This window comes from Zingiber officinale, chromosome 10B (assembly GCF_018446385.1).
Source record: "Zingiber officinale cultivar Zhangliang chromosome 10B, Zo_v1.1, whole genome shotgun sequence".
In the NCBI taxonomy this organism is placed as follows: Eukaryota; Viridiplantae; Streptophyta; class Magnoliopsida; order Zingiberales; family Zingiberaceae; genus Zingiber; species Zingiber officinale.
In genome coordinates this window covers 23,394,140-23,466,228 of record NC_056005.1, presented here as the reverse complement: position 1 = coordinate 23,466,228, position 72,089 = coordinate 23,394,140, and the positions used below count along the sequence as shown (strand labels likewise).

The window sequence follows — 72,089 nt, the reverse complement described above, 5'->3', positions numbered from 1 at the left end:
CCAATTTCTAATTTTTTCCTCGAGCAAGCTTCCACTCCGGCATCTCATCTCTCGAATGTCGTGAACGTTCTTTTCGTCCACCGGTGTACTCTTCCGCAGCCTTTTTATCCCTCGGATGCACCGAGTCCGTCGGCTTCCTTCCCATGTCATCCTTCTCACTAGCTGCGTCTTCTGCTCGACTTCCTATGCTGCTAAGCTCTTGCACACTTAGACACAGAGATCAAAATCAAACATAACCTAAACTAACTTGGTTGATCACATCAAAATAACCACGAGGTTCAACAATCTCCCTCTTTTTGATGTGCATCAACCCAAGTTCAAGTTAGGGAAAAAAACAAACAAGTAGTAATGAAATTGCAAATAAAATATTTTAAGTATAAAGTTTGCAATAAAAGGAATTGCAACACTAAAGATAAACAGACTTATCAAAATTTTTAGAAAAATCCTAACTCCCCCTACTTCCCCTAAACTTATATCTATTGCTCCTCCTTTGATCACATCAAAAAGAATAGGGTAAACAAAATGGGAATTTTTAAAATTCAAAAGAAATTTAAAATAATTTCTAAATTTTTTTAATAGTTGACAAACATTTAAAGTATTTATCTTAATTAATTTCACAAGTTTATCAGTTTGCCAATTAAATATTCAATTCAATAATCATCTTCTAGGCTTTTGCGAGGCACTGGATCTTCTTGGTTATTGGATCATCAACCACTTCTAGACAAAGTCTTTTAAATAATTAAAACATTTAATTTGTCTGAAAGCCTTAAATCAATTTTTTTTTTAATCTAATTAGTAAGACTTTGGAACCCAATATAGGTTCCTTCCTACTGGGTTAATCAAAAATTTAGGAGGAATATAATTTTTTAAAATTTTTCTAATTTGACTTTGGTGATGTCTAATATACCAGTTTAACCTGCCATGAATACTAAGTTTTAATTTTTTTAAAGTTATTTGTGTTTAGACATGTATCTTTTTTTAAGCCGTCAATTTGCAGTTTTAATTTATCATTTTCTTCCTTTAATTTGTTAAATAATTTCAAGGGGCATGTTTTTCCTAAGTTTAATTTTAACTCAGTATTTTCATTTTCTAATTTAACTAAATCTTTAAAAAGGATCTTAATAAACTGAAAGGACTGCTTGGGAGACAGAGCACGTACCTTATTTACCTCAATTTCTGATGCTCCTCCTTTATTGTAGCTTTCTTATGATGATCCTCTCCTTTCATCTATGCTCATCTCTGAGATGGTCTCATCTTCTTCTTGATAGAATGTTGTTAGGGCTAGTCCGGCGTATGCTTTGATTTCATTTTCGGAGGATGATGACTCGTCCCACGTGTCTTTGAGATTATGTTTGGGTCGAGCTGGCTTCTTATTCTTTTCTTTTTCCTTGTCCCTTTTCTTTAATTTTGGACAGTCATCCTTAATGTGCCCTTCTTCATTGCAGTTGTAGCATCGAACCTCCTTTTGTTTCGATAATCTCTCTTTGTCTGCAATTTAAACTTATTAGACCGAATAAATTTATTGAATTTTTTTACCATAAGGGTTGCTTTATTTTCATCAATTGATTCGTCGGAGTCTGAATCGTTTGTTCTTGCCTTCAGGGCAACGCTCTCACTCGATCCTTTTCTTTAACCTGCACACCGAGATTCGTGTAATTCAAAAGTAGAGAAAAGACTTTCTAAAGTACTTACCTCGATATCCTTGAATATATAGTAGGAGTCTACTATAGATATCCATTCAGGTGTTCTTGGGAACGCATTTAAAGTATACCGTTGTGTGTCTCGATTCGTTACCGTTTCTTCGAGATTTGTTAGTCCGGTGATCAGATCCTTGATTTTTCCGTGTAATTGTGCTACTGACTCTCCTTCTTCTATCCGGAGGTTTGTTAGTTGATTTCGGAAAACGTCTCGTCTCGTGAGCTTTGTTTCAGAAGTTCCTTCGTGAAACTCCAAGAACTTCTCCCAAAGCTCCTTAGCTGAGTCATAATCTCCAATTTGATTTACTTCCTAGGGTGGAAGCACGCTCAGCAGGTGGAACTCGGCTCGCCCGTTCGCTACAGAATCTGCTTGTTCCTTCTTGGTCTATTAATATTTTCCTTTTTCTTCTCCTTGGGGGGTTTTTGGAGCTACAAAATCATATTTAATTATTAACAATATTTCAAAATCGGTTTTGAAAAATACCTCCATTCATTTCTTCCACAACGTAAATTCTCCTTCGAATTTTGGTAGATAGATAGTTGGTCTGGTCATCGTCTTGATCTTGATTCTTCAGTTGCCAGTTAATCCTTCTGAGGTGATTAGACTCTGACACCACTTATTGGGTTCGTTGGCAACCGGCTAGAGGGGGGATGAATAGCCCCTGCACAAAACAAACAAAAATATCTTCCTCGTCTTATAACTTAAATGAACACTTGCATTAATAATAAAAGATAAACTGAAAAAGAAAGAGGCACCGAAATTTAATTGGTTACAACCGGGGAGGTTGTTAATCCAAAGAAGTTGAATCGCACTAAATTCTCCTTCAAGCAGAGATGTCTCTTTACAACAATAACAACTCAAAAAAGAAGAAGCTAAACAAAACAGAAAAGCTCACAAGTGTTGTTTAGGTAATTGCTTGTTATTCTTTAGCTTCTGGACTAAGGCTGTATTTATAACCTTGGTCCGGGAGCTTGGAAGGGTTTCAGACACCTGGAGTGGGATATAATTCTATCCCCGACACGTCGATCAAAGTCCACGTCGAATATGATAATATTTGAGTTCCTGGCGCCCAGACCCACAAAGTCAGCCTGGTTGACTTTTTCGGTCTGGGCCCTCTGCTCCGGTTTTGCTCGCCTTGGTCAGGGTCTTCCGCTTCGGCTCTGCTCGTTTGGATGATTTAGGTCATCCAGAATAGGGCTCACCCGAACCCAATTTCCGGTCTTCTCTGTTGGGACCTTGACGATCGCTAGAGGGGGTGAATAGCGTCTTACCCAACTCGTCGCTTCATATGCTTGTTAGTGCACAGTGAAAATAAAAATACTAACAAACAAAAGGAAAGCTAACCCTAGAAAACAATAAACAAGAAGCAAACCCAATGACACGTTGTGTAACGTGGTTCGGAGATGAAGCTCCTACTCCACGACTGTCCGTAAGGTGGACGATCCTGATCTGTCGGTGGATGACTCCCCGAAAAACCTCCGGCTAGCTCGTGTAGCTCCTTGTGAGTGGAGAAACCTCGCCATAACCTTGTACAAACACGCTAGATCACTTGGGCACTAAGAGACTCTAATTAGGGTTAACCACCAGTAATTTCGTCAACTTTAACCAAGCTTCCAATTTTATATTAGAGTAACATTTTAATTTTGATCAACATTAATAAAGTATTATTATAATAATTATATTTCATAGTTCTTATATATATGTGATCCGACGGTAAGGATGGGGGACCCCCTTTGAGGGGAGTCAACGTCACGTGGAGGTCAAAAGTCAAACGGTCGATCGGAGAATCGGGAGGACGAAGCGGCCGAACAGGTCCAAGCGGAATCAAAGACAACCCGACGAGGAGTCGGGTTTCCGACGCTCATGGTGAACAGGGTCCCCGTGCCGAGCGGGTAGCCCGCTCGACAAAGGCATAAAACAGCATTGCTGTGAAGGAACAGTCTCAGCCGAGAACCCGGTCAGACCGATACCTACGCCTGGTCGGACTGATGCCTGCCGAGCGGATGGACATTCGGCTCGGGGAAAAGGAAGACAAGGGCAAGGGGACATTGGGGAACATCATTTCCTGACAGCAGGCATGTTCGACGACCAGGCCATACACAGAATCGTACGACGGAAGTTCAGTTGTCCCATCAAAGAGGTGATCAGACTATAGCAGTATGGTTTCAGACATGTTCCTCTGACAAGCCCATACTAAAGTATGGTAAAGGACACGTGTACGCCTCGGTAGGTGTGCATACGCCTCCCCACAGCTCTATATAAGAGCCCTCAGACTTCGACGGAGGTACGCGATCTCGCATCTTTGGAGCCACTTCATAGTTTCCTCTTGCCTGACTTGAGCGTCGGAGGGTCGTCGCCGGGAACCCCTTCCCGGCCTGACTTTCTTGCAGGTTCGCCGGAGATCCACGTCATCAGTTCGGAGAGCACCACGTGCCCAGCGTCCATTGATTCAGCATTCGGACAGGATCAAATTGGCGCCGTCTGTGGGAACGCACCTGTATCCGAGCGAAAGAAATGGACGAAGCTAGACGACAGCACAGTGATGCTCTCCCAGGAGGAGCTCGACGCTCTAATCGAGGCAAGAGAAGCTAAGCTCGTGGAGCAACAGAAATAGAAGGCGCAAGCCGAGCGGCTGGAGCAACAAGCGACGTCAACATCAGGAGGCCGAGCGGAAGCACCGCCTGCCACGGTTCCATTTCATCGGGCCCTATTCCGTACGCCTCCTGAAGTCGCAACAGTTAACCGTGATCGAGGATCTTCGTCCGACGAGGCGCCCATGCGAGACAACAGAAAAGGCAAGGCTCCCCGAACGGACGCCTCCCCCGAGCGGATCAACCGGCAGTTTTCAGAGGCCATCCTGCGGGACCCTTTGCCAAAACATTATGTGCCCTCGGCGATCGAGGAATACAACGGAACCACCGATCCGGACGATCATCTTGGTAAGTTCGACAACACAGCTACACTACATCAATACACAGATGGAGTGAAATGCCGGGTGTTCCTTACCACCCTCTCGGGATCGGCATAACGGTGGTTCCGGAGGCTGCCGGACTGATCCATCACCAGCTTTAAAGAGTTCCGCGTCGCCTTTCTCCATCATTTTGCAAGCAGTCGGCGTTACCAGAAGACCAGTGTCAGTCTATTCGCCATCAAGCAAGAGCCCAGGGAGCCGCTCAGAGCTTACATCCAACGATTCAACCGAGTGGCCATGGATATTCCAACGGCCACCTCAGAAACGATGATGAATGCGTTCACGCAAGGCCTCGTGGACGGTGACTTCTTCCGTTCACTTATTCGGAAGCCACCCCGAGACTACGATCATATGCTACACCGGGCCAATGAGTACATTAATGTGGAGGAAGTTCAGGCAGCTCGAAGAAAAAAAGTTCCAACTGAGCGGCTAGCCCCTGCTGAGCGGAAGGCTGTCACTCGACAGGAGCCGCCCATAGGACCGCAGGCCGAAGCAGTCCGCTCTCACCATACGAGGTCCCATGCCATCCAAGAGGTAGCTGCCGAGCGGCCCAAACCAAAGAAGAAGGTATGGACCCCCATGTTTTGCTCGTTCCACCAGACCGACACGCATAACACATGAGATTGCCGAAGCCTTCCCCTGATCGCCCATCCCGCTCCTCGGAGTAGCCGTCGTCGATCGCCATCATCCGACAGGCTACAGCGACACCATGAAGCCGATCGGCGGATATCTGACAGGCGACAGCGATTGTCTCCCGAGCAGCATCATCCTCAGAGGCACGAGGACAACCCCCGGATGTCCAAGGAATGGCCTAGGCCGTCCACACGGGAGGAAGAAAATAGAAGCAACACGTCCCGAGGCGAAATCAACATCATCGCTGGTGGACCGACCGGAGGTGACTCCAATAGAGCAAGGAAGGCGAGTGTCAGGCAGCTCTAAATCCATGCGGTCGGCTGTAGTCAAGAACGGGCGAGCGGGCCCGAAATCAGTTTCGGGCCCAGGGACCTTGAGGGAGTCGAAGTGCCACATGACGACGCCCTCCTCATCAAAGCGGTAATAGCAAACTATACTATTCACCGCATTTTCATCGATACAGGAAGCTCGGTCAACATTATATTCAAAAAGGCCTTCGACCAACTGCAAATTGATCGAGCTGAGTTGCTGCCCATGACAACCCCCTCTACGGGTTTACGGGCAATGAAGTTCTGCCGGTCGGACAGGTCCGACTGGCTATTTCGCTGGGAGAAGAGCCGCTCAGAAGGACGCGGACTGCCAACTTCGTCGTGGTCGACTCTCCTTCAGCATACAATGTTATCTTAGGGCGACCGGCGCTTAGTGAGTTTCGAGCGGCCGTCTCCACCTTCTACCAAAAAATTAAGTTCCCGGTTGAAGATAAAGTTGGAGAAGTGCGAGGAGACCAGCTGGCGGCTCGGCGATGCTACGTCGAGATGGTCTGAGCCGAAGCTAATTCCGCTCGGAAGACGCCACGAATCGAGGTGAACGCCATAACCGAAAAACCACCCTCTTTGGTTTATGAAGAAAAAGAGGAAGTGCAGATTCACCCGACTCGATCGGAGGCCACCACATTCATTGTGGCCGATCTGGAGGCAAGCCAGAAAAAGGAGGTGATCAAATGTCTCCAGAGAAACTCTGATGTCTTCGTTTGGTCGACGCATGAGCTGCCGGGAATTTCGCCAAGTATTGCACAGCATGAGCTTCATGTCTGACCGGACGCTCGGCCGGTGAAGCAAAGGAAGAGGGACTTCAGCGCCGAACAAAACGTCATCATCCGAGCGGAGGTCGAGAAGCTCCTGGAGGCTGGCCATATAAGGGAGGTCCAGTTCCCGAGCTGGCTCGCAAATGTAGTGCTAGTCTCCAAGCCGGGCAACAAGTGGAGGGTTTGCATCGATTTCCGGGATCTCAACAAAGCATGCCCAAAGGATTTCTACCCTCTGCCCCGGATTGATCAACTGGTGGACTCCACAGCCGGGTACGAGCTGATATGCATGCTAGACGCCTATCAGGGCTACCATCAGGTGCCGCTCGCCCGAGAAGATCAAGAGAAGGTCAGCTTCATAACAGCCGATGGCACTTACTGTTACAATGTAATGCCGTTCGGACTGAAGAACGCGGGAGCAACCTACCAGCGCTTGATGAACAAAGTATTCAAGGAGCAGATTGGACGCAATTTAGAAGTGTACGTGGATGATATTCTCATCAAGTCCGTCAGAGTGGCTGATCTTTTTATGGACATGGAGGAGACTTTCCGAACACTGAGGAAGTATGGAGTCAAGCTGAACCCTCAAAAATGTTTGTTCGGAGCAAAATGCGGGCGTTTCTTGGGCTATATAGTGACCGAGCGGGGCATCGAGGCAAATCCCAGCAAGGTAAAAGCGTTTCAAGATATGCCACCACCAAGAAATCTGAGGGAAGTACAGCGTCTGACCGGGCAGATAACTGCATTGTCCAGATTCATCTCTAAGACCGCCGACCGGAGTCTCCCTTTTTTCAAGATCTTACGTAAAGTTACTAAGTTCCATTGGGACGAGGAATGCGATCGGGCGTTTGAAGAGCTGAAGACATACCTGAACTCTTTGCCCGTGCTAGCCAAGACAGCTGTAGGTGAGCCGCTTTGTATTTATTTATCTTCAACCGAGCAGACAGTAGACTCAGCATTAGTGAGGACGAGCGGAGAAGAACAACCCGTGTATTCTTGAGCCATATTCTAAAAGATGCTGAATCTCGCTACACTGGGCTCGAGAAGCTGACTTTTGCTTTGGTCCTCGCCGCTCGGAGACTTCGCCCTTATTTCCTAGCACATACAATCATAGTTCGGACAAATAGCCCATTGGGAAGAGTGCTGCTGAACCCAGAAGCGTCCGGATGGCTCATTAAATGGACAACGGAGTTGAGTGAATTTGACATTCAGTATCAACCCCGTTCGGCGATAAAGGCGCAGTCCTTAGCAGATTTTGTGACCGAAGTGCAAAATCCCGAGCTCGAAGCTATGTGGAAGATATTTGTGGATGGATCGTCCACCCGGCTCGGGAGCGGGATTGGTGTGCTATTACTCTCTCCCCAAGAAGAAAGGATGCACCTATCCGTCCGGCTGGATTACAGAGCCACAAATAATGAAGCGGAGTATGAGACCCTTATAGTCGGCTTACAGGCCGCCCGGCATGTAGGAGCCGGTTGGGTGACACTCCATTCAGACTCTCAGCTGGCCGCCCAGCAACTCTCGGACACTTTTGAGATTAATAATGCTCGGCTCAAGCTCTACGCTGATGCCTTTAAAAAGCTCAAGACCCACTTCAGAGAAGTCATCATCCAGAAGATACCCCGAGCAGAGAACCAGGCGGCTGATGAGTTAGCCAAGCTCGCAAGTTCAATATCACCGGTCGTCATCCAACAGCCAATTGAACAAGTATCCTTGGTAGCGCACATTGACCGGATGGAGGGCCTCGCATTCCCGAGCGATTGGAGGACAACCATCATGGAGTTTCTACGCTCGGGTGCGACACCGTCCGATCGGGAGGAAGTCCAGCTATTGAGGAGGAGAGTCGGCCGGTTCACACTTGTTGGAGATCAACTCTACAAGAAGGCTTTCTCCCGCCCACTTTTGAAATGTGTGAGCTCGGAAGACACGGCATACATCCTCCAGGAAGTGCACCAAGGATCGTGCGGAGGACATCCAGGCGGACGATTGCTGGCTAGGAAGATCCTGCTGGCCGGATACTTCTGGCCAACCCTGCAAGCAGACGCCGCTCGGACCGTCGCGACGTGCCTCTCCTGCCAGAAGTACCACAACATCTCCCACCGACCGGTGGAAGAGATGAAAGCATCTACAGTATCATGTCCGTTCGATCAGTGGGGAATGGATATCGTAGGTCCGTTCCCTATGGCGACCGGTCAGCGGAAGTTTCTACTAGTGGCGGTCGACTACTTTTCCAAATGGGTGGAGGCCGAGCCACTGGCCAAGATCACCGAGCATATGGTCAAAAAGTTTATCTAGCAGCATATAATCTGTCGGTTTTGCATTCCTCGCAGGCTCATATCAGATAACGGGCGACAGTTTGTCGGGAAGCAGATCGAAGAATGGTGCAAAAGTTATGGCATCGAACAACACTTTACTTCCGTGGCGTACCCCCAGAGCAATGGCCAAGTGGAAGTAACCAACAGAGAAGTCCTCAGAATTCTTCGGGCTCGACTTGACCACGTAGGAGGAAGCTGGGTGGACGAGCTGCCGGGCGTTCTATGGGCTATCCGCACGACCCCAAAAGAGGGAACGGGCGTCACGCCATTCCATTTAGTGTACGGCGGCGAAGCGGTTATCCCAATTGAAGTCGGCGTAGAGTCCGTCCGGATCCAGAACTATGATGATGACAATGCCGAGCGGAGGAACATGGAGTTGGACTTGATCGACGAAGAGCAAGCCAAGGTGTCCGTCCGGCTGATGGCATACCGACAGAGAATGAAGCAGAACTACAACCGGCGCGTGATCCCTAGAGCATTCCAGGTCGGCGACCTAGTGTGGAAGAAAGTAAAGTCGGTCGGGGACGTTGGCAAACTGGAGGCTCCTTGGGAGGGCCCCTTCAAAGTCATCGAAAAGCTCCGCTCGGGTGCCTATTATCTAGAGGATGAAGACGGACGACAACTGGGTCGACCATGGAGCGCGAACCACCTCCAGCCTTACCGGGAGGTGTGAAAGGTGCGCCAATGTAATGCATGTTGTATATTTTCCGTTTGGATGTATATTTGAAATGCAGGAGTAAAAAGTTGGAAAATTAGCACAAGTATAGGGCATCGTCAGCCGAATCGGAAGACCATCGAGCTCCGACGTTAAAAATCGAGAGTCGCGCCGGCGACTAAAAACCCTCCGGCCGGAAGACCGTCGAGCTTCGACGTTAAATATCGAGAGTCGCGCCGGCGACTATAAACCCTCCGGCCGGAAGACCGTTGAGCTCCGATGTTAAATATCGTGAGTCACGCCGGCGACTATAAACCCGCCGGCCGGAAGACCGTCGAGCTCCGACGTTAAATATCGAGAGTCGCGCCGGCGACTATATGCCCTCTAGCCGGAAGACTGTCGAGCTCCGACGTTAAAAATCGAGAGTCGCGCCGGCGACTAAAAACCCTCCGACCGGAAGACCGTCGAGCTACGACGTTAAATATCGAGAGTCACGCTGGCGACCCTACGGGAAGACCGCCGAGCTCCAACGTTAAATATCGAGAGTCGCGCCGGTGACTATAAACCTGCCGGAAGACCGCCGAGCTCCGACGTTAAAATCGAGAGTCGAGCCGGCGACTATTATTGTAGGAGCCGCAGACTCGACGTTAAAAATCGAGAGTCGCGCCGGCGACTATAAACCCTCCGGCCGGAAGACCGTCGAGCTCCGACGTTAAATATCGAGAGTCGCGCCGGCGACTATAAACCCTCCGGCCAGAAGACCGTCGAGCTCCGACGTTAAAAATCGAGAGTCGCGCCGGTGACTATAAACCCTCCGGCTGGAAGACCGTCGAGCTCCGATGTTAAATATCGAGAGTCGCGCTGGCGACTATAAACCCTCCGGCCGGAAGACCGTCGAGCCCCGACGTTAAACATCGAGAGTCGCGCCGGCGACTATAAACCTTCCGGTCGGAAGGACCGTCGAGCTCCGACGTTAAAAATCGAGAGTCGCGCCGGCGACTATAAACCTTCCGGTCGGAAGGACCGTCGAGCTCCGACGTTAAAAATCGAGAGTCGCGCCGGCGACTATAAACACTCCAGCCGGAATGAAAGATGTTTGAAGATAAGCGGCAAGGGAAAGTAGTGACAAGTCGAATGTCACCTACGCCCGCTCGGGAGGTCTAGTTGGCCAAGTTATGTGTCTTAGGCCCCGACCAATCACCCACAAGCATGCAAAGTAAAAACGAAGTTGCAAAACACAGATAAATTTTTCCTTGAAAACAGAGGAATTAAGGCCGAGCGGTCGAATTACAAAAAGGATAGTTTTTAGCCAAGCGGCCGAATTACATAAAGACCACTACTCAAGAAAATCATAAAGGTCCTTTGGGATGGTGCTAAGGAGCGTTGCTTGGTCCTGGGCCGGGATGATGACGGAGTCGGGAAGCTGACCCTTGGACTTCAAGTAGGTTGTGGTGGCATTCATAGCAAGCTCGAAGGCAATGTACATCCGTTCGCAGACTTTTTCGGAGAATTCGACTGAACGGATGTAATTTTGCCTCAAGGCGGCGACCCGGCCTGGCTCAGCCTCCTGGTATTCTTTGAGGGCCGCTCGGGAGGCGTCGACGGCGGCCTGGTGTTCTTGCAAGGCAGCCTCAAGCTTCGTCACCACGTCCAATCGGGCCGCCTTCTCGCCGGCCAGCTGATCCATCAGCTCCTTAACCCTTTGCTCTAGGCCCCGAGCCTCGACATTCTTCTTCTCCAGGTCGGCGATGCCCGTCTTCTTTCGCTCGGTGGCTAGGCTTATTTTTCGGTCAAGTGATTTGACCTGTCGATCGAGCTCGGACAGAGTATGCGCCTGGTCGACCGTTTTCTTTTGCTCCTCCGCCAGCAGAGCTTGGGTCTTCTTGAGCTCTTTTTGCAGCTCGGCATATGATGGACCCTGGGAAGGCAAGCCGCCCGAACTCCGTAGCCTCTTTAGCTCCTCATCCACCATGGCCAGACGATTGGAGACAGCGATCTCCTCCACCCATCTCTGACATAAGCAAGATTGTTAGTGGCCGATCGGAAAGAATGCGCAGAAAACTTCAAAGAAAACAAACTTACCCCCGTGGCCTGCTGCATATGGCTGTTGGCCAAATTGCTGAGTGGAATCATGGTGACACGTGCCCGAGCGTCGGCCCACATCTCGACTAGGGGCCCCTTCATTATGATCATGTGCTCGGGCGCGGTTGGCCGATCAGACTCAGGAATTAACTCTTCGGTGGGGAGATGCAGGGAGACCCTTATGGTACGGTGTCGACCGGGAATCGTCTGAGCGGAAGCTGGAGAAGGGTCGGAGGTCGGCGGCGAAAACTGGGACAAAATGGCCGAACGTTGGACTTGGCGGGGAGAAGGCGGAAGGGCGCTGACAGGCACGGCCTCGAGGGGGTCCGCGGGCGCGTCCAGATGGGACAGAGTCCGATCAGACGAAATCGCCTCCACCGTTGGGGCTTTGCCGCGAGGATCTGCGGTGGTCCGCTCGGACGGCTGGACCGCGGAAGTGGCCAATCGAAGGGGTGTCTCTGCTCGGCGCCTCTTTTGTCGAAGAGGGCGCTCCTCCTCCTGAGCGGAGCCTTCCTCCCGAGCGGAAGGCCCTCGGCTGGAAGTTATGCCAACCGCCGGCTCCGGGAGAGAAGCCTGAGCGGCCGACTCCCCCGCGTTCGTGTCGCTCTCTCCTTCATCAAAGCCGACCGGGGTGATGCCCAGTTGCTCCATCTCCTTGGCGGCTGCGGCCTCGAGCGCCGCCGCTTTCCTCTTCAAAATTCCGGCCATCACGGACTCCATCACAATGTCCGCTGCAAAGGAAAAAGGAGAAAATCAGTTAGCAATCAAAGCGAATGCACAAGTAAAATTCTTACCGAAGCCGCTCGGGAGGGGAGTCCGGATCGGACTCAGGCCAAATATGTACATCACCCCTTCAGGCAAGAACTTATTGATGTCGAACTTCAGGCCGGCTAGCATGTTGGCAGCGTGAAGATAGTCCGGTCGGGTCTTGAACCTCTTAAGCTCAAGGGAGATTGGCGGTTCGACCTGCCACTGGGTTCTGAAAGTGGCCCGCTCGGGGAGACGAAGATAGAAGTAGAACTCTTTCCAATGTTTATTGGAAGAGGGCAGTTTATTGAAGAAGACTAGACCGGGCCGAGCCTAGAACATGTAAGTGCCCAGCTCGGACTGTTTAGGATAATAAAAATAATAGAAGACTTCCGGTCGGAGGGGGATGTTGTGGATTTTGAACAAGACGACAACGGCGCATAGAAGGCGGAAAGTGTTAGGGACTAAGCTTCTGAGCGGAATGCCGAAAAAATTACAAACTTCTACGATGAAGGGATGGATTGGAAAGCACAGACCGGTTGTGAACTGGTTGCGGAAAACACAGAAAGCTCCGCGCGGCGGTTTGTGCGGCCGAGCGGAGGGGGAGGGTAAGATAAGTTCAAAATCAGAGGGGATGTCAAAATTGTTCATCAAAATATCGACGTCGTGCCGATCGAAGCGCGACTCCATGGTGGTATACCATGGGCCGAGGGCTTGGTCTTGAGGCTGAGAGGAACTAGCCATTGTCCGAACGGATGAGATCACAAAAGGCGAGAAGAAATGCAGATGATAGAAGGAAGAGGATGACAAACGAAACAGTGCCCAGAGGACCAAAACTCGGGAAAGAAACGCAAAGAAAACACAAGAACCAAAGACAGAAAAGAAGAAGAACCTTACAGAGGAGAATGGAGATCGAAGAGGAACACGGAATCGCCGGAGAGAGGAGAACCGAAGCTATCGGAGCACTGAAGCACCAAAGGAAGTTACGGGACACGCGAAGACGCAGATGCGGCGCGGGGAGAAGGCAAGGGCTTTATAAGGTCAGGCCCGATCAGCCTCAACCGTCCGATGCGGGTCACAGGAACCGAGGCCCTCATCGAGCCGTTCATTTTAAACCGTCGATGTCCTGTCGGACACCACACCGCCGTCGTACGATGACGGCAGCAGCGCCACGTAGCATTCGGCCACTGGAGTGCATTTAATGAGCGCATGCTCGGCCTTAATGATGGAGATTGGCATGAATTCCGAGGAGATACGAGGGAGGGTGGCGTTGACTGAGGTTGTAGCTACCCTCACATGAGCCGAGCGGATGATGGTTTCTTAAATGCGCCGCTCGGCACTACGGGCGTCCAGTTAGTCAGACTATGCGCCTCTTTTGACTAGACTTGAAGAGGAGGCAAGTGATCCGGCGGTAAGGACGGGGGACCCCCTTTGAGGGGAGTCAACGCCACGTGGAAGTCAAAAGTCAAATGGTCGATCGGAGAATCGGGAGGACAAAGCGGCCGAACGGGTCCAAGCGGAATCAAAGACAACCCGACGAGGAGTCGGGTTTCCGATGCTCATGGTGAACAGGGTCCCCGTGCCAAGCGGGTAGCCCGCTCGGCAGAGGCATAAAACAACATTACTGTGAAGGAACAGTCTCAGCCGAGAACCCGGTCGGACCGATACTTACGCCCGGTCGGACTGATGCCTGCCGAGCGGATGGATGCTCGGCTCGGGGAAAAGGAAGACAAGGGCAAGGGGACATTGGGGAACATCATTTCCTGACAGCAGGCATGTTCGACGACCAGGCCATACGCAGAATTGTACGACGAAAGTTCAGCTGTCCCATCAAAGAGGTGATCAGACTGTAGCAGTATGGTGTCAGACATGTTCCTCTGACAAGCCCATACTAAGGTATGGTAAAGGACACGTGTACGCCTCGGTAGGTGTGCATACGCCTCCCCACAGCTCTATATAAGAGCCCTCAGACTTCGACGGAGGTACGCGATCTCGCATCTTTGGAGCCACTTCATAGTTTCCTCTTGTCTGACTTGAGCGTCGGAGGGTCGTCGCCGGGAACCCCTTCCCGGCCCGACTTTCTTACAGGTTCGTCGGAGATCCCTACGGTCGGTCGTAGATCCACGTCATCAGTTCAGAGAGCGCCACGTGCCCAGCGTCCATTGATTCAACGTTCGGACAGGATCAATATATTTTATCTCTTATTAACATTAACCAATATCATATTATAACAACTAATTACTTTTTAATATAAGATTAATCTAATATATTTTTTTTAACTTTAAAAATTCATAACTTTTGATCCGTCGGCATCGGAATAAGTCTCTATCAATGACTACACATGTATAATTGAGATATCTATATATATTATTAGGAAATCTGTAATAGCCCGCTTTTGGGTTAAAAAATAATGTTTAGGTTCTTGTCTGAGCCTCTAAAAATCTTTCTATTATTTTTTTAAAAAAATTATTTTTATAATATTTAAGATAATTTTTATATTTCTACTATTTATATGTTAGAATTGGTCAATATCAATGTTCTTTTGTTAATTTTGATTTTAAAGAAATTTATTTGTTTTAGAATGATTTCTTTTCTCTTTAAAACATAGGAATTAAATTTAACTCTATATATTAAAAAAAATTTCCTTCCTTTATATATAAATACCGATTTAGTTGTAAGAAGATTTATCCTTAATCATTAAATTTTTTTCCTTCAAATTTTTATTACTTAAACCCTCGTGAATCTCAATTACGACGAGAACTTTGGGCTTTTGAATTTACCGCACTAACCCTTACCTGACACAGTAAATATCCTAAGCCATGGCTCTGGATTTGCTTCACCATCGATGTCACTTTCAACACTTAAATGCCGCTTACCTGATCGCTACTGGATGCAATGGAACGCCAGCGCCATCTTCACTGTGACACTCACATTCCAACTCACCCATCATTAATTCCTCATTACCATTCTTAATCATCTTCTTAATCACCAACTCAGCACTTCACTGCGACACTCGCACTGGAAAACTTCGGATAATCCTGTTTATTACGATGTCATTATAGTTGTTGCAATTAGATAAAGAGGGGAAAGCAAGGGGAGAGGCAAAGAAAGGCGGGGGCCAAATAAAGAAACGGAGCTCAAGGACCGCGGAGATCGAGGTCGACGAAACTCCGAAAACCCTAAACAGTTGCCGGATTTGGAATCCTCTCCCGTGGTCAGGTAGTCTCTTCGCGTTCCGGTTCCTGGAGCTCCTCCTCGACTAGTAGTGCCAGTAGAGTTCTTCCGCATCGCGCGGTCTGTCCCCCTACCGCCTTCTGCAGCAGTACGTGGAGGCTCAGGATCGTACCCCTGCGGATTCCAGGACTTCATGCGCTGTCTGGTTTTCGTTGGAACCATCTCGTCCGAGATCAGTGGGTCCGCGTCGATCTCGCTCGGTTGGGATCAGCGGTGGAGGTCTGCTGGCGAGTGTCGAGGATTTGTCACTGTAGAGGTACTGTTGGAGCTTGCTCCTTCATAATTTATATCTTCACTTGATCTGGTCGTGAGTGATCCTTTGCTAGTATTTAAGTGAAAAATTGAAGCTTTTAGTATTATTATTTTTAGTCGCGATATGCCTAATGGTGATGGGTGAGACAGGGAAAAGATTCTAACTGCTACTATATTATGTTGCGTCAGTTAACCTATACTTGCACTGCAACCTTTACTAGCAAATCATCCTTTTTGACGTTCACGCCTACACGTACTCGTGAGTTAATGCTTGGAAGAGGATTCTTCCAACAATGCGATCTTAGGCTGTTTCTAGTATTAAGTGGCATGTAATTGCTGTGAGTGTCTGTAAGAAAAGAAGCTTTCTGGATGTTAATGAAATGGATGCTTGTCAAATATTTTTCATGGCTAATCTGTTTGGTAGGCGTTGTTTTAGATTTTGAGCTCTTCTTTATCAAATGTAAGAACAAGTAAGGCAATCATGCTGGTTACCTTAATCAGATCTTAATTTCTGGCTTGCAGGATTATTCAGAATGACATCATCTGCATTGATTCTCTGCTATATGTTGGCTGTTGTATGCTTGCAATTAATTGTTGATGCGAGGCATGTCAGGCATATATCAGCAGCAATGACAACATCTCCATCCGCTGCTCCTATAGGTGGATGGAATCAAGTCTCTTCCTTGATCTCTTTATCAAAAGTTGAAAAACATTTCCTAGAAAACCTTCCAAACACTAGAGAACACAGGGAGTACTCTTTACCGCTTGCTGAAACTTCACCAATGATGTTCAAAGATTCAGTTGATTACAGATCCCTAACTACTGTTAGGCTACCCTCGCCAAGAGTTCCAAGTTTAGTAAATTCTTTCTTGGATCATAGCATTCATCCTTCTACTGAGTTGGCTGTCACACCCTCACCTTCCGGATACTCTCCTCCAACACATTCAAATGCAAGCACAGTTCCAACTGCCTTTGCAGAACCCCCATTGTCACCTCAAACTGGTAAGTTTGATTTGGTAATTTATCTTTTTAACCTGTTTTGCTAAGTATATACCCACAAGATTAGGATAAATGAATGCCTCTTTTCAGCATGCCCCATTTTTACTTAATTAAAGTATCTATTTTATGGAACAGAATGCTGTGAGCCTAATATGGTGCAGAAGCGAGGTACTCAAGATTGCCATTGTGTTTACCCAGTGAAGGTTGAGTTGTTTCTACAAAATGTCTCTATGATTTTAAACTGGAGTAATGAATTTCTTCGAGAGTTGGCTTATCAACTCAGGTTGCACATGGATCAGTTTGAGATTAAAAATTTCTATGTTGTTGGAGCATCTGGATTAAATATCACAATGGACATAGTGCCATATAAAGGGATAAGTTTTTTGGTTGATCAGGTTATTACTATGAATACTTCACTTGCACTCCATATGATTCATATCAATCCTGAGCTAGTTGGTGATTATAAACTTCTTAATTTGACTTGGTTCAGGCCACTGGCTTCTCCTCCTGGTAATTCTCTAGACAATTTGATTATTAAATGTTATTGAGTCCATATTTTTTGCAGCATATTAGATATGTAGTGATTAGTGAATGAGTTTTCTGTACCTGCATTTGATGTTCATCTCCTAGTTGTCTTTATTCTGAAGTAGTTTGGCTGTACTCTGAGCCATGAATTTTTTAATCACCATTTCATTTTCATAAAATACACAAAATAGTATAGTCTTGCGCACATGAACATGCATAAAATTGTGAAAATTTATAAATTGATAACAAGTAGCAGTGAATGTCAATCAATATGAATTGATTATTGTGGAAAAATTAGTTAATTCATTCAACTCCATTGCCATGTCAGATTTTCCATCTTGGTTCTATTACAATAAAAAATTTGTTCTGTATTGTTTTTTATGATGGTAATGTCATGCTTCTAACCATGATCCTAAGAAAATTTCTGCATCGCTCCTTGCCTAAAAAAATTGACATGCATTTTTATCATAGAGGTCATTGTTCCATTTGAAATGTATCAAAACAGGAGTGGAACCTTAAATGAAGTGCACAGTAGTTAACTTGAGACTGTTATAAACATTTATCCTGATTTTTTGTTATTGCTTGTGGAATTTTTCTGTATGCCACTAGTTCCTAAATCACCTAAAGCTTATAGGATGCAACTTCTCTGTCTACACTTACTTATTTGGGGAGATTCCAAAAGTTGAGGGTTGATGCGCCTCACAGTTAAAATAAATATTTTCAATAGACAATACTCCAAGAGACTTGGGGAGCCTTTTTGTAATGGTAAAATTGTTACCATGTGACCTAGAGAGGTCACGGGTTCGAGTCTTGGAGGGTAAGGTTGCATACATTAGACCCTTCCCTGGGACCCACATTGATGGGAGCTTCGTGCACTGAACTGCCCTTTTAGACAATACACCAAGACTGCAAATCACCTAGAACTTTCTGGATGCAACTACCACTTCTGTTCCCGCTCTTACTAGGGCAGCTGCTTCTCCATGATGCACCTCACAGTGTAAAGAAACATTGTGACACCCAAACTGACAAATACTCCAGGACTGTTTTGTCCTACATATTCTTATGATTGTCCTTGTTTGTTGTATTAACAAGAAGAAATGGAAAACTCCCCATTTATCATGTTGCAATTTTATGTTGGTTTGTAATCTCCTGTTTAGTGGAAGTGATATATGCACGTGCACACACCCATTAAAATGATTTATATTTTTAGATGAGATGAAATAACAAATGACTTCTCTATTGTTCAGCTCCTTCCCAGTCTATCTCACCAGTGGCTTCGCCATCTGGGCTACCCTACTTACCTACATTTACAACAAAGGGTGATACTGGAGATAGGAAGCACTCAAATTTTTTATTGGTTATCGGCATATGTATCAGTGTCCTGATTGTTGTTACTTTTGTTCTGTTGATCCTTTGTCTTTGTTCATGCTGCAAAGCGAAAGAGGTGCCTGCTGAAGAAGGTATGTGTTTAAATTTATATTTATGTTTAAACTTGTATCTATCTGTTGGATAATTTAACCTGTGCAAACATCTGGAAGAAGCATATCAAACTGTTAAAAGTTGGAGAGATTATCAGGGTATGACACCATTCGTAGTCCATTTCTATGTTTATTATTTATTAATATAAAATGCACACTTTAATCCTTATATAATATGGTATTTATAAATAGGCCCCTATTATTTATAATCAGGTCTCTAATACTCCCCTTTAGACTGACTTAGACATCCAACTCATTAAAAATTTACGAAATCTTCAAATTAGTCAATTGATCATTGGAGTTGGTAATCAATGTCTATGTGTTTTATCTTTTAAATGGAACACTAGATTAGAATTTATGTGCATGGCAACTTTGTTGTCACAATACAACCTATTGGATTCTCAGGAGCATGTGCGAACTTAGTCATTGACTGTTTACATTGGATAAGCTTACTTGTACCTAGGGCCATGTGTGGATCTGTCTATGGGAGAACTTGCCCAATCAATATTTTGCCCCCACAATCATAAGGTGATCTTAATCCAGTCACAAAAGACCTTTTCTTGGAGCATTCTTCAGATACTATAGAATTTTCGGTGCTTCCTCCAAATGATAGTGACATGGAGACTAAAAAAGCTTATGGTCATGCTTACTTTGAGTAATATGCGTGGTGTTATAGCTGTGATGTTTTTTTTTCCTACTAATCTTCTAAACCTTGCTAAACATAATGAATTCCCCTATCTTGGTAGTAGTTTGACATTGGATCTGTGGGGCATTAATTGGATTATTTTCCAACATATTAGTCAAACCATACAAGGACTTTTTGAGCTTGCATAGCAGGCCACTCTCCCCTAAGCAACCAATTGGACGTGTTGCTCCATGTATACTTTTGTAAGATCATCGTGAAGGCATCCTTGATATTCAATAAGCAATGGAGCCATTGAAAAATGGCTACAAAGGTAAGGATGAACAAAAGTAATTGTAGCTACAGGAGCAAAGGTGTCTAGGTTATCTACTCTATAGACTTTATTGTCTGCTAATTGAACTTTCATATGATACACAATGCCAATAAGTGATCTCTCCTCTGTGAATACAGATTTGCAGCCCATTTAAGACTTGTATAGGGGAAGAGGCACCAACTTCTATGTAGCATTTGAATGCAAATATATTTTTTCAATCATAGCCTGTCTCCACCTTGAATGCACCTTTGAGACAATCTTAGGAATAGATTATTGAGTCAAAGAAGAATAATTAGATCACAATGGGATATTTGGTAGGAAAGAGAAGTGGGATGAAAGGTAGCACAACTATGAGAACCATTTTGAAGAGCAAAAGAAGATTCAAATTAGAGGATGGATCTAGAGGGAGGTGGTATTTGATAAACAACATAGTCTCATGGTTGTTCAATGTAGGTCTCAATGTTGGCAATCCTGCAAAAGAAGTTAATGGAATGAACAAAAATGTAGAGATTGGAAGCACTACAATCACAAACCAAGAAGAAAATGAGAAGTTTGAAAAGAAGGGAGTCGTCTTAAAGAAGATGACATTGACAAAGATGAAGACATTTTATAATTTAGTTAAGTCGTAATGTTACCCACTTATGCAATCGACGACAACAAAGGAAGACTTGATTACCATAGATAACACAGTTTATCTCTATTGGGTATAAGAAATGGAAGAAGTACATCAAAAAGTCATAGGAGCAAGAAGGCTTGAAGTTTGTAAAAAAAACCTACAGTAAGAACAATATTCTCCCAAACCTATGTGGAACCCCTTGTGAATAAGGTGAGTGAGCCATCTCTACGCGGTGATTCTTGTTAGCTATGCCAGTTTGTTGGATTGTATAAGGATAAGATTATTGCTGAAGAATGTTTTGGTTAGAAATAAAGGATTGGAAGGAGTGAATACAACAACAATCAAGCCTTATCCCATTAGGTGGGGTCGGCTATATGAATTCTTTTACGCTATTGGGCTCTATCTCCCCTAATATATCATCATCTTACTTAAATAAATTTTATGTTGTTTTATTGTTGTTAACCAAGTATTTTTTGATTTTTCTCGTTTGATGTGCGTGTTTGTCATAGTTTCACATTGCCTAACTGTAACATTTATTGGTCGTCTAAGTACATGCTCGTACCATCGTAAATGCATCTCTCAATAGATGCAACTCGGATTATTTTTAATGCTTTTATTTCTTATTCTGCCTATTCTCGTATGTCCACACATCCACCTTAACATCCTTATCTTTACAATTGTCATCTTTTGCTCATGTGCTCGAGTCATAGTCCTACATTCAGTTCCATATAACATAGCAGGTTTAACTGTGATTTTGCAAAACTTTCCTTTAAATTTTAGAGATTTTATGATCACATAAAACACTTGACATTTTTTTCCATTTCAACCATCCTACTTGTATTCTATGTAGGATATCTCTCAATTCCTCAATTGTTTTGTAAAAATGATCTTAAGTATTTGAAGCTCTCGGTTCTACTAAGCCTAAAACATAGTTCTACTAAGCTCTCATCTCCTATTTTAACAATTGTCTCATTACGCCTAATATTGCTAAACTTAAATTTCATATATTCTGTCTTTATTCTGCTAAGCTAAAACATAATTTCCTTATAAAAGTGACAAGGAAACAAGATATTGAATGACTTATCAAATTATTTAACATAATATTGAAAATGAAAATGAAAAAAATGACTAATCAATGGAGAGTAAGTACTATACCTTATATAAGAACAATGTAGACGTACAAATTGTGCAAACTATAGATGTATTAAACTAATGAGTCATACCATCAAACTTTGGGAAAGAGTAATAGAAAAAAGATTAAAGAGATTATGGTGATCGAAAATCAATTTGGATTCATATCTGGAAGGTCGATAATAGAAGTTATACATCTTTTTAGACAACTAATTAAAAAATATTGGGAACAAAAACAAGATATATACATGGTTGTTATTGACTTAGAAAAAGCTTATGATAGAATCCTAAGAGAAATTATATGGAGAATTATAGAAAAAATAGGTATTAGTATGACATATATTGAACTAATTACGGAAAGTTGTAATAAAAATAACAAAGTATTTGAAATAAAGTTTGGAGAAACTATACTAGGACCCCAAATATGAGAATGTACTAAAAATAACTATGTAGAAGTAGGCAGAAGTCTGTAGACATTGGGAAACATGGGTCAAACTTGGTTTCCCAAGTGGGCTCACACTCAGAGAAAATCTAGACATCACCTTGTGAAGTTGTAGAGGAAGGTTGAGGGCTTAGCCACAAGTGCAGATAGCCATTATACTCCTTGGGATTCATTCTGATTGTCAATCACCTTCCATGTTCACTGATCTTGAATGGAAGCATTGTCAACAATAAATGCTGGGGAGCAACTTAAAAATTTAGTAAGGTTAGTGTTTCATAATCAATCCAAAGGGAAAATGGACACATAAAAAACATGGTAAAACGATAAGGATGGAGATTGAAATCTGAACGATGAAGAGAAGATGTTACTTGATAGAAACTACTGAATTTTATAGAAGATAAATGTGGTTGGGGATGATCATGTTTGTAGATTAAAGGGATTCTTGATTTTGTGATGTCTGGTTGATTTTTGATGATCAGTGCTTTAAGAACCTAAAATAATTATTTATGATAAAGAATGACGACTCAGTGCACTATGGACCTGTTGCTCCTTCCCATAATAGGTTATTTATTTAGTAATTTTTACCTTTTTCCAAGAATTGTCTCTATAACTATAATTATTTCTGAAAATGACTTTTTTTTGATGATTTTGATTTGAAAGATAGCATGAAATTCTTGGAGATGGGCTGACTTAGCTATCAATGTTGGCTAAATTATTCGCTCCTATAAAATTTCAGACATTTGAAATAAATTGCATAATTTTTTTTCATACATGTGCAACCACTGTTCTTAGTTTCAATTACAAGCTTAATTAAAAAATTACTTTGCTTCCTCATTGATCTATTTTAATATCATAAGCAAAATTTTATTTTTTGCAGTGAAGTCAAGAACAGCAGACGCAGTTTCTGTTGAAGGTTCTCTTCCGTATCCCACAAGTACACGTTTTCTTTCCTATGAGGAGCTTAAAGAGGCTACTTATAATTTTGAGCCTGGTAGCTTGCTTGGTGAAGGTGGTTTTGGCCGTGTGTTCAAGGGTGTATTGAGTGATGGTACTGCTGTTGCTATCAAGAAGCTTTCCGGTGGTGGACACCAAGGAGACAAAGAATTCCTTGTTGAGGTTGAAATGCTGAGCAGGTTACATCATAGAAATCTCGTCAAACTGATTGGTTATTACACCAGCCGCGACTCATCGCAGAATCTTCTTTGTTATGAGCTAGTTCCAAATGGAAGCCTGGAGTCTTGGCTTCATGGTACTATTAGTTTCAGACTGTAGTTCCCGTTAAGAATTTTTTGTTATTGACTTCTTATTTATAAGGGAAAGCTTCATATTGCGTTGCATATCTTTCTTTTCTCTAGGTTCTGCAGGAGCAAACTGTCCGCTAGACTGGGACACACGGATGAAAATCGCCCTCGATGCTGCTAGAGGGTTAGCTTACCTTCATGAGGATTCACAACCCTGTGTGATCCACAGGGATTTTAAGACATCCAATATATTGCTGGAAAACAACTTCCATGCCAAGGTTTCTGACTTTGGTCTTGCAAAGCAAGCACCTGAGGGGCGTGCAAATTATCTTTCTACGCGTGTCATGGGAACTTTTGGGTGAATTCTCTTTCTTGCCATTCACGACCTTATTTTCTTCCATGTAATTACACCTTTTGAGACCCGTATCATTTCAGGTATGTAGCTCCTGAATATGCCATGACTGGACATTTGGTAGTAAAGAGTGACGTATACAGCTATGGAGTAGTTCTACTTGAACTACTGACAGGAAGGAAGCCTGTTGACATGTCACAACCTTCTGGCCAGGAAAACCTAGTAAATTGGGTTAGTTCTTTTTTGCCATTTACATTTAAAACCATTTTTTTTATTGAACTACTATATCTTAGTTATCATCAACACCATCATCAGCATGCCATACTTTTGGGGATTTTCTTGAACAAACATATCATGGTCCTTCATTTAAATGGTAGGTGGCATTGTTGAAACTTGAGGTGAATCAAGAGATGGCTGAATATAGTGATGTCTCACTAGAAATTGCAAAAATACTAACGTGAAAAGAATAATTCATCAGCAATTGCTTATTATTCTTCAAAAGAATATTCTTTAAACACAATTCCTCTCCAGCAGCTTTGGCTATGTTCATATAAAATGACACTAATTTACTGATACAAGAATGAACACTTGATTCATGCATTGTGATACATGCAGGCACGGCCAATTCTTCGTGACAGTAATAGATTTGAGGAACTTGCGGACCCTCGGCTTGCTGGTAAGTATCCAAAGGATGATTTTGTACGAGTTTGCACAATAGCTGCAGCTTGTGTTGCGCAAGAGGCAAACCAGAGGCCTACAATGGGAGAAGTGGTGCAATCCCTTAAAATGGTCTATCGAGTGGCTGATCACCAGGATGCCCTGCCAACTCCCTCAACTCATCCAAATAATAAACAAGCAACTACGTATGAATCAGATGCCACCTCATCAATGTTCTCTTCTGGTCCTTTTTCAGGTCTAAGCCTTTTTGACAATGATAACATTAACAGAACAGCTGTATTTTCAGAGGATCTCCATGAAGGTAGGTAAGGTGGATGCTCAATGTTTAGATGTGATGCCAAGTATCGAAATTTTGTGTTATTATTGTATATTGCATTTGTCATCCTCTAAGTTTTGGATTCAAACACATGAAATATCTTCTTTTTTTGCTTGAAATGTTGGTTATCACAACACATTGGTTTAAATTGCATAAAGTTTCATGCATTGCTTTTCCTTCTGAATACGTCTTGAATTTTAAGTGTACACCAGGGTTGAACAACCCTAATCTCAAATCTGATTAGTTGTATCTGACCAATTCGTTCTTGTATTGTTTAGATCACTCGATTTCTGTCTATTAGTAGGAAACAATATGAACGAAACTTATTTTTTACCTTATTATTATTATTATTATTGGTACATAAATACTTGGGTTAACCTTCCTGTGTATTTAGAATGAGTAAAAAATTAAACAAAAGTTTATTCTCTCTCAATCTGTCTATTTGAATGAATAATATGACAAAGTGTTTATTTCATCTGAATTTCTTAATATGACATCACTAAGAAAGTATGCGATATTTATTAAATTACGTAAATTATGGTCGATATAATGATTAGTTTCTATAGTTAAAAAAAAAAAAATTGCGGGCTCTTCTCTACCACTGTCACTGGTCAACCACGTGCCCAGCCCAACGTTGTCACAGCCATTAAACATTGATTGGGTCCTAAAACATTCTACTCCACACCGTTTGATGATGTGGCGGATGGTATTCAATCATGAGAGGGTATGCAATTAGATAACTAAAACGAGAATACATTTTGTTTGTCTCTCTTTGGAAGTTAGTTGGCAGTGAAAGTAATAATCCGAGATCGGTAATTGGGATCAAGCCTTCTGTTTCGTCTCCGCTTATCATGCCTGCTTCACAACGCACTCTTTCCACGTCATAATCCGATCTACCAGGACAACCTCGATCGTTCTCAGTGCCGGTGCCGATCCATCTCCGCCCGGTTTCTATCAGGCGACGCTTCCAAAACCCTAATTCTATCTCGCACCTCAGAATTTCTCTTTGGACTTTTCTTGTTGATTTGTGCAAGGTTGAATGCAGCTTGTATCTTCGTTGATTCTTAGTTCATTGCTGAATGATCGATGCATATGAGGATTTTTTTCCCCCTTCTTTTTACCTGTGCAGTGGTCGGCTTAGGAGATGCAGCATATTCCGACCACATTGGAGGAGCAGCTTCTTCTGAAGGCAATAAGGGACCAAAGCCCATGGGAAAGTTTGCCGAAGAGACTTCAGGCAGTCCTGACTTCGAAAGAAGAGTGGCACAGAAGGTTCCACTCTCTGGACTTTTTTTTTTGTTGTGTGTGTATTTAGATGATTTAGTTAGATCGAGCATAGTAGTTTCTTGCATGGAGCTCAGTCAAATCTTGGCCTCCTAAAATCGAAACAATTGGTTCTGCAACTTGGCTTTTTTTCTTCCCGTCTGTTTTCCTAATATTAACCTGTCTGGTATATGCTATTTGAATGTAGGGCATTCTTGCATGATCGCTTTTTGCCAAGTCTCTTATTGTCCTTTATGATCAACTAAATGCGGCCAATAAGAGCTGCATGCTTTATTTACATTCTTCATGAAGAACATCAAAACTTGGTTGGAGGTGTGCGAAAGCATGTGATTTCATGTTACTCAGTCTCAAAAGTATCATTTATCTTATAACTGAAAATTCTTGGAATTCTTATTAATTTCCCAATCAAAGTTCTTTTTCCCTGAAGTGGAAAATTGTTTTTGTTGTATGTTTTTCTTGTTTGTTCCAAGAGAAACTATTTATTATCCCACAAATTCTGTGGTTTAGAACTTATCAGCTACAAATATTGATATTCCTAGTTCACTATGTTTCTTTAGTTCTGTAAATTACATGGATTATGTAAGTACCTGAAAATTTCATTGAGCCCAGGATCATAGACCACTGCATCAGAAAACGTCTACAATGGAATCAGTGTTTTGCACGCAAAGTCTGCAAAGAAGGAGAATATTATGAAGAGATGATGCGTTATCTGCGTAAGAATCTAGCCGTATGTCCTGGAGCCTCTGTTTTTTTTTTGTGATATACATATCTTTCCCCATTGCATATATTTTAATGTCTAAGGGGGGATGCCAATATGCAGCTCTTTGTATCTCTACATGCACTTTTTTTTTACTTACATGTTCTTAATCTTTAATTTCACAATGGTGCTTTACAAATTTCTCAAATTTTCAAATCTTGATTATTTTAATGGTTGGATCTTTGTGTACTTTGGTTTGATTGTGTTTAATTGTTAAGTAATTTTTAGCATTATGAATTGACATATTTCCATTGCAGTTATTTCCCTACCATCTTGCGGAATATGTTTGCCGTGTAATGAGAGTGTCACCATTCAGATATTACTGTGACATGATCTTTGAGGTTTTGAAGAATGGTAATTCTTGATTTCTCTTAACTCCTACTTCTTGTTCCTTTCTCTATTCCAAGTCTCAACTTCGAGAAGTCCTTTTCATATCTCTAGGGTTTTCCTGGCAAACAAACATAAGATTGTGAGTTAGAATCTTGCCAAAATGTAGTAATGGTGTCGAGACATAAGATCAGAAAAGTTGGATTCTCAGTTTATCTTAATATGGACTTATATTCCTGAAACATTCTGTCTGCGTCCACAAATTGGATATAAGCTTCATTGATGTTTTTATCTGAGAAATAATTATTATGGGTGTAAGTGTGTAAGTATGTTGGTTTAAAAATATAAAATTAAAGATCATAAATGCCAGGCTCTACATGTCTTGTTGCCGGTTTATTGTTCTCATTTTGACATTGATATCTTACCAAATTCAATTAGGTAGCAAAAACATCCAAGCAACTCCATTTCCATGTGAATGCCCATGAAGAATTTTTATCAGAGTGGACACCTGAATGTTTACTTTGTTGAAGAACTTGGTAGTTTTTTTTATTGACATGGATAGATACACAAGTATTTTCTGTTTATTATACCCCTATATTCTTTATTTATTTCAGCATTCTTTTCTTCTCCCTTTTTTATCTTTCCTTGTCTTTTATATGAGTGTCACAAGAAAAGTTCCAATCTTATGCCACAGAAGAACTTTTTGCATATCTAATGTTCCAAAAACAATTCGCAGAGCAACCTTATGATAGCATCCCAAATTTCAGTGCTGCAGATGCTTTGAGGCTCACAGGAATTGGACGAAATGAATATATTGATATTATGAACAAGTGCAGATCGAAGGTCCATTAATTCCTTATCATTGTGTGCATACAATGGGTTTGCTTTTCTTTTATTTGTTGATTTGGTTTATTTTTGGATTTAAAGTTGGCCTTATTGATTTAGCTTTACCTAATCCTGTGCGATTCCCTTTTTTATCAATTAAGATGTATTTGAGGTTAACTCAATCTAATGTGCTAAGGTTGTGCGGATAATGCAAAACTAATGGGTGATTTTTTGCTAACTTATCATTACTGTGCATATGTTAATTATCTATTTATGCAATCTTTCTTACTAATTATTTATTTTCATGCAACGATAAAATAATTCTTTTTTCTTTTTTGTATTATTAGTAGTAGATTATTTGTGTAGCTGTATGCATTTTGCATGAGATAGTGTATATGGGTGGTATATTCGGTTTAATAGGATCTTAATCTTATCCAATCATTGACAAAGTGATTAACTGATGCAAGGGGATCCGAATATCTTTCATACTATTTTTAGTAATTTTTGAGTTTTTTTGGTATTTAGGGTAATTTTGGTAATTTTCATCTTTTGTATTTTTTGGATTTTGAGTCCGTTTATGAATTTTAGAATTGTGAGTCTGTTAATAATTTTTTTCTTTCTTTTAGAATTTCTTTCCTTTTTTTACATCTTAGGAATTGAGGTCTATATGTTAAGATTCTTTCCTTTCTTTGTGTCTTAAGGTTTAGAGTCTATATAAGCATCTGTTTAGTTGTTTGAGGGATTATCTTCGGTAATTAAATAAAATTTCCTTTTTTTTGAAAAAATCTGGAGGACGGTGGTTTCTCTTCTTGCTTGCTCCTCAAGAAGAAGGGATTATCCCTCTTCTCGTCAGCTTGCCGGATAATAGGCAAGTTTCGATTGAGGAAGCCAAACATCAAATCTAATGGAAGGTTGTCATAGTCGCGGTCGCAACATCAGGTAGTTCCGATTGAGGAAGTTGAGAGTTCTAATGATTGAGTATTTACAGAAACAAGTGGCAGATTTAACCCACTGGCGGCGGTGTGAAATCTTAAAGATTGTGAGGTACGTGGTCGAGATCGTAAGAGGCAGGTTTCGATTGAGGAAGTCTCACACTATGATCGTAGTGCCCGAGATCTTAAAGATCGCAAGTTTTTTTATCCCAATTTTGGTTCCTCTTTCAAAAACCCATATCACAATCGTGCTTAGTTTTTGGAAAGTTATGGTCGAGAGGAACGATATGGAGATTTCGGGTTTCTAGTTGATCTTCCGGAGTTTTCTGGTATGTCACGAACCGAGGGATTCGTTGATTGGCTTAACAAAGTGGGGATGATTTTTTATTATTGGGAAGTATCCGATCAGGTGAAAGTAAAATTGGCTGCCTTTAAACTCAGAGGTCTAGCATTGGTGTGGTGGGAGTAATTGCAACACTCAAGAGACCGACAAGGCAAGGCAGATCAAGGATTGAGAGAAGATGAAGAAAAAGAATGAAATATCACTTCCTTCCCTTTAGTTATACTCAAACTTTGTTTCCAGAACGATTAGGTTTCGTCGTGGAGAACAATAGCTTCGACACTCGAGATGACTTGGACGGATTCGAATATGATTTGGAGGAAGAATTTGACCCAAAAGAAGTTGATGAACCTGGCATGCTGCAAGTTGTGAAAGATGCTATAATTGAAGATGAATCTCAATATCAAATTGGAGACGAGGCCGAGATGACTAATGATCCAGTTTATGACGATGATGCTGAAGAAGAAATTGCTGAGGACACTTTTGATTTGGTATCTAGTTTTGCAACTATTGGCGATGAATCTATTGACTGCCCAAATATGTATTGGGATTCTGATGAATTTAAAGGTGATAATGAACTAATGATGTTAGAGAAAGACAAATTCCGAGACGAGGTTAGCCTAAGCCATCGAGAGAGTTCAATATAGAAGATTATAAGTACCCTAAAGTAGTTTTGAGGTGGTCAACCAAGTAAAGTTAGTCCTATTGTGTTTGATCCTTGTGTCTAAGTATGTAAGAACTTAGGAGCACAAGAAGTTGAGCGAAAGACGTAGCTAGTGAGAAGGATGACACGGGAATAGTTGACGGGCTCGGTGCGTCCGTGGGATGAGGTGCCGCGGAAGAGTACGCTGGCAGACAAGAAGGAAGCGCGCAGCGTTTTCGAGGGATAAGAAGTCGGAGCGGAATATTGCTCGAGGATGAAGGAGCTGAAGGCGCCTTTAAGGACTTGGAAGGTGCCTTCCATGAACAGTACTGAAGGCGCCTTCCAACCTGTTGAAGGCGTCTTCCAATGACCATTAGCCAAAGATAAAGTTTTATCTTCGGCGATAAAATTTCTTTGATTAAAGGTGCCTTGAACCATATTGAAGGCGTCTTCCAATTTCGGATAGAATTTCCATTGGCTATAAAAAGACCCCCGAAGTTAGGAAATACATAACAACTTCTGTATTCTATTCCTAGCAACTTTCTAAGCTATAAAAGAGTGTAAGAGGCTTCTCTGCCTTCAACAAAGGCGATATTTTTAGTGGAGCTTTGCAACCGCCTTGGATTAATAATCACCTACGTTGTGACCAAGTAAAAATTCTAGTCTCTTATTTATTTCTTTTTAAGTTGTTATTTTAATGTTGTATTTGGTTAACTAATATTGTGTCTCTGCTAAAACTAGCTTGAGATTATTCTAACTTATTTTTATGACAATTCACCCCCTCTTGTTGGCCTCCCTAGTCCAACAAGTGGTATCAGAGTCAGACCCGCTTTAGACGGATTAACCACCATCCAAAGTAGAAGAAATGTCTGGATCTAGCATCTATCCGACGAAATTCGAGGGAGACTTCGCAATGTGGAAAAAACACATGGAGGTATTCTTCAAAGACCAATTTTAAAATTTTGTTAATTATAAAATACGATTTTATAGCATCTAAGGATCAACAAGGAGTTGACAAAGAAGAGTACATGTGGACGAAGAAGGAACAAGCCGACTTCGTGGTTCAAAGCAGAATTCCATTTGCTTAGCGTCCATTCGCCCCAAGAGGTCAGCCGGATCAGAAGCTACTAATCTGCAAAAGATCTCTGGGAGAAATTCCTGAAACTTCACGAGGAAACTTCGGAAGCAAAAATTAGTGAGACGAGACATCCTCCGAAGTCAACTGATGAATCTCCGAATGAATAAGGGAGAGAAGGTAGTTCAACTCCATGCTAAGATCAAAGATCTGATTATCCAACTCAACAACCTCAGAGAAAAGGTAACAAACCATGACTCTTTAAGGTATGCACTTAATGCCTTTCCGAGAACTCTAGAGTGGTCAGCCTTAGTAGATGCTTACTACATCTCTAAGGACCTCGAGGTAAGTTCGCTTGAAAGTTTATTTTCTACTTTTTGAACTTCACGAGTCTCGTTGTGTAGATACTCAGGACGTAGAAAAATCAAACAACATTGTCCTAAAAGTTATGAAGGACGAATCAGACGCCGACACTTCCCTTGACGATGACAAAACGACATTTATGGTAAGAAAATTTAAGAAATTTTAGATCTAATAAATTCAATGAGGTGCAGGCCTAGAAAAGAAGAAAAAGAAAGGTGGGATGCTATCATTGCGATGAAGAAGGGTACATCAAGGATGACTGCCCAAGACTGAAGAAGAAGGACAATAAGAAAGAACCAAGCACAACAAAGCATAAAACCCTGAAGGCGATTTGGGATGAGTCGTCATTAGAATCTGATTTGGACGAGTATGCTGGACATGCACTGATGACAAGTCACCGGGAGGAGAGCATAGACAAAGGTGAGACTCCTCAGAAGAAACCTGTAGCGATGAGGAAGAAACAAACTTTAGAGTGGATCTGGTAAGTGAGGTATGTCTACTATCTCTTAACGCATTATATTCAGGTATTACATCTATGACTAGATTGTTATATAAACTTAAGTTTAAAAATACTAATTTGAAAAAGAAAGTTTTAGAATTGAAAGCAATCTTAGCGAATACACGTCCTTTAGAAATGTATGATAAACTAAAGGATAAAAATGAAAAATTGAAGGACCAAATTAAAAAATCAAAGAATTCTGCATGTGTTAATCCTAATTATAGAAGGCTAAATTGGTTCCTTAAATATCATAAGGGCCAAATTAGAAAAGTATCACAAAAATATGTATCCAAGAAATTTCTTGTTAACCTAGTAGGTAAAAATCTATTTTGGGTTCTCAAATCTTGCTTTGTATAAATAAATGATTATGCATGTTTTACATTTAGGAATGTTAATTTTTTTTGCAAAATTAAGTTCAAATGCATATTGTTCACATTTATTATTGAAAATTTTCCCCCTATTGCTAGAACGAATAAACTCTTAGTATAATTTTTTTTGGAAATTTTCATTGATTAAATAATTTGTTATGGATTTTTTATAGAAAAATCATAATTTAAAATTTAAATTTTTTCCTGAGATGCATTTTGAAAATCCCGATTTTTTAAAGAATTGCTGTTATATTTTGAACACATAGAAAAATCAACCTGATTTTTAGAGTAGTAAAACTATTTTTAAAATATTCATTTTTGAAAATAATTATGCCTGTTTGAAATGTTTTGTTTTATTTTTTTGTTATAAATTATTAGATTTGTTGAATTTCTGTTTGGAAATATTTTTTAAAAATTTTCTAATAAATAATGAATTTTCTATGGATTATTTACCGAAAACCTTATTCTTAAAAGCTAAAAAGTCTCGAAAACTTATTTTTAAAATATTTAATTTTTCATTTGTTATACATGTTGTTCTCAATACTTAGAAAAATTTGAGAGATTTGTTTGGATAAAAATCTATTTTTGAAATTTATCTTGCAAAAACTATGTTTCTGTACAATAATTTATTTATTCTAAAATACTTAAAATATTTTTTGTGAAAATTTTTCTGTATATTCATATACTACTATTGAACTTTAAGAAAAAATTTCAAAATTTTTTGAAGTGTTAAAATTATTTTTAAATTAAATTTGACAAGTGTGATTATTAAATCTTGAAAATTCAGATTTTTGGAAAAATATTTTGTAAATTTTTTTTCTTTGAATTATGTTTCCTTAACCCTTAGAAAAAGTTTCAATTTTTTTATCTAACTGTGTTTTTTTTCTTGGCTTTATTTTGATATGATCAAAGGGGGAGAATGAGAGATGAGAGCTTAAGTCTAGGCGGAGATTATATTTGTAATTTTGTAGTTTGCAAAATTTCAATTATAATTATCATTTTATTAATTCTATGCTTTTACCCTATGCGCATTAAAAAAGGGGGAGATTGTAAGTACCCCGAGGTAGTTTTGATGTGATCAACCGAGTTAAGTTATGTCATGTTGTGTTTGATCCTTATGTCTGTGTGTAGGAACTTAGGAGCACAAGAAGTCGAGCGAAAGATGCAGCTAGCGAGAAGGATGAAACGAGAAAAAGTCGACGGGCTCGGTGCGTCCGAGGGACAAGGTGCTGCGGAAGAGTACGCTGGCAGACGAGAAGGAAGCGTGCGACGTTTTCGAGGGACAAGCAGCCAAAGCGGAAGATTGCTCGAGGATGAAGGAGCTAATTTGCAGGGAAGGCGCCTTTAATGGCTTGGAAGGCGCCTTTCATGAACAGTGTCGAATACGCCTTCCAGCCTGTTGAAGGCGCCTTCCAATGACCGTTAGTCGAAGATAAAGTTTTATATTTGGTGATAAAACTTCTTTAATTGAAGGTGCCTTGAACCCTATTGAAGACGTCTTCCAGCTTCGGATAGAATTTTTCAGGGGTTATAAAAAGCCCCCTGGAGGTAGGAAATGGACAACAACTTCTGTATTCTATTCCTAGCAATTTTTTGAGCTATCAAAGAGTGTAAGAGACTTCTCCGCCTTCAACAAAGAAAATATTTTTAGTGGAGCTTTGCAACTGCCTTGGATTAACACCCATTTACGTTGTAACCAAGTAAAATCCTAATATCTTATTTATTTCTTTTTAAGTTGTTATTTTAATGTTGTATTTGGTTAACTAATATTGTGTCCCTACTAAAACTAACTCGGGATTATTCTAACTTATTTTCAGGGTAATTCACCTCCTCTTGTCGGCCTCCCTGGTCCAACAAAGATGATCAACATGGTTTGGTCAAATCAATCGGTGTGGGCATTAATAGTGATGTTGCTGATGTAGGGTTTAGGAAAGTAGTGAAGGTGACATAGAATTCTTTAGGTTAAAGAAGGCAACAGATAGACAAGACAAGTTAAGCAACGTTGAACTTGACAATGTAGTTAAGCGTGTTAGATATTTTGCCGATTTAGTGCTAGCTGATCTTACTCCTGGGCTACCACTTGACACTATTATAAACTTGAGGACGAGTTCTTTTTAATCCGGGGAGACTGATGCAGGAGGATTCGAGTATCTTTCATACTATTTTTAGTAATTTTTGAGTTTTTTGGTATTTAAGATAATTTTGGTAATTTTCGTCTTATGTATTTTGTGGGGTTTGAATCCGTTTAGGATTTTTAGGATTGTGAGTCCGTTAATAATTTTTTAATTCTTTTAGAATTTCTTTCTTTTTTTTTGCATCTTAGGAATTAAGGTCTATACGTTAGGATTTCTTTCTTCTGTCTTAAGATTTGGAGTCTATATAAGCATATGTTTAGCTATTTGATGGATTATCCTTGGTTATTAAATATTTTTTTTTTGGAAAAATATGGAAGATAGCGGTTTCTCTTCTTACCTTCTCCTCAAGAAGAAGGGATTATCCCCCTTCTCGTCAACCCGCAGGATAATCTCTATCCTGCTCGATATCACTAACTCTCACTTAACCTACATTTGGTGGTACCAGATTGTTTCTTTATCTTGTTATACTAATAAGTACCATGACCTTATTGCTTAAATGAGGAGAGGTATGCAGATGTGATTGAACGGTATCTGATTCTAAGAATCTAATGATGAACCCTATCTTTTGATTCACATTCTTTCATAGAACTTTAGAAAATTCTTAATTGTTTAAAGATGACCTTAAACACTAAATATTCAACAACTTGCCTTTCTTCATTCATCTCCCATCATATATACTTGGACTTGGATGACTTAAACGTGATCTCCATTTTACCTGTGCACAAAATCCATCCATTTTACAGTAGTTCCAAGGTGTACCAGCTAAAGTGGGATAATGCAAAAGGAGAAACAAATTCACGCTGTCACAAATGAGTTATTTATTTATTTAAATTTGCTTGGCCAAAGCTAGTCTCTTGGTGACAGTAGAGTTTAATTAGGAACAAGACATTCATGTTTATGTTCACTTAAGTACATGGCTGAGTCATACCTTGGTGAGTTATATTGGCAAATCCAAATATTTTGGAAAGAAAACTAGGATAATTCTTTTCTTAGGGATGGTTATATAGGGTAATAACCATATATCTATAATCCTATTCTTTCTCTCACCTTGACCCTCTCTGTTTACTCCTATGAAACATCGATATCATCCTCTACCCTTCAGATCCATCTCTGAATTTTCATAGGTTGTCCTCACCCCCAACCCTATGCATGCCACATGATCAGATCACCAAGCAATGAGAGTCTTTGAAGACACTAGCTCACACTTTACTACTTCATGCTAGAAACATAATCCATAATCCAATTGATTTGTCTGAAGAAATGAAGCAATATTCTTCTTCATTTTTTGTACTTTTATCTTAACATAGCTTCGTATGATACTTATTAACTTCTATCCAACAGTACCATGGAGTTGTGGATGAACTTTTTATTTTTCGTAATCTCATGGTATCTGCAATTTTTTCTTTTCCCTCGTAGTATTTCTTCTTCCAGTAGTGTTTAGCTGCTGCTCAACTTTGTTATTTTACTGACTTCTTGACTAATATGTTTTCATGGATATTTCCAGAAAATTATGTGGAAGCTGAACAAGTCAATTGCTAAGGAATTGCTCCCCACACAGCCTGTGGATTTTCCTGTTGAGCCATGGTGGGGAGTTTGCCTTGTTAACTTTACATTGGAAGAATTTAAGGTCTATTTTTCTCACAACCTTTGTTTATCAATTGTTGAAATATGATAGAAGGCTTGCCTGTATGAATTGTATGTTGTTGTTTCTAATCATACTAGTTGCCCAAATTTTGCACCATGCATCTAGATTTAGAAATTGATTATCCATTGCTGATTCAGTGGATATTCTTTCTTGATACTGATGCACCAGCCAATTGTTTGAGCTGATTCTGGTAACACTCTTTTCCTCTGTAGAAACTCACTGAAGAAGAAACAGCAACCATAGACAAGGTCTGCAAGGAGGAAGTAAATTCTTTTGTTCTTTTTGATCCTGACATTGTAAGAGGTCTATACAGAAGGGGATTGATTTACTTGGATATCCCAGTTTATCCTGATGATCGGTTCAAAGGTATGTTCATATTTGGTATTGTCTATCTTCTTATGGAATGGTGATCAATTTTGCTAAATACTCATTATAGTTACAAAATGGTGAGCTCAATGTATCTTTTCCCTTTTCTAACCTAGTTGGCATGAGTTTGGAATGTGAAATATGATATAGAATATAACAAAAACCATTGTTTCATTATAGTGCACAGAATGTCTTTTCCATGCTCAATTGACACTCTTGGCGTTACATATATATTCCCTCACCAGTCATTTATCTGCTAGATCATTTAGATTATGCTTTGCATGTTCAATGTTACTATTGACTTCATGTTATATGTGACTGATGCTTTGGATATATTAAAACTATACCACTTGATATATTTAAGAACCATATACAGTTTATTGGAATAATAGTCCACCATGAACTTGTTTTGTTGAACTATATGAGGTGGGGGTCTCATAGTTCTTCAATCAACAATACTGTTTCTCTTACCACTTTGACTTGGTATCCAAAAGGGTGTTTTTACCCTTGGACAAGGCTGCTTTCTCCTAAAGTCACATGTCAGCTTTACCTGATACTACAGTGCCACTGCAGGGTTACTTAGGTTTACAATCACTGGTATTATGATACTGCCTCACTACTATCTGCTCACTTCTGTAGTTACTGGATACTGCCTCACTACTATCTGCTCACTTCTGTAGTTACTGGGTTGTTTTTGATGTAACGGTATAGGAAACTGTGATTCCTTTCTCATAGTTCTTTCTTAAGTCCTGCAACTTCTTCAGATGACCAACGTCTACTTTTTCAGTTTCCAGGCTTGAAGGTTTTGTTTCAAACAGGGAACAATCCTATGAGGATCCTATCGAAGAGTAAGATACTTTGAGCTGAAGGGATTGTTAAACCAATGTTGTGAATATAGTTTGAATTTTAGTAATAAAATTATTGTTAGTCGCACATTGGATTTTGGTGCAGGTTGTTGTATGCGGTTTTTGTTGTCTCAAGTGAGAATGCAACTGTTGCTGAATTGGCAGCAACACTGCAGGCTAACCTTTCTCAGCTGCAGGCAGCTGCGTCATTTGCATGCCGATTGGGCTGGGCTATAAAGCTTTTGGATCCAGAATCCATCCTTCATGATTCTAGCATTCATGGTTCGGCTAACAATGTTCTAAGTGATGATGACGAAAGTTCTAATGCTAGCATCAGCTCAGAAAAATCTGGTCAACAGAATCATGGATTGGTAGCTGAAAAAGACAGAACAATTTCTGGCACTGCTCATGTTGCTTTTGTTGTTGATGCCAATATAACATCCTATCTGATGATGGGTTCTGTTTCACCAGGTTTGCTCCATGTTTTCTCATTTGTATCGGCACACATCTATTTCTATGTTCTATCTATTGATAAATCATCCACCTTGATTTGCACTTTGCAGATTGCACATTGCACATTATGCTAGGTTTTTCGAGTTAACTTGGTAAAATGGTTCGTAAATAATCTAAATAGGCTAGAAGCCCTATTTGAAATATTGTCATCATCCCCTATGAAGTCCATTTCAGAATGGAAGTCATATGACGTTATATTATGCCCTAGGTCCAAGTCCTAGTCCACTGTAATAATCTATCAACATGCATTACAATACACACATTTTATATGCTGCAATGAAGTGAAGGACAACGATCAAAACTATGATATTAACCTAAGTTAACATATAAGAGTCAGTAATAACAACACATAATTAGCATACATATACTTCCTAAATAACTATCACATAAGCATAAATAACTATCACATAATTGCTTATGGGATCGTCTAGCATGATGGACTATTATATATATGCAATGACACCTTTTAGCGATGATATTGAGCTCTACAATTTTTGTATGTAGAATTAAACATCTCGATTTGCTCAAGTGAATGCTTAGGGGCAACTGACAAGAGGGCACTTACTGCTTTGATGACACTAGCTTGTAACATTTCCTTAATACAGCTTAATTAGTTGAGCTGATCCCCTATCTATCGCTTGCAGGTTTGAAGTCTCATGCTGTAACACTCTATGAAGCAGGAAAACTTGGTGATTCTAGTATTGCTGATCTCTGCAAGGATCTCTCTACATTAGAGGGGAAAAAATTTGAGGGCGAATTACAGGAATTTGCCAATCATGCTTTCAGCCTTCGCTGTGTTCTTGAGTGTCTACAGTCTGGTGGGGTAGTTGAAGATGACAAGAATGAGAGAACAATTAATCCAACTGATACACAGCGTCATCAGTCCGGTGGGGTAGCTGATGGTGACAAGGAGACAATTACTGAAACTAATACACAGAATCCCTTTATGGATGCCACTAGTTTGCTTATATCTGAGATTAGGATTTCAGACACAAATGAAGCAAAGACATATTATAATGGTGATTCTTCAAAACATGATCACACTAGTATTCACCAGACTGATTCTTTTGAGGAATGTGATGTTGCAAATGCCCATCTTTTTGCATGTTCAGAAACTTCAGCTAAAGATAACACATCGAAACAGGAAAATGAGTCACTGAGGGATCAACAAGTTGCAGTTGCATCTGTTGATGGCCCAGAAAATGAAAGGATCATTCCAAAAAGGAAAAGGAAGTACCGTGTTGATGTTCTTCGTTGTGAAAGCTTGGCTTCTCTTGCACCGAAAACATTAGAACGGCTCTTTCTCAGGGACTATGATATTATTGTGTCAATGGTTCCACTTCCTGCTTCATCAGTTTTACCTGGACCTTCAGGTCCATTCCACTTTGGTCCACCCTCATATTCTTCAATGACACCATGGATGAAACTAGTTTTGTACTCACTAGTGGAAAATGGACCTATATCAGTTGTCTTGATGAAAGGACAGTGTTTGCGATTGCTTCCTGTCCCATTAGCTGGTTGTGAGAAAGCCTTGATATGGTCTTGGGATGGTTCTACAGTGGGAGGCCTCGGGGGCAAGTTCGAAGGAAATTTGGTTAATGGAAATGTACTATTACATTGTTTAAATTCAATGCTTAAGCATTCAGCTGTGCTGGTACAACCTCTCAGTAGATATGATCTTGATAGTTCTGGGAGAACTGTTTGTGTAGATATTGCATTACCGCTTAAGAATTTTGATGGATCAATTCAACCTATTGGGTCAGATATGGGACTAGATCCAGAAGGAATTGAAAACTTAAATACATTGTTAAATGAGCTCTCCACCAAAATAGAGTTATTAACTGTTGGTTATATTCGCCTTCTAAGATTGAGGAAGGCGATACACTCAAACATGTTTTCATCAGATGATAATAAGTATGAATGGGTTCCTTTAAGCTTGGAATTTGGTATTCCTTTGTTTAATCCCAAATTATGTGGCAGAATTTGTGAAAGGATAGTCTCATCACATTTACTGCAAACAGATTGGCTTAGCGAACACCATGATGCAATGCAAAATCTGAGAAAAAGATTGTATGATCTGTGCTCTGAATACGAAGCAACAGGCCGAACAGCAAGGTTGTTTTACCGTATTGATCAGGTTCGAGAATCACCTCGTCATTTGATCAGTTATGCTAGTGGAAGATGGAATCCACTTTTGGATCCTTCAACACCAATCTCTGGAGCTTCCAGTGAACATCAGAGGCTCAAGCTAATAAATCGGCAAAGGTGCCGACCAGAGATTCTTAGCTTTGATGGCAACATTCTCAGGTGATGAAACAATATTATAAGCTTTGCCGCGTTCCATTTGAACCTGCAATTATAGTGAAGTCATAATATATTTGTTTTAGTTGTGGTTTGCATCTGTTGTGGTTGTGAAATTTTTATCGATTTAGAGTTCGCTGTGGAAACATACAAAATGTACTTTGTTATAAGAATCTCAATACTACAACAATAACAACCAAGTCTTATCCTATTAGGTTGGGTCGGCAGAATCTCAATAGACATTTGAAAATTGTCTATAATCAATTCTAAGTTTCGTCAGTAGCTAGTACCATGAAATAGTAGTATTTCTCCACTTTCCACAAAGTAACACCTTTAATTACCAGGTCATTGTTCTACAAGTCTAATTTGACCTTCAGATAGGGAAGAATAATATTCACATAATCATGTTCTAAAATGCGGCAATTAAAAAGCTATCGCGGTTATAATGATCTCTCTTGTAGTACTTATGATAAATCAAAGTCCCCAAAGATAATAAAACCTCCTTACTCATGCACAATTATGTTGTAAACTCTATAAACTCGTGCTTATATTTTATGTCAACTGTTTCTTCATTTAAAATATACTATCTGGTTATCTCTTCTGTTTTACACTGAATATTACGAAGCCTGACTGTAATCTTAGCCTGACTGTGATCTTATGAAGGATCAAATAATAAGTTTGTGCTAACTATTACAATTTATCATCATTTGTTTCTGTGAACTAATTGTTTCTGTAAAATGTAGTTATGTAGACTGACTATGAAATTGCAGATTTGTTCTATGTTTTCTTTGTTTAGCCCCAACTATGTTTAATTCTCTTTGAGTTTATCTGCCTACAGGTCTTATGCACTTAGTTCCATTTATGAAGCTGGTGCACAACCATTTGAAGAGTCAACTTCTGCTGATGGAACAAAACATGAATCGGATGAGGAACACAGTAGAGAAGTTGTCCTACCTGGTGTTAATTTATTGTTTGATGGGGCATCATTACACCCATTTGATATATGTGCATGCTTGCAGGCTAGACAGCCTGTTTTGCTAATAGCAGAGGCATCATCTGCATCTACTTTGATGCAGGCAACTAGGACGTCATTATAGTTTGTTTTTGAATTGCTTGTGTTACATGTTTGATGACGCTTGGAGACATTCTCCTTTGTATACCTTAGCGGTTCTTTTTCAGCATCTTGAAGATTCATTGCTGCACTTCTATTCATTCTTTGATTCAAGCAGATATTTTGTCAAGTATGATTAACCTAAATTTCATTCTTTTTTTGGCTTATGATAGCATTTTCTTATCTTGAAGAAATGGGTAGTTGTGATATCATGATATGCTAAAATTATAAGGTGTACACTCCTGGTCCTTTTTTTAATTTTATTTTATTCTATCGTAACATTTTCTTATGGCTGTTGTAGGTCTTTAGTAATGACTCAATTTGTGAGACATGTAGGCACTGACGTATTCTATATTGTATATAATATATTAATGTCTAAGTTTATAAATTTGAAATTACAAATGGTGAAAAATGCTGTAAATTCAGGTTGTAGAACTTATTCACCATGAATTTCGAAGCTCTATTTTGTATAGCAACATCTTCAAGAAATTATGTATGCAAAATAGTTAACATAATGGTTAAGGAAGCAGAAAAAAGTCCTGAGAAGTTACATCTGACAGTTTCAGGTGAAATTACTTCTAACAGTTGGAAAGATGTGTGTATATTCATGATGTATCTTTTGATGTTATACAATTACAGTTATTGTCGCATGGCAATCCCTGGGTCTTTCTTGCAATTTATACTTTGAATGAAACCGCACCATTTTTCTTGAATTGGACACTTTGACAAATTCTTTGAATATCGTTGCAGGACCTTTTCCAATGTATTATTACATTCTAGCTTCGGCAATTTACCAAATGATGTATGTAAACTTTTGAATTGGTCAAAAGACATGCTACATTGGTATTTATCTAAGGACATTTATTTATGTGTGTGTTTTTTTTTTATGCATACAATCTCTTTTCTCTCCTCTCTTCTCTTTTCTCTTTACATGCATAAATATTCATATCAGATTTATGTTGGGCCCAATATAAATTTGATATGGACCTAAATAAGTCCGATTGGATCCATTTTAGGACATATGGATTTATAAAACTACAAGAAGTTCAATGATACTCTCTATTACTTATTCGGTGTCTCTGGATGTGTTAAAATATTATTAAAAAAAATAAATTCTAAACTCCAATGTGGGCATACTTTAGACTTGATATGAATCATATCAGGTTCGATATGAGTCTAATATGATTTCATATCAGACTCAACGTGGGTTTGATATGATTTATATTAGGTCCAACGTGGATTTGATATGATTCATATTAGGCCCATATTAGGATCTAGAGATGATTTTTTTATTATATTTTAACATTTCCGAGAAGTCGAAATAAGCAACGGAAGACATCGTTGGACTCCTTACAGTTTCAGAAATTCACATGATTTGAAATAGGTCCAATCGACATGTTTAGGTTCATTAGTAGATTTTGATTGAAACTCATTGATGGACACGTTGGGCAAGGCCAACATGAGCTTGATATGATTCTATATCATATCCATGTTGATATTTAGAGTCAATTCTTCCTTATTACATTTTAACACTCTTGAAAAGTCAAAATAAGTAATCCAGAGCATCGTTGGACTTTTTGCAATCTAATTAGAAATTCAAAAGATCCGAAATTGGTCCAATCAGACATGTTTAGATTCATCAATGAATTTTGACTAAAATTTATTGATGGACACGTTGGGTCTGATATGAATCAGACACATGTTGGGGTTTAGTGTTGATTCTTCCTTATTATATGTAACACCATTGAAGAAACCGAAATCAGTAATGGAGGACATCGTTAGACTCCTTATAATTTCATAATTCAAAGGACCTGAAATGAGTTTGTTTAGATTTATCAGTGGTTTTTGACTGAAATTTATTTATGGAGACTCATTTTAGGTCTTCTAAATTTTTGAAATTACAAAAAGTCTAACGGTGCATTTCATTATCTATTTCAATTTGTCCAAATATGTTAAAATATTATTAAAAAAATCATCCCTAAACTCTAACCCTAACGTAGACTTGATATTAACATATCATGTTCGTATAAGACTCAATACAGACCTAATATGAATATTTATATATGCATGCAAAAAGAGAGGAAAAAGTAAAAGAGAATAGAGAATAGAGAATAGAGAAAAGAGAAATAGAAAGAGAAGAATAGAAATAGCAGATAATTGAATGTGTCTTTTAATAAATACTAAAATAATGTACATCGTTTTAGTCTATTCAAAAATGGCCTTTTGATAAATTATCGTAGCAGCTTTTGATAAGGAAAAGAATATTTTTGCTACAGAATCTTTGCAAGGTCCAAGTCCACACTTTTTCTTTGTGTATTAGATACTTGATTGTCATTTTTAGTTTTACTGTATTTTTATCCTTTTAATGGTTGTTAACCTTTCCCTATTGAAGGTTCATCTTTGTTGAGAGAATGTCTTCTCACCTGGACAAACTTTTACTTACTATCAAATCAATAACTCTGATCAATCTATTCAATTTTCATTAATTAAATAGTTATTCAGCACTAATGCACTAAGATTCCATTAAAATTCTGAAATTAAGCGTGCTTAAATGAGAATATCAATATAGAGATTTTCTTCTAATGGGATAAATTTTTGATGGTCTATAGAAAAATTTCATTGGACCAGTATAATTAATTAGTTCTAAAGCTAGATATAATAATAATAATAATAATAATAATAATAATAATAGTAGTTGTTGTTTTTATATGTTTTTTATAATTTAATAGTTGCTTATAATATAAAATGGGTGACATTAATATGTTAAAAAAATCAAAATAAAAAATAATAAAAATGTAATTTTAGTCTATTTCTTTCTTTTGATTTGTTATTTGTAAAATCTAATTTTAATGGTCAATTTTTGATAGTGGATATTTTTCAAAAGTAGATATATTTCATGTGTATTAATATATGATTTGATGAGCAGACAAAAACTTAGGTTGTTATTTATGATGAATAGTTGATGATTTTATCCGCTAAAGTAAACTGAAGTGGTGAATGAGTGGCTTTTATTTTTAACAACCTTCCTCGATCCGCCTTCATCATTCGCCGACATCTATCTTCTTCTTCGAGACTGGCACTTCTACCACACTGCCTTCTTCCTCGAGCCCTAGCCCATTCGCCGTTGATGGAGGGTGGATGGGTCTTCTCTTGAGCGAAATCCACCTTCGCCTTTGTCTTTCTCGCTTCTCCTCCTCGCTTGCCGAAGCAGAATTCTTTGATGGCGCCCTCACCCCCGGCCCGTGCCCTTCAGATCCGATCCAGGGAAAGGAAGGCCGGAGTGGAGGAGGAGGAGGACGACGAGAACTACAGCAACCGAAACGGGTGCGTCGTCTTCCTTTGCCCCTGTCTCGTCATCCTCATTATCTGCCTCATTGTGGTTTCCATCGTTCTCGCCGTCAAGTTTCGCCTTTTCTGCCGTGGCCCCTTCCGCCCCACTCTCGCCCGCCTTATCCCCAGGGACAAGTGCCACCCTTCTGCCTGAACGCTGCATCTCGATTCGTCTGCACCTCGTCTTCCGCCTCTGATTCGGATGCTGAGCCTAACTGCGAGAGCCCATCCGACGTGAAGGAGGTAGAACGCGTTTGCAAGGTGATTGAAGACCTCTTTCTTTCTGATCGGAACATGGAGGCTGTGCTTGAACGCTTCCGACATGCCCCTAAGCCAGCACACCGGTTCTTCAGTTGGGCTGGTGGCCGCTTGGATTTCTCCCATAACTCTGAAACCGACACGAAGATGCTCAGCATTCTCAGTAAGACGAGGCAGTTTGAGACGATGGTGGCGTTGCTTGAAGAAATGGGCAGGGAGGGATTCTTAAATATGGACGCTTTCAAGATTGCGATCATTGGATTTTCAGCCGCTCGTCAGATGAAGAAATCAATGGCTATTTTTCAGATGATGGAAAGATTCAACTTTAAGGCTGGATTAGAAACATTCAACTGCTTGATTGAAGCTTTGGCGAAAGTAAAACTTGGGACGGAAGCTCAAGCACTCTTCGAGAAGATGAAAGATCAGTACCCACCTGACCTCATGGAGGCTGGTAGGGTCTGGAATGAGATGCTGGGTATGGGATTCAAGCCAGATGTTGTTGTATATAATACAATGATTAATGGCTTGATTCGGGCACATAGGAGATCAGATGCAATCAAGCTTCTTGAGCTAATGAAAGATAAGGGTCCACTTCCAAATGCTAAGACATTTACAATCATAATACAGGACCTCTGTAAGGCTGGGCAGATGGATCTGGCAGTCAATTGTTTCCAAGAAATGCTGGATGCAGGAAGCGCTCTGGATGTTGCAACCTATACTTGCTTGATTGTGGGGTTTGGAAATGCCCAGCAAATGGATAAAGTTTCAGGGCTGTTGAGTGAGATGACTGAGAAAGGATGCCCACCAGATGGTCGGACATACAATGCCTTGATTAAACTCATGACAAACAGAAACACGCCAGATGATGCTGTTCGAATCTACAATACAATGATTAAGAAAGGCTTTGAGCCCACAATTCACACATATAATATGCTCATGAAATCTTATTTCCATGAAAATAATTATCAGATGGGCTGCGCTGTGTGGGAAGAGATGGGACTAAAGGGTATTTGCCCAGATGTCAATTCTTATACTGTCTTTATTGGGGGCCATATACGGCACGGAAGGCCAGAGAAGGCACACAAATACCTGGAAGAGATGATAAGCAAAGGAATGCAAGCCCCTCAGATAAACTACAATAAGTTTGCTGCTGACTTTTCTAGTTCAGGGACGTCTGATATACTATACGAGTTGGCACAGAAGATGAATTTCTCTGGGAAGCTTCAAGTTTCCAACATTTTCCATGGTTGGGCAGAGAGAGCGAAGAATAGAGTGAAAAGGCGAGTAGCCAATCAGACTGGAAGGTGTATTTTCTAAGACTAGGTAATCAAGACAATCATACTAAAACTAAGAGAAACCTTATCTGAGGTTACTTGGAAGATATGGACATAATATAGTTGAGTTTCTTCTTCTGGTATGTGATTTTTAGGTGCTTCTTGACTATGCGCTGGCACATGATTGGGAAATTACGGGATAGTTGATTTCTGTGTATTACTTTAGTATTCATATTTCTTCTGTCTTCTCTTTCTTCTTTCCGTTTATCTTTGTAAATTATGTGTTATTAAAACTGTTTAGAGTTATGTATGCATACTCTTGCATTACATATTGACAGTCTCAGTTGCTTCTCAAGCATGCATGTTTTGATTATGTGCCTTGTTTGCAATTTCCATGCTTTCACATAATGAAAAGATAGCAAGATGGAAATGCTGTCACTATTCTATTCTTTCTTTGTCTTAGGTGAATTAGTGTGGTGTAGCAGAGCCCTTGTTAACTGATTGATTGTGTTTTTTTGTCTTCATTTATTTATTATTATTTTTTTACAAAAAAGAAATCAACAAACTAATTAGGGGCAATATCGTATAGTTTACAATTAATTATTACAGAACTATTAAACTATGTTAATTTGTCTGTTATGGTTAGTATGACTGGTATATCTATAAATTAAAATACTGTAAATGGAATAGCAACATGTCATTATCAGCTGGTCTTGAGTGCAATTATTTCTGTTGGATACATGAATACTTGAACTTTACAGTGCTTTTGATAATAACCCTTGTCGATGTTGTTAAGAATCAATCCTTTGCCTTAAGAAATTTTGAAATCGGTTTCCTGACAATTTGCTACCAAGGCAATTATTCCTTTGTAAGACGTGCTCTGGTGTAGATAGAAGATTGTTCAACAATACATTCTGGGAGTAAACAAAACCCTGCTAGGAACCAATCTATTGTTTCGAATAGAGTAGCTTCTCCCTTTGGTTAAAAGCGTTGAATTTTATTGAGTGTCCACTTATCCCAATACTTGAGATGCCAGAAAAGAGTCCAATTCATAGGTATAATATCTTAACATCCACCCTCAAGATCAAGCAGAAATAAACTTGAATAGTGGACTAGATTGTATGATACTGCAAACTAAAGATGCCCACACTGACATGCTGATGGTGGTTAATCGGTTATACGGTGTGGAAATATAATGTAAGAATATAAAGGTGTCAAACATGATTTGTAGTTAGGACCTTTGTTTTCGTACCGTGCTCAATATTTGAGTGATTATTTTAAAATATTACGCTGTTGAGACCTAAGATTTGGTTCATGATTGGGGATTTAGCTCCAATCACATATGACATATGATTGTGGGGTTCACTGTATAGGACTAATGGGGTGATAGATTTCACCTTTTACTATCCTGATTGGAAATTTCTGGATCACTAAAAATCCTTCTTCTTGCTAAACATACCCTCGAAGTAGACATTTATAATTTTAGCTAATATTTGTATGATGGACCTTACATATCTTTTAACTCTCAAATTCCATTTTAATTTCATAAAACACAAAACATGAAATATTAGATATCTTGAATTTTAAGAGTTTTAATTACCCTCAAACTGAGACTTCATAATGATATTTGTAACTGATACGATGAGTAAGACGGGACCCTTGAAGTGAAGTTCGACGTCAAGAAATTCGGTTGATGTGATAGTCAAAGTTAAGATGGAGTCAACTTTCGGATTGTATTGATGTCATGTTGAAATAAGTCCAGTGTCATCGCCGAGTGCTCCGGCCGATCGGACATGCTAGATACATTGCTCAGATTGACTGAACTCTACATTCAAATATAGCAGCCGAGTGTAAAATGAACCCCCGACATAAAATCCGATCAGACATATTGTCTAAATGGATTCTGAATCCCCAACATAAACCCGGTTGGCTCAAAGGCCGATCGGACCTTAGGGGCTCAGCTCCCCACATCTCCAAATGCAAGATTCTCAACTTACATCCGCTTGACCCAGAGCCGGTCGAACCTCCAAGACCCAACTTCCTACTCATGGGCATGACACTTAGCTTACATCCGCTCGGCTCCAAGGCTGGTCGGACATCTGGGACCAGTTTCCTATATGAGCATGACTGCTAATCTACAACCAATTGGCACAGAGCCGATCAAACTTTCTCTAAGAGACAACATTGTAAGAGAATCATAATAATCTATCAATATATGTCATTACTCTGACATATGCATGTAATGGAGCCTTCCTCCGTCTATAGGAAGATTGTCATACATACTCCACCGCCCGACATATTCTATCATCTGTTGCCTAATTAATGTAAATGTTATGAGAGGCGGTATAAAAATAAGGTCCCCTCTATTAGCCAGGCACACGCAGAAATGCATACGCATCTGCATACTCGTGCATTCACACTGTTGTTCTACTGTTTATCGTCTTCTCCATTCGTTCGGCTACTGTTTTGACTTGAGCATCGGAGTGTCTGCATCAAATACCCCTTTCTAGGTTCTTGCTCTAACACTTTTGTGAGCTATGTCTGTGGTGTGCACAAGTCCGCAGCTCTTAGCTCCAGGATCACTTAGCACTATCTTCTTCCATCTATGAGTCTTCTCTCAGTCAACATACAAGCCACATTGACGCCACCCCTAGCTAGCGCATTGTCTCCGCTGCTTTCAGACATGATCAAATATGACGTCATCTGTAGGAACTTCGTCTGAATCTGAAACGTGAAGATGGAAGAGGTTGAAAGACTCACTACCATTACCGTGTCAGAAGAAGACTTGGAGCTGCTAATAGTTGTCTGAGTACAGAAGTTAGTGCAGCAACAACAGGCAGTAGCCGGATGTCCTTTACAGAACAACCCGACTGCGTCAATAACGGGTCCTCACATTGAGCGAGGGACCTAAGTGGAAGCCACGACTAAGTTCCAACAAATTCCTCCTCCTCCAGTAGGTTTCGCGCAAGTGCCTGCACAACCAAGCAGCTTGCCACCTATACCCCCCTCCCCGGTTACGTATCATAGGATACTATTCTGCATCCCATTCGACGATATGGAATGAGTAGAAAGACCCCAAATATCATCTTCTGGAGATGCGCCCACTTGGGACCTTCGAAAAAAGAAAGCGTTGATGGATAGTATTTCCCCCGAGCGGATAAGTGTGTCATTCTCTCAAGAAATTTTGGAAGACAGACTACCGAGTCACTTCCACCCTTTAACGATTGGAGAATATGGAGGAACGATCGACCCAGAAGATCATCTACTCAAATTCAAGAACGCGGTCATCCTCTATCAATACATAGATGGAGTTAAGTGTTGAGTGTTCCTTGCCACCCTTTCTGGCTCGGCACAAAGATAGTTCAGCCGACTCCCAGCTAAGTCCATTTGTTGCTTCAAAGATTTTCACAAAGCCTTCTTGCATTACTTTACATAGCAAGTCAAAAGACCAGTCTGAGTCTGTTCACGCTCAAATAAGTGGCCAAAGAATTCCTGCGAGCATATATCAGGCGATTCAACTAAGTGGTGCTAGATGTTCCATCTGCCACTTCCGAGTTATTAATAAACGCTTTCTCCCAATGCCTTTCAAAAGGAGAATTTTTCCGAGCCCTCGTTAGAAAGCCCCCAAATGACTTCGATGACCTATTGGGGAAAACAATCAAATACATTAATATAGAGGAAGCCTAGGCCACCCGAAAGGAGGTGACTGTCTCAGCTCCAATTGATCAAGCCTATCGAAAACCACCACCACCTTTGGAACACCCCATAAACTCTCGCCCAAATATTCTGCCAGTCCGAGAAGAAAGAGCAGTGCGGGAAGTGGATCAGTCACCACCTGAAAGGCACAGACATTTTTGTGACTACCATCAATCTCCTCATCATGCTACCAATGAATGCCATTAGTATGCTAAGAGGCTCCGTGGAATGACTGAGTTCGAAGAAGCGAATAAAGGATCATCCTTGCTCTTCTTCTAATGATCTCCTTCAAGAATATAGTAGAAAGGGCCTGGTAGACGCTCGGATTAGACATCTAATTGGCATCTGCACATAAAGTCTGATGTGCATCCTCAAGTAGGAGTTGATTGGCAATTAAAAGCCGAGTGGTAAATTCAATTGGCATCTTGTCCACATCGAGCGGCTCATTCATCCCTGCGCTATAACTTGAGATTATCCACTCAGGCCAGCTCGACAAATAAGTCTAAAATTTGGATTTTATATTTTAAAGTTCAAAATATATCCCTATTTTTAGCAATACAGAAATCTCATACTCATGTTGACCGACCGAGTTATAAGCGAACATGTCATCGCGCCCAAGCTCTAAGGCATCTGAGTCACACACCGTGCCTCCACTCTTCAAGGCATCCAGGTCACATACCATGTTTCCGCTCTCCAAGGCATTCGGGTCATACACCATGCTTCCAGACTCTTGTACCAACCAGCCAAGTTATAAGCGAGCTTTCTCTCATGCATGCTCCAGACTCTTGTGTCGACCGACCGAGTTATAAGCAAGTCTACTCTCGCTCTCAAGTCCCAAACTCTCGTGCTGATCGGCCGAGTTATAAGTGAGCATGCCCTCGTGCCCATGTTCTAAGGTATTCAGGTTATACATGATGTGATAAATTCGTAAGTGCATGGAAGTGCCGTCAAGCAATAATAAGATCGAATCTATAGAGACTATTGATTAAGCACTAGTTAACTTTGCACAACGAATTATCTAGATAATCAGAGGTTGATTCACGAGTGCTTGAAAATTAGAATTTGAGAGAAAAGAGAGAGCAGGAAAGAGCGAGAGAAGTGAGGGGGAGGCAGAGAAATCACAGAAGGAGGTCAGAGTGATCTAGATCAGAGAGCAGAGAGATCACAAGAAGTGGCAATGATGATGATGAGAGAGAGAGAGAGATAAAGCATATGGTTATCAAAGCTAGTTCAGTGGTGAAGGGTAATTCTAGGATTTCAATTTCACCCAAATGAATGTAAACACCTAATCTATGTTTGGTTTCTCATCCTCAATAGGTATTTATGTAGGTAGATCATCCTATGGTATCCGATGTGAACTTGTTCTTCTACAACGAAGTATCCACCCTAATCATGGTCTACAATGAATTAGGGTTGATCCATTAAGCTCTATGATATCCTAGGGCTCCTCACGGCAAATCGGGTAGCACTTTTGTTTCCGATGCTCCGTATCTCGATTTTCTATGGGTTGGAGGGTCGGATTTTCCTTTCGGTTCATCCTCAAACCCTCATGGAATATGGATCTCATGCTTTTGGCATCGAGATCATGTTAAAACAATAGATCCATACCATAAACACACATTTCATCGAACAAGTAACATGCAAACATATGAATCAAATGAAAAGATGTTCACATATCAAAAGAGATACTCTCTACATGTTAGAATCATGAGAACTACTTCATAACAAAGGTATTACAATCCAAAGACAACAATGAAAGCATTCATGCAATAAAATCAGAGAATAGAGTTAGATATGCTCAGGGAGAAGTCTTCGGAGTAGTTCCTTGCATCGAAGGTGGATGGAGCATCGGGGTCATGAAGGTGATGGCTCTAAGGTTTCCCCAAGAGGGGAAACCCTCTCCCAAGGAGGGGATCAAGTCCTTCCTATGACCAACCCCATCGAATCCCCTTATATAGGTGCTAAGGTCGATCGCGTGGCATGACTCATGCCACTAGGAATGGGTGGCCATGCCATACAAGAAATTTCCAGATCTGGCGGCCACGGGCCGTGGAGCTAACCATGGGCATTCGTGACATTGGCCACGGGCAAGCCGTGGCACGGCGACCAAAGTTTCCACGACCTATGGAGCTTGCCACATGCACACCATGGCGGGGAAGCAGACCCTGCCACCAGCTGTTGTGCTGGCCACGGTCGCCCTTGGTAGGGTAGGGCTCTTTGGCTTGGTCTTTTTGCTCTCCGTTTCACTCCAATCTTTATTCATGTCATCTAAAATACACAAGAGTGATATCTAAGAACAATAAAACATGAAAATAAGCAGAAAATCAAGTTATCTCAGATCATGCATGCAAAAGTGAGTCGAATATAGTGCGTAAATATGATGAAAACCCTATATACTTCACACTTATCAAATTTTCCAAACCAAATCTTTATTTGTCCCCAAACAAACATCAATATCAAGAATGCATGTGAGTTTCCTATCAAGTAGTATCATCTTTAAGCGAAGGTATTCAATTAGTTTCACCAAGCCTAACGAGCTAGCTTAAGTGCACACTGCATAATTTGTTCCTGAGGTTTCAAGTTCCTCCCTAAGTCAAGTCGTCATTGCATTGTGTTCCCATAGTTTCCAGTGTTAGACACTTACCTTCCATACACGAGGTTTGTCCCCTCTTTCCAACACAAAGTCTCAAAGGTATGCTAGGTATTGAGAGAAATGGATAGATGTTTCTCTAATAATCTAACTCAGTCTCAAAGGGACATCTTATTATTTCCACCCATGATAAATATTTTCTATCCCATTATTGTCACTTAGAATAATTTTTCACTCAAATATTTTATTACGTTTTAAATCTTCTTCCATTCTTTTTTTTTGTTTTCCTCTCACTTGGAATTTTGATTTTTCCAAATGGTTATCATAAATCGAGCATGATCCAGTAACTAAAATATTAGGAAAGGGTCACTTATGGTCACTATGGCACTAGTTCAACAAAATGAATCATGACTATGTGGTACTAAATCAATCTTTCGGAAACAAATCAAAAGTGTAGTGTAATGGTTAAACTATCGAGTAGGCTTATGGTGAAATAAAAATCAACTCAACATCGCTTCTATAAAATTTTACTACTAGATAGGAAAATACGAATCACCAAAAATAAGAGAATGCATCCACATGATAGAACTAATACTAAACACGTCAAAATATTGTCTAATGGACAAAACATGCATAGGTGCTTCATTTCAAATCCAAAACATCCACAAGAGCTAAACATGATATGTTACAAGCTAGAAGAAGATTTTATTAAGCAACAAGAAACATAACAAAACTAACTAACAACCCAAAGTATGTATTAATTCCCCAAATCTAAATGTTTCAATGTTTTCAATAATTGTAAAATGTATTATGGAGGAAAGTTTAGAGAGGTTACCAAGTGATGTGTGCCAAATTCCTAAGTAATTAACCTCTCCTAGTGGTCGCATTCTTCATAATCTTTAAATCCTCTGTAATAGATAAGAAAAACTAAGTAGAGGGTTTGAGTTATTAAAAAAAAAGAAATAAGAACAAGAAAGAACTTGGGTTGCCTCCCAAGAAAAACTTGTTTAAGGTCATTAGATCGACTCCTTATTTAAACTCATCTAAATCTCAATCTTGCTGGAGTGAGATACTTTTGGACTTTTCTTCTAATGACCCATGTTATTATGAAGAAAATTGTCGATACAAGATCAATATAGCGTAGAACCACTCTCTCCATCTTCGTTTCCTTTAAAGTTCTTTCTGGAGCTTGGAGACAGTTCAAATTGAGCTTCCAAATTTTGGCCTCATGAAAATATGCACACCCATAGGAAAAACATACCTCCCACAAACATAATATATAAGATAGAATTAGAACCATATTAAATTTGACGAAACATGAATGAAAACATGAATCACATCTACCAAAATAAATTATAGATATTTCTATGAAATTTTCTTAAAGATCACAAGAAATACTGACATTGCATTACTGAGGAGTTCCTGAAAGTACTAAACAAGTGGATGAGACTTCTTCTGGATCAAATGATGGTTCTAGCTTTGTCTCAGGTGGTAGTGCAATTAAAGATGGTGATTCTTGGGCTCTATCATTTCTGCATGTGTCCCTACATTTATATCCACAACTTGATCATTCTTTGCAATTTCCATAATAACAAGTGGTTGTGTGATCAAATGAAGTGATTCTTAGGGATTTACTTTCATAGCACAAGTTCTTACACTCTTATCCACAACATTAACACCATCATAACAGTGGAGAATTCACTAATATCAATATCATAAATAGGGGGATCAATAACTTCATCAAAACTTTCATATTGAGCATCATTATCAGAAAAAATCTTCATCTCTAAGTAATTCAACAAAATCGCAAGTGGCTAATTCCTCATTATCTAAAAATTCATCATCTTGAATTAAACCAAAAAATTTGCTTGCAATCAAATTATCATCACAGAATTTGTTAAATTTGTCTTCGCTCATATTTGCCACTTGTCTATGGGAAAAGGGATTGGTGGAGGTCTTGCGAAGAATTGGTCTTTCTTTTCTCCAAATTCTCTTTGATCTTGTGACGGGGTTAAAATTTCTTATCCAGTGTAATCAATCATTGAGAGAAAGGTATTTGTGGCCTATAGATACTTTCTGGAGTGATGGGGTTTAGATTTTTTGATTCTCTTCTATAATTCTCTTTGTATCTACATTGAGCATTCTCCAAAAGTTCTTTAAAGTTGTCATCACTCAACCTGGTAACATTACATTTTGCACTGGACTTTTCTATTTTTTTTACCTCTCATTCTACGATTCTATGAAGCTTTGTGATTTAATGAAGTTTCCTCTTTATGCATGGACGGTTGTGTTGGATCGAGAAGCGCTAGGGGGGGGGGGGTGAATAGCGCTCGCGGCTATTTCGTTCGATTCGTAAAACTAACGGAGTTAAAACACGCAGCGGGATAAAGAAAGACAAACAGAAAGAACACGAGGATTTACTTCGTTCGGAGCCTAGATCGACTCCTACTCGAAGGCCCGCGATCCTTGATCGCTTCCCGTGGGCAACAACTATAAGCTCGATAAGATTTACAAATTAAGTACAATTATGAACTGAATTTAACTTTATACCGACAATAATAAAGTCGAAACTGAAGCTCCGGGTCGTCGGTGTCAAGTCGCAACACTTCCGGGTCGTCGATTTAGCAGCACGCAGCAAGAGGATCACTTGGGATTTGTTGTTTTGAGCTTCTGGTCGAAACCCTCTTATAAAGGGTGTTCAAGGCACCTTGGAAGCCATCCAAGGCGCCTCCATGCCGGCCGAGTCATACGCTGAGATAGGGGCTGAACTGGTCGAACCTTATCAGGTTCAAGGCGCCTTCATGCTTCCTCAAGGCGCCTTCATCCTCCAGTCCAAGATGCCTTGAGCCTCCTTCAAGGCGCCTCCAAGCTTGCTTCACAGCCAGCTCATCTTTTGCACTCGAGGCGCCTCCAAGCTCCATGGAGGCGCCTCGGACACTGTTCATTCAAGGTAAACTTGTGCTCCTTTGCTCCTGCAAAAGTGTTAGTCCTAAACACATACCCTGCAACACAAAGTTAGCACAAAACAGCAGTAAATATGATAACAAGATATAATGACAGTCTCCGGACTGTCCGGGTCTGACTTCGGATTTCCAACCGAAAACCTTAGGTCGACCCGACGCCTACTGTTCCCTCTACGGGGAACGCGCCCTCACCTACTCCACTCAGGAAATTTACCTGATGCCAGTCCGGTCCTCCAGACCGACTGGACTTTCCGCCTAGGGTTACCACCCCCTAAGACCTAGGGTTACCGCCTCCTAGGGTTTTTCTCCACTTAGGGTTACCACCCCCTAGGACCTAAGGTTACCCCCCTTAGGATTTTCCTCCACCTAGGGTTACCACCCCCTAGGACCTAAGGTTGCCACCCCTTAGGGTTTTCCTCCACCTAGGGTTACCACCCCCTAGGACCTAAGGTTACCCCCCCTTAGGATTTCTCCTTCACCTAGGGTTGCCACCCCCTAGGACCTAAGATTACCCCCCTTAGGATTTCTCCTTCAACTAGGGTTGCCACCCCCTAGGACCTAGGATTACTACCCCCTAGGATTTTTCCTCAACCTAGGGTTACCACCCCCTAGGACCTAAGGTTACCGCCCCTTAGGATTTTCCACCTGCCTAACCGTAGTTAGGACTTTCCTGCACACTTGTTTAAGCTTATTAGATAACAAAACAACTTAACTTGAACCCTTTAACATAATCAAAACACCGGTTCGATCGTCGGATGCTTCCCACACCAACAATCTCCCCCTTTTTGATTATGGTAACACAGTTCAAAGTTAAGTAAAAGTATGACAAAATTTAAATATGAAATTATTAAGAAATTTAAACATGAGCATGAATTTAAAAATTTGTAAAACTTATGCTCCTCTTTATGTTTAAATTCTTAATTCTTAATTTCTTTAACTTTGACTTTTCTCTCCCCCTTTGACATAAATCAAAAAGAATATCAGGAAGAGAAAAGAATAATTAGTTTAAGCTCCCCCTGAAGAGTAGCCCTTTATTTAACGTCTTAGTGTTTCAAAAAGAATTGTTTTACTTAAATTAGGAAATACCTTGGAAAATACTTAGTGTTTTCAACAAAAACTTAGCAAAATTTAGTATTTGAAAATAATTGCTTTGGCAAACACTTAGCTAAATTTGAAAAGCCTTTCGTGAAAAAGTATTTAACTTAGTTAATTTTGAAAAAGGCTATAGAAGTCACTTATCTAAATTTGAAAAGAAGTTTTAGAGAATACTTTAGCTAAATTTTAACAAGCCTTTTGAAAAACACTTAGCTCAATTTAAAATGGTTTTGAAAATACTTAACTCATTTTCAACAAAAATTAGCTAAACTTAATCTTTTGAAACTAATTGTTGTTTGAAAAATGAGTTATTAAAAAAATTTTGACAAACACTTAAAGGTATAAATACTTTTTTTTTTAAATTATTGATAAAAGCTTTGCTTGAGTACTTAACTTTAAAAGGATTTTCATAAAATCTTAACTTAAGTACTTAGCTTTGAGAATGTTTCTTGCAAAAAAAACTTAGTAAAGGATTTGGATAATTTTAGTGCTTAGTTTAGAAAAATCATTATCTAAAAATCCAAGCTTTTAAAAATAATGTTAATTCAATATCATATCTATTTTAAAGCTGAGTCAAACATAATTTTTTATATCATATCTATTTTAAAGCTGAGTCAAACATAATTTTTTATTTTAAGTCAAGTCAAAAATAATTTTTAAAACCAAGTCAAAGATAATTTTTATTTTAAAGGAAAACTAACTTGAAAAGAAAAATTCACTCCCCCTTGATTAATGTCTTAATAAACTCTTAGGGTCCTATAGTCCAAGCATGTATTTAAGAATTATTTTCCAAATTTTCCATTTCACTCATTTTAGGTTATCAAGCATATTTAGCTTATGAGTGAGTATGAGATAGAGTTGCCTTTATTTAAAAAAATATTGATATTTAAAATAAGTTTAAGTTTGAATTTCAAATGAGTAAACGTTTAGGATTTTGAAGAATATATTAAAATTTAAATGAGTTTGAGTTTCAAATGAGTGAATATTTTAAATTCTGATGAATATATTAAAAATTAATTAGCCTTTAACAATTAATTATGATTTGAATCTTAATAATTAAAGAATTAAATAAGATTTTTGAAATGATATAGAATTAAATAAGATTTACGATTTTAAAATTAATTATAGAATTAAAATGATTTCAAGTAATTTAAAATGATTTTCAAACGTTTTTTTTAAAATAATTTTGAAATAATTTTCAAAAAGATTTTTAAATAAATTTCGAAATGATTTTTTTTAAATAAGTTTTGAAATAATTTTCAAATAGTTTTCAAAATGATTTTAAATAATTTTCAAAAAGATTTTTAAATAATTTTCGAAATGATTTTTTAAATAAATTTTCAATTGATTTTTAAAATGATTTTTTAAATAATTTTTAAAATAATGTTTAAATATTTTTTCAAACGATTTTTAAAATGATTTTTTAAATAATTTTTAAAATGATTTAAATAATTTTTCAAATAATTTTTAAAATGATTTTAAAATAATTTTTTAAATAATTTTTTAAAATGATTTTTCAAATAATTTTTTAAAATGATTTTTAAAACGATTTTTAAATAATTTTTAAAACAATTTAAATAAATTTTCAAATAATTTTTAAATAATTTTTAAAAATGATTTTTAAATATTTTTTAAAATGATTTTTAAATAAATTTTCAAATAATTTTTTAATATGATTTTTAAATAATTTTTAAAATTGTTTAAATAATTTTTAAAATAATTTTTAAAATGATTTTTAAATAAATTTTCAAATAATTTTTAAAAATTATTTTTAAATAATTTTGAAAACGATTTGAATAATTTTTCAAATAATTTTTAAAATGATTTAAATAAATTTTCAAATAATTTTTAAAATGTTTTTTAAAATAATTTTTCAAATAATTTTTTAAAATATTTTTTAAATAATTTTTGAAACGATTCTGAAAGTAAGTTTTAAAAGATTTTTAAAATGATTTTTGAAAGACTTTTTCAAATAATTTTGAAATTTAGTTTTAAAGGATGTTTAAAAAAATTTTCAAATAATTTTTAAAACATTTTTAAATAATTTTCGAAATTATTTTTAAAATAAATTAATTTAATTTGATTTTTAATCATTAATTTAATTTAATTTGATTTTTAATCCTTAATTTAATTTAATTTAATTTTTAATCCTTAATTTAATTTTTAATCTTTGGTCATCTCACCCGATCTAAATTTTCAATCAGGGAATCCTATAATTTTTGTGAGATGAATTGAGGTTCAATTTTAGGGTTATGTTTAACTTTGTATTAGATTCAAGTTTAGCTTTGGGTTTAACAAGTAAGCATTCTTTGGATAAACTTCTGGGCTATGGTGAGTCACAAGGAACTCATTAAAGTAACCATGCCTTCGAGGTTTTCCAAATAGTCGTACCCATTGAACTTAATACTAAACCTTGGTCTAACTAGTTAGGATCCATTTAAGGGTAGCTTCGGTCAGTTCCACTTGGCCAAATGCACCAGGTCGAAGCCATATCTTCCTAGACATGCGATGCCCAAGCTTCCCTAACGTACTATCATCCAAAAACTTCACCAGTACCATAGATCAAGTTAAACTTGTTCCCTTTTCTATTTAGTTCTAATTGTAGGACCGTTAGATTCGATAGAGGGGGGGGTGAATATCGATTAGAAATTTTAGAGTATAAACGCAGCGGAAAAGTAAAATAGACACAAATGTTTTTTACTTCGTTCGGAGCCTGTGACGACTCCTACTCGAAGGCCCGTGGTCCTTGACCACTTTCGTTGGGCAATCACTAACAAGTCGAAATATGATTACAGAATGAATACAGGAAATGCTAGTGAAAATAAAGCAATACCGACAAGGAAATTAAATAAAAACCGAAGGAGCACTTTGTCGGAGCGTTGTTGGTGTCGCACTGAACGTCGAGCAGCAAGACCAACAGTAGAAGAGTTCTCAGATTAATTATTGATTCTGAAGCTCCTGCCTGGGGCTTCTTTTATATGCTGCTCCGGGCGCCTGGATTCCTTCCGAGCGCCTGGAATGTGACGTAGCTACTCAAACCGAGATGCTCCACGTGGCGACGACTTGGCTGGATAGAATTTGCCTTCCGGGCGCTCGGACCTCCGGGCGCCCGGACCACCTTGTTTTAGAAATCTCCTTTTTCCTGCAAAACAAAGTTAGTCCGAGGCAATATATATCCTGCAAAACAGATTGTTAGCACATTTTATCATAGTAGGAATTAGCACAAGTAGTATGACTTAGATTCCGTCTTTCCGAGACCGGAATCTAGTCACGATCTCGACTTAGACATCCGAAATGGTTCTAAGCTGGATCGACGCCTAATGTTCCCTTCCCGGGAACGCGTCCTCGCAGTCACTCCCCTCCAGTGACTTACCTCACTTACCTGCCAGACGTCCGGTCAGCCCTTCGACCCGTCTAGACTTCTTGCCAGCTATCCGGTCAGCCCGTCGACCTAGCTGGACTTCTTGCCAAGCGTCCGGTCAGCCCGTCGACCCGCTTGGACTTCTCACCAGCTATCCGGTCAGTCCGTCGACCTAGCTGGACTTCTCGCCAAGCGTCTGGTCAGCCCGTCGACCCGCTTGGACTTCTTGCCAGCTATCCGGTCAGCCCGTCGACCTAGCTGGACTTCGTGCCAGACATCCGGTCAGCCCGTCGTCCTGTCTGGACTTATCCTGCACACTCGATCAGAGTGTTAGATAACGACAAACCTAACTTAACCTGATTTGTCATTCATCAAAACCTGGGTTAGACCGTTAGTGCTAACCGCACCAACACTAATTACCCTACCAGGTAGCTTGGTTTGGGTTACTCTGTCGAGTAAATTATTTTTGGAGGTGTCAGCTATTCTGAAGCCTCCTCCTATTTTATTGATTTATGTTTTATTTAAATTAAGTTTAGTAAATAAAATGTACTTGATTATAGCTTGGTTTGTAGTGTTTAAGTTTTATTTTAGATTTATAACCCAAGTCTAGATTTTGTGATTTGACTAAATTATTAACAATCTTCTCTAATTTATCAATTTTATCTTTTAAAATATTATTTTGTATTTCTAATTTTCTAAGAGTTAATTTCTTATTTTTATTTGAATTAATTTTATTCATTACATTGTTAGCATGCACATCTAATTTTGAAGAGAAATTTATACTAGAGCAAGCAGGATTAGTTAAGCTAGTGCAATCATGTGTTGCAAAAACTGGATTTTCATATAATGTAAATGTACTAACCTTGATTTCTCCCTCTGAATTCTTGGGTCTTCTTTCTGGGCATTGTCTTTTGCAGTGACCCATTTGCATTTGGAGCATTTAATGTTCTCCTTCTCCTCCGATTGTGCCAGTCGAGTCTACGAGTGGGGCATTCGTTTCTATAGTGCCCTCTCTCCCTACACTTAAAACAGATTATGAGAGATTTACAATTTGAATTTACAATTTTACCTTTTAGATCCATGATAGGATCCTTCCCCTTGACTGTTGCCATTTCAAATTCTGACTCAGATTCAGATATCTCGTCTTTGGCCATCAGTGCAATGATATCGGTTTGCTCTGATTCTTCTGAGTCTGGTTCGGAGGTTGAATCTGAGGATGCAAATTCAGATTCAGACTCAGGTTCTATTCGATCTTCTAACTCTGAAGGGATCTCATAAAGCTTGAGCACTTTCTCCCAAAGCTCCTTAGCATTGTTGAACTTTCCAACTCAATCAAGATCTGAATTTGTTAGTCCGCATAGGAGAATGCAAGTTGCTTTTGCATTTGTCTCGAATGTCCTTATTGTTTGTGCATCCCACTTGTCACACGTGATGGGTACACCTTCTTCAGTGGGAGGAATAAATCCAATATGGACTATGGTCCATATTTCTGCTTCGGTCTTCAGTTGGTGCTCCACTTGGTCTTTCCAGTATTTGAAATTCTCGTCGGACAGAAGTGGTAGGCATGTGGAGCTATACCCATCTTCATAGGCCATTAAGAAGGAATCTCGCAAAATAAAAATAATAAAACTTGTTCCAAGACTTGGTCTTGGATTAGTAGTGCGGGAAAAAGATAGAAATAAGACTTCATAAATTTCGAGAAAAAAATAATAAAATAATAATAAAATATTATTAAAAATATTATTTCAAATTTTATTAAATGCGATATTTTAGCAATTCTAATAAGTGGTGAAGAGATGAGAATGATTTTTTCGAAAACAATTTTGGAGGGAAAAACGAAAGGCATACGAAAAAGCAAAAAAAATGCTCGAACGGTAGTTGTACCAATTCAAAGCAACCCCGCTCTGATACCAATTGTTGGATCGAGAAGCGCTAGAGGGGGGGGGGGGGAATAGCGCTCACGGCTATTTCGTTCGATTTGTAAAACTATCGGAGTTAAAACACGCAGCGGAATAAAGAAAGACAAACAGAAAGAACATGAGGATTTACTTCGTTCGGAGCCTAGATCGACTCCTACTCGAAGGCCCGCGATCCTTGATCGCTTCCCGTGGGCAACAACTATAAGCTCGATAAGATTTACAAATTAAGTACAATTATAAACTGAATTTAACTTTATACCGACAACAATAAAGTCGAAACTGAAGCTCCGGGTCGTCGGTGTCAAGTCGAAACACTTCCGGGTCGTCGATTTAGCAGCACGCAGCAAGAGGATCACTTGGGATTTGTTGTTTTGAGCTTCTGGTCGAAACCCTCTTATAAAGGGTGTTCAAGGCACCTTGGAAGCCATCCAAGGCGCCTCCATGCCGGCCGAGTCATACGCTGAGATAGGGGCTGAACTGGTCGAACCTTATCAGGTTCAAGGCGCCTTCATGCTTCCTCAAGGCGCCTTCATCCTCCAGTCCAAGACGCCTTGAGCCTCCTTCAAGGCGCCTCCAAGCTTGCTTCACAGCCAGCTCATCTTTTGCACCCGAGGCGCCTCCAAGCTCCATGGAGGCGCCTCGGACACTGTTCATCCGAGGTAAACTTGTGCTCCTTTACTCCTGCAAAAGTGTTAGTCCTAAACACATACCCTGCAACACAAAGTTAGCACAAAACAATAGTAAATATGATAACAGGATATAATGACAGTCTCCGGACTGTCCGGGTCTGACTTCGGATTTCCAACCGGAAACCCTAGGTCGACCCGACACCTACTGTTCCCTCTACGGGGAATGCGTCCTCACCTACTCCACTCAGGAGATATACCTGATGCCAGTCCGGTCCTCCAGACTGACTGGACTTTCCGCCTAGGGTTACCACCCCCTAGGACCTAGGGTTACCACCCCCTAGGATTTTTCTCCACCTAGGGTTACCACCCCCTAGGACCTAAGGTTACCCCCCCTTAGAATTTTCCTCCACCTAGGGTTACCACCCCCTAGGACCTGAGGTTGCCGCCCCTTAGGGTTTTCCTCCACCTAGGGTTACCTGTTAGAGTGTATATTAAAAGCCTAGCTTTTGTAAACATTTATTTGTTGAAATAAAAGAATCACATTGGTCAATATCTGTATTTATTTGTTAAATGTACTTGTTCAATTAATTTATATAGTAGATAACATGGAGTGTGGTGTCACACTCAGAAGATCATGTTGTCGGTTATTTATAAATTATAAACAGTTGCTCGCGACTAAGATAGAAAGGAACAAACTATCAGAATAGTCGTAGTGTAATTAAGTATTAGTTTATCTTGACTAATAAATTATACTGATACACTTTAAGTGTATTGAGTAGAACCATTTAGGTATGTTCTTTTTGTACTGACTTAGTAAAAGAACTAAACCTTAGTTATTATGGAAGTGTGTGCTCTTAATCCTAATATTATAACAAGCACATATATTTAATATTTATTTCTTTGACTTATCAAAGGGTGAGGTTTAGCTCGATAAATCAATATGCCCGATAAATTGGGAAATGATATTACTTATAGTGTGTGTTGTTGATTATAGAAGGAATCTGTGTCCTAGTTATCTAGGTTGAGAATGTCCCCAAGAGGAGCTCATAAGGATTGCCATGTTAAACCCTACAGGTGGACCTAGTCCGACATGACAATAAAGTTGAGTGGTACTACTCTTGGAGCTAGATATTAATTAAGTGAGTTGTCAGTAACTTACTTAATTAGTGGACATTCGTAATCTTAAACAAAAGGAGATTAACACACTCATGATAAGAAGGAGCCCATAATGTAATTTGAGATTGGTGCGGTAGTGCGGTAATAACTCTCTAGTGGAATGAGTTATTATCGATGAACTTGAGTTGTGTGTTCAGGGCGACCACGGGATACTCAAGCTCATCGGAAGACCAAAACTAATTTCTCTTCTAGGTCCCTGTCGTAGCCTCATTATAGCCTCAAGTCCATCCAAATGTAAGGCTATTCTTGGTGTCCAAGAAGGGGGTCGGACCATTTCTTGGTGACCAAGCAATGGTCGGCCACATCCTCTTATAGGAGTCGACCCTATTGCTTGGTGACCAAGCTTGTAGGGGCCGGCCAAGATTAATTCAAATAGGAGGGGTGTTTTGAATTTTTAAAATCTTCTCTTTGTAGAAAACTATAAGTTTTAAAAGAGAGATTTTAATTTTTTAAAACTTTTCTTATTTGAATTAGGCCACATGTTTTAATAGAAAGTTTTAAAAGTTTTAAAACTTTCCTTTTTTAACCATCCTCATGGTTTAAGAAAAAAAGGAAGATAAGTTTTAAAATTAAAATTTTCTATCATCATGTTAAAAAGGAAATTTTGTAAGAGAGTTTTTAAATTTAAAACATGGCTTTAATTTTTAGAAATTTTCCCTTTTTAACTCCTACTTTAGGAAAGAGAGCTTGTAAAATTTTATAAGAGTTTTTTCTCTTGTAAAATTTTTAAAAAATTATTATTCCTTTCCTAAATATGGTGGTCGACCACCTTGCTTGGTGCCCAAGCAAGGGGTCGACCAAGCTTAATCCTAAACCAAATAGGATTGATCACAACTATTGATTGGTGATTGATTCAATCAAGAGGAAAGAAAAGGAAAAATAAAAAGGGAAAAGGAAAAACTCTTGGATGATTTTATTTTTTGTAAAAGGTTTTTCCTTATTTTCCTTGGGGCAAGTAATATAAAAGAAGGGGTGAGGGGGCTTCATGAGACACAACTCTTATTCTCTTGCTTGGAGATCCCTTGGTGGTCGTCCCTCTCCCTTCTCCCTTTCCCTTCGCTCTCTTCTCCTTGGTGGTGGTGGTGGTCAAATTCTAGAGGAAGAGGAAGGACTCTTTTGGGTGATGTTCATCTTGGAGGATCGTCGCCCACACGACGTCCAAGGCGAGGCGAGGAATACGGCAGAAGATCTCGAGGTCATTAGCTTACAAAGAGAATGTATAACTAGTATTTTTCTTCCGCATCATACTAGTTATTTTTCTTTGTATGCATTCTAAATACAAGAGGCAATTAGATCTAGTTTATCGAATTTATTTTTCGATTTTGTGTTTTCTTCTTTTTCGAATTTGTGATTTGATTGTTCTTTTTGGTTAACCTAGAGTTATTTAAGGAAATAAATATTAGCTTTCCTTAAAAGGCTTTGCCTAGGCGGTGATGGTCGCTCCCATATCCAAGAAGGTCATGTGCCTCGCCATGCAGTCCTGGAAGCCAATTTTGGAAATTAATATTTATGAAATTAATAACTTAGGTAGATTTTAATCAATAGTGTTAAGTTCCGCTTGCGATTCAAATCTAAACCATTAAGAACAGATAAGTTAAATTTGGAATCAATGATGTTAAGTTCCGTCTGCGATTCCTAATTTAACTTCTAAAGAACATAATAGGTTATTTAAGGAAAGGTTCGACACTTGTACAAAAATTTTTGTACAGTGGAACCGGTAGGTTTTCCTAGGATTAACCGACAATTGGTATCAGAGCTAGGGTTTGCCTCTGTGTATTTTTAGAATTCAAATAGATTATGCACATGTCATACATAATTTAGGCAGGAAAATAGTAGGATGTGCTAACTCTTTGGTTGCAGGCTCCAACTATTATGGCTTATTGATATTGTGTGTGATTGGACCCTTGGACATGTCAAGGGCATTATTTGTGTGCATGATTGTATGTATAAAATACAGCAGGAGTTGTATTATTTTAAGAATTTATTTTTCGATCTAGATTACATGTACATTCCCTCGTGGAATATGGGATCGATATATGTAAAATTCTATTTTTGTCGCGGATCGGATTCTTGCGAGGCGTGGTACTTTTGGAGCACCAGAGGCGCAGCGGAATAAGAAGCAAGATGGATGCGACAACTCGACCCAATGACGGTGGCTAAAGATGGCAGCAGTTAGGGTTGGAGCATACTGAAGACAGTGATGGAAAAGGCCATAATAGTTGGAAAATTAATTTCTAAATTTATTGCTTTTATTTACTGTGATGATTATATGTATGTGATGTATGCTAGGATAGTTTAAAATTCCTCATTTCAAATAACTAAGTGGGAGAGGGATTTATTTTAGTAAATTCCACGGTCTCCATTACTGGTTTGTAAGTGATGCAAACAAACTTGCGCGTGGGCTCTGAGTGCCTTCCTCCATATCGGATGAGTTTGTTTGCGGATCACTAGATCAAACTTCCATTTTGGATGACTATAGGAAATTAATTAAGAGCGTGTGATCTTCCCCATCGGAAGGGGCACAATCTTATTAATGGACTTAGTGTCAAGTAATGATATACACTTAGGCACGTCTAATAGTATCCTCCCCATCGGAGTCACTGCTATTATTTGTGTGACCGAAGGAAACCAACTATTAATTTTATTTGTCAAAAAGTTAGGTTGACAAGATAATAAAATTAATGGGTTACACTCTCCTTTTACAAATGTTGAATTTGTATACATCCACACTATCGTGGCATACAAAATTCACGGTGTTTTATGGTGTTGGTTAATTTAAAATAGTATTATTTGAGGAATCAATATTATTCTAAATTTAGAGTCCTGACCAAAAGTTATTTTTGTGATTCTTAGGATGACTTTCAACCCACTGGCCATTATACTGAAAGAGAACAAACTTACTGGTCCCAACTATATTGATTGGAAAAGAAACCTGGACATTGTCCTTACTGTTGAAAGCTATAAGTTTGTACTGACTGAGGCTTGCCCTGATACACCTGACGGTGACTCTACCCCAGAGGAGATTGAGTATCATAAGAAATGGGTAAAAGCTGATGAGATGGCGCGGTGTTACATTTTGGCATCTATGTCAAATGTATTGCAACATCAGCATCAAGATTTACCAACAGCTTATGATATAATGAACAATCTCAAAAAACTCTTTGGGCACCAGAGTCGGACTGCTAGGCAAGAGGCAATGAGAAAGCTAATGACAGCCACCATGTCTGAGGGGACACCTGTAAGGGATCATATCCTCAAAATGATGGCTTATCTGAATGAAATACAAGTCCTTGGAGGAGAAATCGATGGGGAAATCCAGGTCGATATAATTCTTCAAACGCTACCCAGAAGTTTTGAGCAGTTCCGCCTGAACTATAACATGAACAAAAGAGAGTATACTGTTGATACAGTCTGACCTGGCTGTTGTTTTGATGTTGACACTGATTTAAGTTTGTATCAGACATTAATTAAACTCAGACTGATTGATGATCAAGGTTGATCATGAGGAGAGGAAAAGTCCAAGTACGGAAACTTGGCACGCAAAGTCAGAGAGGGCTCGGTAGCTCGTTCTCTGGACCGGACGAAGTCGGAGAGGGCTCGGCAGCTCGGTCTCCGGACTAGGTCAGAGAGGGCTCGGTAGCTCGTTCTCTGGACCAGACGAAGTCGGAGAGGGCTCGGCAGCTCGTTCTCCGGACTATGTCAGAGAGGGCTCGGTAGCTCGTTCTTTGGACCGGACGAAGTCGGAGAGGGCTCGGCAGCTCGTTCTCAGGACTAGGTCAGAGAGGGCTTGGTAGCTCGTTCTCAGGACCAGGAAGATGTTAGGGTTTAGGGCTGGGAGGCTGTAAAACTAACACAGAGAGCTATGGATCGGTCTGTAGACCGATCCAGTGAAACTCTGGTTGTCTGGATCGGTCCACAGACCGATCCAGTGATACTTAAGTCACCTGATCGGTCTCGTGACCGATCAGGAACCACATAGAAAGTTTCTGTGGGTTATCTGATCAGTCTATGGATCGATCAGTAACCACACAGAAGCATTCTGTGGGTTATCTGATCGGTCTACAGACCGATCAGAAAGAAGCGATCAGAAACGCTGGGACTCAAAGCGAGAGGGTGGATCGGTCTGTGGACCGATCTACACATAGGCTGATCGGTCCACATACCGATCAGACTCTTCTCGGACCGATCAGGATGTGTCCTGATCGGTCCAGAGAGCCATGGATCGGTCTGCTGACCGATCCACAGCGATGTCATTTGTATTCTGCTGTCTTTCTGCAACTTCTGATTTCTCTGAACTAACGATCTGCTGTGAGCTTTTTGAGTTACAGGTTGCAGGTATCATGACGATGCTTGAATTCAAATTAAGGTCTATCAGAGGAATAAGACAAAATGGTTTTTCTACTGAGCTTGGCTGCAAATGGTGCATTTGAAGCATCAACGGATACTGGCTATCTGGGTATGTTCTGGCTGCAATCAGCTTGACTCCTTGGCATTGGTTCGAGCTCAGAAGACACCAGTGAAGACCATGGATGGTATTGGTGTGAGTTCAGAGGACCAGATCAGGAGGAGGAGTGATTGGCGACGCCTGAGTTGATTGCAGTGATTCGATACAGGTTGCAGCGATTCTATGCAGTTTGTAGTGATTCGATGCAGGCAAACGCAGTGAATTAAGAAGAGAAATAAGAAGGAGAAAGAAGAGAGGTTGGGTAATGTTTTTGCATTGCAAACTCTCTATCGTCAATTAAGCAAGAGTACCGTGTGGAGTTCTTGGCTGAGGATCCGCTTCTTTAAGCTCTGCTTTCATTGTGGCTGTAAGTTAATTGTGCATTCATTGTAGCCACCAAATTCTGTAAGTCTTGTGCTTCATTTAAATCCTTTTGAGACTTTGTGGAGAGGTTTCTCCACCGAGAAGGAGAAATACTTAGCCGGAATCTGTCCGGGGGTTGATCTACCGAAAGATCAAGGGATCGTCCACCTTATGGACACGCCGAGGAGTAGGGGCAAGTTATCCCTGAACCTCGTACATCATTGTGTTAGTGGTGGTTTGTTTTCTTCCTTGTATTAGTTTGTTTTTGCTTATTTCCGCTGTGCTAACAAAGTTCTGGAAGAAAATTTGTGTAAGTTTGCGAAGAGGCTATTCACACCCCCCTCTCTAGCCATCCGAAGGTCCTAACAAGTGGTATCAGAGCTTGGCGCTCTTCATCTGGACTAACACCCTAAAGAGCAAGAAGATGGCTATGAAGGAAGACTTTAGCACCAATCGTCCACCCTACTTCGACGGAGCAGATTTCCAATATTGGAAGAGCCGCATGGAGTATTACCTCAAGACCGACATCTCCATGTGGTTCTCGGTCAAGGAAGGGTTTACACCTCCAAAGGACGAAGAAGATAAGGAACTAGACTCGTCAAGGTGGTCCGCCGAGCAAACCCGCAAAAGACAAGCCGATGCCAAGGCAGTGGTAACCCTACAATGTGGGCTAGCCAAAGATCAGCTTGTCAAGGTAGGTCCATTCGTAAGTGCAAAAGATTTGTGGAACAAGCTCATCGAGCTCCAAGAAGGAACCCGAGACTCTCGGATCGCCAAGAGAGACTTGTTCCTAAACCAACTACAAAACCTCACCATGAAGGAGAACGAAACGGTAAGTGAACTACACGGAAGGTTCAAAGAGATCCTCAATGGTCTTCATTCCGTGGATGAACGCGTAGAGAATCACGATCTCGTAAGGTATGCACTCAAAGCTTTTCCAAGGAATGTCTTGTGGTCATCTATGGTAGATGCCTACAAGGTTTCCAAGGACCTTTCAATTGTTAAGTTAGATGAATTTTTCTGTGAAATGGAACTTCATGAACTTGCTAACAAAGGTCAAAAATAGAAAGGTATTGCCTTAGTTGCAGGAGAAAAGAGCAAGGATGGAAGAAGGAAGAAAGAAAAGAAGAAGGAGAAAGAGATCCCTACATCCTCATCCTCCTCCGAGTCCGATGATGAAGGTGGATCATCATCAACCGAGATGGCCAACTTTGTAAGGAGGATCATGAGAAGAAGCCGGAGATACAAAGGGAAAGGTAAATCTGTTGATCAAAATATTGATAAGACTAACGTTACTTGTTATGAGTGTAGCAAGAAAGGACACTATCGGAGCGAGTGTCCGAAACTCAAGAAGAAGGAAGAAAGGGCCAAGAAGAAGAAAGCCCTCAAAGCTTCTTGGGACGAATCCTCCTCAAGCTCATCGAAGGAAGAGAAGGAGAAGAGCACACGTCAACTAGCGCTCATGGCAAGGGAGGAACCGGATTCCGGAAGTGATGGTGACACAAGTGACACGTCAGCCGCGGCTTCATCATCTTCAGATGATGAAGAGGTAACTTCGCCTCATTTAGAAAAGTGTTATAGAACTATTACTCATTTATCTACTTTGCTCAAGAAGTCAAAAACAGAAATTAAATCACTAAAAGATGAAGTAGAAAAATTGAAGGCTCTTAGGGAAGATGAGGTCGATGACCTATATCAAGAGCTTCTTGAGGATGAAAACAAGGCTTTAAAGAGTGAAGTTGAGAAACTCAAGAAAATGCTTGAGAAATTCTCAACTAGCTCTAAGACCTTAGACATGATTCTAAATGCCCAAAGGGCGGTCTACAACAAAGTCGGGTTAGGATATCAACCCAAAGAGTCTAGTTTCATTTCACTAGTGTCTAGAACCCAATTTCATAGATCACATGCTTCTAGGGTTCATGAGACTAGGAAGGGTGTGACCAAGGCATGGGTTCCTAGGTCTTTCATTGTAGATGCATTAGGTCCCAAGATTTGGGTACCTAAAACATCTATCTTTCGTGTCTTGTAGGCATTTGTCGAGGGGGAGCATCTATCAACTTGGTTTGTTGATAGTGGATGCTCCAAGCACATGACCGGGGACAAGTCACTCTTTACTACCCTTCAAAACAAAAATAGAGGTAATGTGTATTTTGGTAATAATGGTAGTCTTAAGGTTATAGGAGTTGGAGATATTCAAATATCCGAATGTCTCCAAATCAAAAATGTCCTTCTAGTCAAGGGGATGACTTTTAATCTCCTAAGTGTCAGCCAATTGTGTGATACGGGTTACACAATTGAGTTTCACTCAAGTCAATGTCTGGTCAAACACATTGACACACTTGACACGGTACTAGTAGGCACAAGAGTAGATAACATCTATCAAGTATCGTTTAAAAGTGCTACTAATGCTTCTGCTAAGTGTTTCATGTCAAAAGAAGAAGAATCGTGGCTTTGGCATAGGAGGTTGGCCCATGTAAACATGAAGAACATTCGAAAGCTGGTCAACAAAGGATTAGTGCGAGGACTACCAAGCATCAAGTACCAAAAGTCAAAACTATGTGATGCATGTCAAAAGGGTAAGCAAACAAAAGCGCCTCATAAAGGTAAGAGCATTGTAAGTACATCTACTGCTTTAGATTTATTGCATATGGACTTGTTTGATTGCAGTAATATTATTTCATTGAATGGAAGTAGATATTGCTTAGTAATCATTGATGATTTTACTAGATTTACATGGACTTTCTTTTTGAAAAATAAGAACCAAACCATAGATATTTTTATTTCCTTTTGTAGAAGAACTGAAAATGAAAAATCAACAACAATTAAAACAATTAGAAGTGATCATGGTGGAGAATTTCAAAACCATAGATTTTTGGAATTTTGTCAAGAAAAAGGATATAGGCATGAGTTCTCTACTCCAAGGACCCCACAACAAAATAGGGTTGTGGAGAGAAAGAACCGAGTCTTACAAGAGGCTGCACGAAGCATGCTCAATGAGTACTCATTACCGAGCTACTTATGGGCTGAAGCGGTAAATACCGCTTGCTATGTGCAAAACCGAGTCTTGATACATAGGTTTTTAGGAAAGACCCCCCATGAACTTTGGTTTGGGAAACCCCCTACAATTAAACATCTTAGGGTGTTTGGTTGTAAGGTGTTTATCTTGAACACCAAGGATCATCTTGGAAAGTTCACGGCTAAGGCTGACGAAGGGATACTAGTCGGGTACTCTCTAACCAGCAATGCCTATCGAGTCTACAACAATAGGACTAAATTGATTGAAGAGTCCTCTGATGTAGCATTTGAAGAAATCCCTAAGTCAAATGATCAATCAAGGGATGTAGGAGAAATTCAATTTGAACTTAGAAATCTAAGTTTAAATGATCAAAACATAGAAAGAGTCGAAGTTGACTCCGATGACGATGAGCAAAGGCAAGAGAGAGCTCAGTCTGATCCTTTACCTGATACTGAGCCCTTGCCTGTGTCTAATGAGATCACTCATGAGGCACCGTCAACACCAAGGCAATCTAGGGTAGCCTCTAGTCATCCCCAAGACCAGATTGTGGGAGACATTCAACAAGGGGTTAGGACTAGGTCATTCTTTAGAAATGAGTCTAATGAGGTCGCCTTGATCTCAGAAATCAAACCAAAATTAGTTGATGAGACATTGCACAATCCTGATTGGATCATAGCTATGCAAGATGAGTTAGGTCAATTTGAAAGGAGCCAAGTGTGGAACTTAGTTCCTAGATCTAAGAAGACCACCATTATTGGAACCAAATGGGTCTTCAAAAATAAGTTAAACCAAAAGGGAGAAGTAGTGAGAAACAAGGCAAGACTTGTAGCCAAGGGCTATAGTCAAGTCGAAGGCCTCGATTATGATGAGACTTACGCTCCCGTGGCTCGATTAGAATCCATTCGCTTAATGCTAGCTTTTGCTGCACATAGAGGCTTCAAGCTCTATCAAATGGACGTCAAATCAGCCTTCTTAAATGGTTTCATTAAAGAAGAGGTCTATGTTGAACAACCACCGGGGTTTGTGAATACCGAAGCTCCAAACCACGTGTACAAGCTCAAGAAAGCTCTTTATGGACTTAAACAAGCACCTCGAGCTTGGTACGAAAGGTTGTCAACTTACCTATTAGAGAAGGGTTTTGTGAGAGGTCAAATAGACCCAAAACTATTTCTACGTAGAGATGGTGAAAACATATTTGTAGCCCAGGTGTATGTTGATGACATAATTTGTGGCTCAAATAA

At 39.8% G+C, this 72,089-nt stretch overlaps 3 protein-coding genes across 10 annotated transcripts; all 3 read left to right on the top strand.

The window, feature by feature from the left end:
- Positions 1-15,209: 15,209 nt before the first annotated feature.
- LOC122028744 (proline-rich receptor-like protein kinase PERK15) lies at positions 15,210-24,536 on the top strand. Its single transcript, XM_042587612.1, has 8 exons — positions 15,210-15,675; positions 16,194-16,673; positions 16,806-17,180; positions 18,443-18,655; positions 22,696-23,067; positions 23,174-23,417; positions 23,495-23,642; positions 24,027-24,536. The coding sequence occupies exons 2-8, from the start codon at positions 16,205-16,207 to the stop codon at positions 24,396-24,398; spliced, it is 2,193 nt and encodes a 730-aa protein (XP_042443546.1). The 5' UTR covers positions 15,210-15,675; positions 16,194-16,204; the 3' UTR covers positions 24,399-24,536.
- A 625-nt stretch (positions 24,537-25,161) lies between these two features.
- LOC122028742 (protein FAM91A1-like) lies at positions 25,162-40,909 on the top strand. Of its 8 annotated transcripts, XM_042587604.1 has the most exons (11): positions 25,162-25,439; positions 25,535-25,677; positions 26,299-26,416; positions 26,704-26,800; positions 27,510-27,616; positions 35,458-35,580; positions 35,811-35,964; positions 36,752-36,812; positions 36,916-37,280; positions 37,967-39,629; positions 40,462-40,909. In XM_042587604.1, the coding sequence occupies exons 2-11, from the start codon at positions 25,550-25,552 to the stop codon at positions 40,718-40,720; spliced, it is 3,075 nt and encodes a 1,024-aa protein (XP_042443538.1). In that variant the 5' UTR covers positions 25,162-25,439; positions 25,535-25,549; the 3' UTR covers positions 40,721-40,909. The 8 variants fall into 8 exon arrangements, with proteins under 8 accessions (XP_042443538.1, XP_042443539.1, XP_042443540.1 ...); XM_042587605.1 differs by lacking the exon at positions 25,162-25,439 and having other exon boundaries at positions 25,661-25,677; positions 26,299-26,402; XM_042587606.1 differs by lacking the exon at positions 25,162-25,439 and having other exon boundaries at positions 25,662-25,677; positions 26,299-26,402; positions 27,541-27,616.
- A 2,846-nt stretch (positions 40,910-43,755) lies between these two features.
- On the top strand, positions 43,756-45,969 carry LOC122029632 (pentatricopeptide repeat-containing protein At3g62470, mitochondrial-like). The gene has a single exon (XM_042588701.1). It carries the CDS (start codon positions 43,873-43,875, stop codon positions 45,637-45,639), a length of 1,767 nt encoding a protein of 588 aa, XP_042444635.1. The 5' UTR covers positions 43,756-43,872; the 3' UTR covers positions 45,640-45,969.
- The last annotated feature ends 26,120 nt before the right edge of the window (positions 45,970-72,089 follow it).

Bases quoted from the DNA above. Each gene is read 5' to 3' on its own strand.
- LOC122028744 (XM_042587612.1), top strand. From the start codon at position 16,205: ATGACATCATCTGCATTGATTCTCTGCTATATGTTGGCTGTTGTATGC. The intron at 17,181-18,442 runs GTAATTCTCTAG...TCTATTGTTCAG, and splicing joins GCCACTGGCTTCTCCTCCTG to CTCCTTCCCAGTCTATCTCA. The intron at 23,643-24,026 runs GTTAGTTCTTTT...TGATACATGCAG, and splicing joins AGGAAAACCTAGTAAATTGG to GCACGGCCAATTCTTCGTGA.
- LOC122028742 (XM_042587604.1), top strand. From the start codon at position 25,550: ATGCAGCATATTCCGACCACATTGGAGGAGCAGCTTCTTCTGAAGGCA. The intron at 35,581-35,810 runs GTCTATTTTTCT...TTTCCTCTGTAG, and splicing joins TTACATTGGAAGAATTTAAG to AAACTCACTGAAGAAGAAAC. The intron at 39,630-40,461 runs GTGATGAAACAA...ATCTGCCTACAG, and splicing joins TTTGATGGCAACATTCTCAG to GTCTTATGCACTTAGTTCCA.
- LOC122029632 (XM_042588701.1), top strand. From the start codon at position 43,873: ATGGGTCTTCTCTTGAGCGAAATCCACCTTCGCCTTTGTCTTTCTCGC.